At 41.4% G+C, this 71,896-nt stretch overlaps 3 protein-coding genes and 1 long non-coding RNA gene across 4 annotated transcripts; 2 read left to right on the top strand and 2 right to left on the bottom strand.

The window, feature by feature from the left end:
* Positions 1-25,659: 25,659 nt before the first annotated feature.
* Positions 25,660-27,548, bottom strand: LOC148115490 (ovomucoid-like). Its single transcript, XM_087885075.1, has 4 exons — positions 27,433-27,548; positions 26,873-26,901; positions 26,228-26,337; positions 25,660-25,872 (listed from the first exon to the last, which is right to left on the bottom strand). Exons 1-4 carry the CDS (start codon positions 27,485-27,487, stop codon positions 25,827-25,829), a joined length of 240 nt encoding a protein of 79 aa, XP_087741201.1. The 5' UTR covers positions 27,488-27,548; the 3' UTR covers positions 25,660-25,826.
* A 10,269-nt stretch (positions 27,549-37,817) lies between these two features.
* Positions 37,818-39,704, top strand: LOC148115489 (ovomucoid-like). The gene is made up of 4 exons (XM_087885074.1): positions 37,818-37,933; positions 38,465-38,493; positions 39,028-39,137; positions 39,492-39,704. Exons 1-4 carry the CDS (start codon positions 37,879-37,881, stop codon positions 39,535-39,537), a joined length of 240 nt encoding a protein of 79 aa, XP_087741200.1. The 5' UTR covers positions 37,818-37,878; the 3' UTR covers positions 39,538-39,704.
* A 275-nt stretch (positions 39,705-39,979) lies between these two features.
* LOC148115488 (ovomucoid-like) lies at positions 39,980-42,355 on the top strand. Its single transcript, XM_087885167.1, has 4 exons — positions 39,980-39,994; positions 40,249-40,311; positions 41,714-41,823; positions 42,099-42,355. Exons 1-4 carry the CDS (start codon positions 39,980-39,982, stop codon positions 42,142-42,144), a joined length of 234 nt encoding a protein of 77 aa, XP_087741293.1. The 3' UTR covers positions 42,145-42,355.
* A 14,550-nt stretch (positions 42,356-56,905) lies between these two features.
* LOC148115487 (uncharacterized) lies at positions 56,906-59,215 on the bottom strand. The gene is made up of 3 exons (XR_015731955.1): positions 59,050-59,215; positions 58,699-58,758; positions 56,906-57,017 (listed from the first exon to the last, which is right to left on the bottom strand). It is a non-coding gene; the product is annotated as an uncharacterized LOC148115487 (long non-coding RNA).
* Positions 59,216-71,896: the final 12,681 nt, after the last annotated feature.

Below are 71,896 nucleotides of genomic sequence, written 5' to 3'. Positions count from 1 at the left end.
CACAGCCAGCCCCACCATTTCCTCTGGTTAGGGTTAGGGAGACAGAGCTGGAAATCGAGTAAGACAGAAAGAGGAGCCCCATCTTTCTCCATGCGCCCCAAAGTAATAAGACATCCCTTAAAATAAGGCCAAGCACTTATTTCGGGGTTCAAAAAAATATAAGACAGAGTCTTATTTTCAGGTAAACATGCTATGTGTTACTAATAATATATGTTAGTAAATAACAGGAGGCAAGAATTAAATATTGGTAACTGATATCACATAAATGAGGAGAACCTTTCTCATAATAGCATAAACACTTCTGCATATATTGTAATCCCTGAACCACTAACATATTGGCATGAGAACCTTCCTCAACATCTGCCTTGCATATCTATATCTATAACCAAAAACTCATTCCCATTCAGATGTATTCAAGTATGAAATTCTATCATGTGCTGTCTGACTTGGGAGGAAAATCGCACATTTTGTTTCTAAAGGAATATCTTACTTATGAGGACAAGGATTCAGCACTTCTTCTTTTTTGGAAGGCAGGCAGTGTCGGGGTTGGGGAGGGGAACAGTTCTGGCTCCACCACCAAAAAAAGTTTCCAAGCTTTGCCTCCTCAAATCTCCTCTAAATGAGGAACAACTGGTTGCTTCTCTTGTCATGAACAATATAGTTGATTGGCTCTTTGTTTGTAATGGCAACTGAGACCAGAATTGCCTGTTATAATTGATGTGGTCGTAAAGTGAGACATCTAGACATGCAGGACCTAGAAATAATGGTTCTTGCAGTCACTGCTGCCCTCATTAAGCGAGCACCAAGAGGTTGTGGTTTAACTGAACACTTAGTTTGTCAAGAGTTTATCTTGTAGTGTAAGAAGAAACAATTGCACCATATCTTAAACCACACAGCCTCATCACTGCAATAAGACTTTTCTTAACTTCCAAGAGCATTGTGGACTCACTTTTATCACAAACTCCATTGAAAGAAACCAGAATTAAAAACATAATGATTGAGTCACAGAGAACAGACTGAATGATGAAGAGCGTCTCACTTCCATGCTCCAGCTGGTAAAGGAGTAGAGTGTGAGGAATAGGCTATGAGTGTGAGCATCAAGAAGGGTGAATGAGAATGCCTGAAGAAACAACCCAGCATAGACCATATTTTAGCATCCTCCCACTGCCCCTTATTTTGTAGGCATAGATTGAATTTTTTGTAGGAAACTAAACCTGGAAAGCCCACACATCTATAGACATCTATAGAAATGTAATTTATTGCTTATTGTTAAAACATGCCATTCTTTCCTATGAGAAACTAGTTCCTATTGTAATTAGCATGTAAAACTCTCCATCTCTTCATATGAAAATTAAAATTTTCACGTTTGAGAAATCTAATGACTGGAATGATAATTGGCAATCAAAGTAGTTAGGAGAAACAAGGAGACCCACTCATACAGAATATAGACGGATAGTTGTCGTATAGAGGAGGGACTAGACTAGTCTCAGAGGCAGGACCAGAACCATTGAGTTGAGGGGAGGCATGGCCAGCGCCCCATGGCACAATGCTTTTCTCGGATGCTCCCGAGAAAATGTTGATATCGAAGTCATTTGGGGTCTTTATTGACCGAAAACACTGTCTTGGAGGGACAGTGAGCAAGAAGGGCACAGACTGGCTAACGTAGGGAAATCACAATTCCCTGGTTAATCAGAAGCAGCCCTTCAACCAGATGATCTAGAAAGCGGACATTGAATGAGCTGCAACAAAGCCGGCTGGTCACAGTGGAACCGGAGAGGCAACGGATGTGGATTCATCTGGGTGAGAAAGCCGACTTCTCTTTTTGTTTTCTGATTTGAAGTTTTCTTTGCATAAACCCCGGGAAACAACTTGAAGGAAAGTGAAAGGGGCAAAAAGAAGAGGGGAGAGCAGGGCGTGTGTCAGCTCTCTACCCTCAGCTGTTTAGCAGTGAAGAAAGTGGATTGACCCAAGTGGAAGAAATGAATTGAATGAAGTAACAAAATTACTTTGGGGAGCAAGAAAATAAGAACAGGATTGAATATGATTGAATATTTATAAATTTTGGATTTGTAGATTTATGCAAAATTAATGAGACTGAGTGGAAATTATTGAAAGAACTAGTTATAAAACTTTTCCTATTTTTTCTTTTTTTCCACTTTTCTTCTGAGTGAAAGTGGTTTGCAGCACCATCTAGAGACACAAATAAAAAGACTTTATTTTAAATAATCTGATTGAGAGGACTGGCCTTGAGATTGTAGGCTTGGACTGATAAGAAACAGTTGTGTCTGGCAAGAACTGCATATTGAGATAGATAGCCTTAATAGAAGTTGAAATAGTGTGCCTTGTGAAAATTTTGGAACAGAAACTAAAACAAGACAACTGAGGCAATATAAACAGCCCTGGAAATCTCAATCTTTTTCTTTTTTCGTTTTCTTGTGACTGTGCTCTTTTGCTTCTTTTTATTTTATTTTATTATTTTATTTTATTTTATTTTATTTTATTTTATTTTATTTTATTTTATTATTTTATTTTATTTTATTTTATTTTATTTTATTTTATTTTATTTTATTTTATTTTATTATTTTATTTTATTTTATTTTATTTTATTTTATTTTATTTTATTTATTTTATTTTATTATTTTATTTTATTTTATTTTATTTTATTTTATTTTATTTTATTTTATTTTATTTTATTTTATTTTATTTTATTTTATTATTTTATTTTATTTTATTTTATTTTATTTTATTTTATTTTATTTTATTTTATTTTATTTTATTTTATTAGTTCAATTTATATGCCGCCCTTCTCCAGAGACTCAGGGTGGCTTACAATGTGTTAAGCAATAGCCTTCATACTTTTGTATATACCTGCTTAGTAGGGCTTTCGCCCCCTCCCAAGTGGTGTTCTTTTTTATACAAAGTCAGCTTATTGCCCCCACAATCCGGGTCCTCATTTTACCTACCTCGAAAGGATGGAAGGCTGAGTCAACCTTGAGTCTGGTGAGATTCAAACTTGCAGTAATTTATTTATTTATTTATTTATTTATTTATTTATTTATTTATTTATTATATTTCTATACTGCCAAGGTGGTGTACAGTCAAGAAAAATATAGACACACAAACATCATAAAATTGCTAATTAAAATTATTACTTAGTTTGGTCAATTAAATAAAACCCAGAATTAGATAACATTTTAAAAAACCATTCACATGTTCATATGTTTAGCCCCGCCTGTTGGAACATCAGGGTCTTGAGGGCACGGCGGAAAGCACGGAGATCAGGGATATTCCGTATCTCCGGGGGCAGTTCATTCCAAAGGGTTGGAGCCCTCACAGAGAAGGCCCTCCCCCTGGGAGTCGCCAGTCGGCATAATTTGACTGACGGTACCCTGAGTAGTCCCTCCCTGTGAGAACGAACTGGTCGGTGGGAGGCTATTGGTGGCAAAAGACGGTCTCGTAGGTACCCAGGTCCTAAGCCATGGAGCGCTTTAAAGGTGATAACTAACACCTTGAATCGCACCCGGAAGACCACCGGCAGCCAGTGCAGCTCGCGTAGGAGAGGTGTTACATGGGCGTAACGAGCTGCGCCCATAATCACCCACGCAGCTACATTCTGGACCAGTTGGAGCCTCCAGGTGCTACTTAACAGCACTTTAGTCTGCTGCACCACCAAGGCTCTTTTCCCTTTTATATTCCTCTTTTTTGGCTTAGGATTTGACCATTTACAGTGATTTCTCTTTTTTCTTTTTTTTTTCTTGAACTATTTTCATTGACTGGATTGAGTTTTGCATCTTTTTTCCTTTCTGTGTCTTTTTTTTCCTCTTTTTTGGGGGGGCTGGTTGGTTTTTTTGAGTGTTTGAATTTTGATGATAAATAAAAAATTGGATTAAGGTAAGAAGAACCTGAAGAATCAGAAATTTTTGGTTTTTTGCTTCCTCCTCCTCCTCCTCCTCCTCCTCCTCCTCCTCCTCCTCCTCCTCCTCCTCCTCTTCTTCTTCTTCTTCTTCTTCTTCTTCTTCTTCTTCTTCTTCTTCTTCTTCTTCTTCTTCTTCTTCTTTATCTTTTGCTATGTGTTTCTGAGTGTGATGGAGCTTTTTGATTTCTATTTTTAACCAATCCATTCAATGGGGTGGATTAGGTATTTGGATTATAAATTTAAATTTTATTTGGATTATAAATTCAGTGGATTATAATAGAAAATACAAGACAAGATGAAGAAGACAACAACACAATTACCTTCCACAACACCAGCTTGAAGCCCTGAAGTGCAGAGGACACTGGATACCATGGCCATGCAATTGGAACTAAAAAATATGATACAGGTTTTTCATGAAGACTTCAAAGGAAGAATGGAGAAGGTAGAAGGAGAACTTAAAGAAGTGAAGGCGATGATGGGAAAGAATGAAGAAAGAATACAGAAAGTGGAGGAAAAGGCAGATTTAACAAAAAAAAGTGGAGGAAATGGATGACAGACTCACAATGGCTGACAAAAACCAGGAAAAAAAATTATTTCTCTCATAATGGACAGAGCAGAGTACTATTTAAGATTTGAAAACATAGAAGAAGAGAAGGGAGAGAACTTGGCAGAAGTGATGGCGGAGATACTGGCAGAAGTGGTGGAGAAACCAAGGAAAAGATATTAAATGGGATTGACGAGATATACAGAGTGCATACTCAATATGCAATGAGAAATAAACTGCCAAGAGAGGTGCATGTAAGATTTACCAGAAAAGCAATAAAAACAGAAATATTACAGGTAGCAAGAAATACTCCAATAAAATATAAAGACAAAGAGATTGTGGTGCTGAAACAGCTACCCAGAAGAGTGCGAGATCTGAGGAGAGAATATCAATTTCTGACAACACTTTTAATCCAAAAAGGAGTAAATTTCAGATGTTTAATACCAGAAGGAATATTGGTTTATTGGCAAACGCAAAGACATAAACTGGACTCAATAGAGAAAGTGGAATTATTTTATGACCAATATTTGGGGCCCCAAGAAGAACAAAGATTGAGAGAGGAAAAAGAAACTAAAGTCCAAGATGAAGCAGTGAAAGAAAAAGAAGATCAAAAAAGAGAGATAACAAAAGAACAAAAAGAAAAGGCAATAAGAGAGGGGGCAAGGTCAAAAGAGGTTTAGGTTTAGGTTTTAGGTTTTATTTGATTTGTATACCGCCCTACTCCCGAAGGACTCAGGGCGGTGAACAGCCAACAATAAAATACATAAATACACAAAATTTAAAAACCCGATAAAATCAAATTAAACTTTTTGGCCCAGACAAATTAAAATACCCCAATAATTTAAAAACAGATTAAAATTTACATATTTTAAAAAGGGAAGAGATCAGACCAAGCCCGCTTGATGGAATAAAAAGGTCTTCACAGCACGGCGGAAGGAACGCAGATCCGGGATCCTCCGTATCTCCGGGGGGAGCTCATTCCAGATGGTAGGTGCCCCCACAGAGAAGGCTCTCCCCCTAGGGGCTGCCAGTCGACACTGTTTGGCTGACGGCACCCGGAGGAGTCCCTCTCTATGAGAGCGTACTGGCCGGCGGGAGGCTATTGGTGGTAGTAGGCGGTCCCATAAATAACCAGGCCCAAAGCCATGGAGCGCTTTAAAAGTGGTAACCAAAACCTTGAAGCGCACCCAGAAGACCACCGGGAGCCAGTGCAGCTCGCACAGGAGAGGTGTTACATGGGAGCGCCATGTTGCTCCCATTACCACCCGCGCGGCTGCACTCTGCGCCAGTTGGAGCCTCCGGGTGCTCCTCAAGGGGAGCCCCATGTAGAGAGCATTACAATAGTCCAGGCGGGAGGTGACGAGGGCATGAGTGACCGTGCGTAACGAGTCCCGATCCAGAAAGGGACGCAACTGGCGAATCAGGCGGACCTGATAAAAAATCCTCCCGGTCACGGCCGTCAAGTGCTCTTCTAAAGACAGCCGTGAATCCAGGAGGACGCCCAAGTTGCGAGCCCTCTCTGTGGGGGCCAATGATTCGCCCCCAATAGTCAGTGATGGCGTCAACTGGCTATATCGGGACGTCGGAAACCACAGCCACTCGGTCTTGGATGGGTTGAGCCTGAGCCTGTTCCTCCCCATCCAGATCCGTACGGCCTCCAGGCACCGGGACATCACTTCAAGGGCATCGTTGGGGTGATCCGGGGTGGAGATGTACAGCTGGGTGTCATCAGCGTACTGATGGTACTCCACCCCGAAACCACGGATGATCTTGCCCAGCGGCTTCACATAAATGTTGAACAGGAGAGGTGAGAGGACCGACCCTTGCGGCACCCCACATATGAGGGGCCTCGGGGTCGACCTCTGTCCCCCTGTCAACACGGACTGCGACCGGTCAGAGAGAAACCACCGCAACACGGTGCCTCCCACCCCTAACTCTTCCAACCGGTGCAGCATGATACCATGGTCGATGGTATCAAAAGCCGCTGAGAGATCTAACAGGACCAGGACAGAGGAGCACCCCCTGTCCCGAGCCCTCCAGAGATCATCAACCAACGCGACCAATGCCGTTTCCGTGCTGTACCCGGGCCTGAAGCCCGACTGGAACGGATTCAGATACGTCGTTTCATCCAGGTGCTGGGGAAGCTGTTGCGCAACCACACTCTCAACAACCTTTGCCACAAAACGAAGGTTGGAGACCGGACGATAATTTACCAACATTGCCGGGTCCAGGGAAGGCTTCTTGAGGAGAGGCCTCACCACCGCCTCTTTCAAGGCGGCAGGAAAGACACCCTCACCCAGCGAAGCATTTATAATCCCCTGGAACCAGCCTCGTGTCACCTCCCGAGAAGCCAGCACTAACCAGGAGGGACACGGGTCCAATAAACAAATGGTCGCGTTCAGTCTACCCAGAATCCTGTCCACGTCCTCAGGGGTCACAGGATCAAACTCATCCCAGATAACATTCTCAAGACCTGCCCCAGTCCCTCCCCCTGAGACTATCCAGTCGGAGTCCAGATCTTCCCGAATCTGAGCGATTTTGTCATACAGATATTGGACAAAATCCTCGGCTCTACCCTCCAAGGGGTCCTCCCGCGCTTCCTGGTGGAGCAGGGAGCGGGTCACCCTAAACAGGGCGGCCGGGCGATTATCTGATGACGCAATAAGAGCAGCAAAATAGCTACATTTCGCTGCTTTTATCGCCACTAGGTAATTCCTAATATGAGCTCTTACCAGTGTCCGGTCAGATTCAGAAAGACTGGCCCTCCAACTACTCTCTAGGCGTCTTTTCCGGCGCTTCAACTCCCTCAGCTCCTCAGTGAACCAAGGAGCTAAATGAGATTGGCGCCGGGTCAGAGGCCGCAAAGGCACGACCCGATCCAGAGCTCCAGCGGCCGCCCTATCCCAGGCAGCCACTAGGTCTCCAGTCGAGGCGTGTGCCAGAGCCTCAGGGAATGGCCCAAGCTCCATCTGGAACCTATCCGGTTCCATCAGGCGCCTGGGGCGGAACCATCTTACCGGCTCCGGCTCCCTGCGGCGGGGTGTAGCGGTTCGAAGGTCGAGACGAAGGAGAGAGTGATCAGACCATGACAAGGGCTCAGTGACTATATCCCCTATCTCGAGATCACTCAACCACTGTCCAGAGACAAAAACCAGATCCAGCGTGTTTCCCCCCGTGTGGGTAGGGCCATGAATTAACTGGGTCAGGTCCATGGCTGTCATGGAAGCCATGAACTCCCGAGCCACCTCAGATGCCTCACCAACGGACGGCAAGTTGAAATCCCCCATGACCATAAGCCTAGGGGTCTCAACCACCACCGTGGCGACGACACTGAGTAGCTCGGGCAGGGCTGCTGCCGCATGGCAGGGAGCCAGGTATGTGATCAGCAAACCCATCTGAACCCCGTGGCCCCATTTCACAAGGAGGGATTCACAGCCGGCCATCTGAGGAACAGTGGCCTCCCTCGGTCTCAGACGTTCGTTAATAATAACCGCTACCCCCCCGCCCCTACACTGCAACCTCGGCTGATGGAATGCGCGGAAACCTGGTGGGCACATTTCAACAAGAGGGACCCCCCCCTCTTGGCCCAACCAGGTTTCCGTAATACCTGCCAGGTCCGCTCCCCCCTCCTGAACAAGATCACAAATGAGGGGGGCTTTATTTACTACAGACCTGGCATTGCATAACATCAGACGGAGGCCAGGGCCCTGAGGATCTGCGCCACCTGGAAAACGAGTGGAGCTTTGGGGGCCGGAGCGCGCCACCGCTCGAAGACAGCGGGCGCGCGCTCCCCTAACATGATATGGCCCCCTGCTCCCGCCATATCTACCCCTCCCACCCACGGTACTGATGGTAAAAACCTTATCTGGATGAACTTTATCCCCCCTCTTGACCCCGGGCCCCCCACCCCCCATGCCATGCTCCACAGCCTTACCTGGCCCTCCCCTTAGTGGGTTATCCCCCATACCCACGGCCTTACTTCTGATCCAACCCTCCCCCCCCCGGAACCCCTTAAGACATTTGCTAAAACTTTATCTAAAAAACCCCTCAACCCCCTCTTCGTGACATGCCACCTCTCTGGGTTCCAAAGCCCTTCATCGAGGTAGGCCTTCGATAACATGGAAGGCCAGGCTTGCGAGAGGGGGGAGTCTCGCAAGGCAAAGAGCTTAGCCGGTGAATACATTCCTGCAAGTTCGCTTGGGGAAATAGAGTCAGGCTAAGGATTCAATGATGGTACATTTAAAAGTCCAGGAGAGACAGTTCACCATTTTGGCGCGGATCAGAACCGGGGCTCCACTGTCCTCTCACGGCAGTGGAGAGGAGTCTCAAGCCGATGCCCTGAAAAGCAATGACCAAGCCACCCTCTCACGGCGGCTGGTATCGACAGGTCTAATTCAGTGGCAATAACAGCAAGGTGACTCCCTCGGTGACCACACCCAGGCTTAAGCGTCTCCTCACAGCAAGGCATTGTAAATGTGACTGGGACTGATGATATAGCCGGAAACCGGGGGTCAATTATAGTTAGGTCAGGTCAGGGGTCCAATAAGTCCAATGCAGTCCAGTGCCAGTGCAGATAAGGTCCAGATCAAATGGCCACGGCCCCGCCCACGCCCATAACCAGACCGCGGCGGGGAGGGGAAAATGGATACAGGCCAGGGGGAGGCAGGCCAGTCGCCCAACTTTGCCAAACCCCCAGTCTCCATAGGGTCTTCTAATCCCCTTTAAGCCCCGGTCTTCAGGGGTCTTCAGAAGTCAGCAACCAGTTGGACTGCATTCTTCCCTCCCTCCCTCCGCAGTAAATAACCGACCCTGGTAAAAAAGTCTAAAGTCGGTCTGAAGTCAGTCTGAAAACAGCCAGGATAGCGCCATTCCACCCAGCACCGCCCCAGCGGCCGTCGTTTCATCCCCAGCCGCCGCAGCCACCGCTCCAACATTTGCAGCCGCTGCTGACAGCTGGGAACCATATCGGGGTGCTTTTCCGGGGGGGGGACGCTCCAACGAGCTGCTGTCTCCCCACACACCCCCCCGCTCCGGCCAACACTGGGAGGGCGCCGCTGGGGGGGGTGCCGGTGGGGGGGGATGCCAAGGCAACCCGGCGCCGCCCCGACCTTGCTCCAGCCTCCCGTTCACCGCCGCCATAGCCTCGCGGCGTTTTTCGGCTCCAGCTGCCCACACCGATCATCCAGGGGAGCTCAAAAGCTCGCGACAGGCCGCCCACACATTCCTCTTGCTGGGCGGGGGCCAACAGCTGATATTCGGCCCCCCGAAAGTCCTCAGTAAGCCCTACTTCTCCTCCGAGGCATCGGAGCTTCACCTACGAGCCGCCATCTTCGCACATGCTCAGAACAAAAGTCCAAGGATCAAAGAGAAAGTCCAAAAGAGTCCAAGGATCAAAGAGAAATAAGAATGACAAGATCAGCAAAAACTAGTAACAAGTAAAATATGGAAGAAGAAACCAAAGCAATATCAATAAATATTAATGGTTTGAATTTGGTGATAAAAAGGAAAAGAACCTTTAATAAATTGGGAAAATTAAAAATGGACATTATATGCCTACAAGAAGTTCATATTAGGAAGCAATACAAAAAATTATTGGAGGTGTAGTATCATACATTAAAAAGAGACTAGAACCTAAACAAATATATGCTGATGAAGAAGGGAGGATTTTAATGGTGGAAGTAACAATGAACTATAAACAAATATTGTTGGTGGTGATATATGCACCAAATGATAAACAAGAAGAATTCTAAAAACACCAGATCCAGATGGATTACCAGCAGAATTGTATAAAACTTTCCAGGATGTGCTTAGTAATATGATGCTGGAAGTGTTTAATGACCTTTTAGTAAATGCAAAAATACCTGACTTGTGGATGGAGGCATATATTACTCTTATACCGAAGGAGGATGCAGATTTATAACAAACTAAAAACTATAGACTGATCTCTTTGCTAAATGCAGAATATAAAATATTTGCATCAATAATGGCAAATAGACTGAAGAGTTGTTAAATGATTTTGTACATGTAGATCAAAATGGCTTTCTACCAAAAGACAAATTAGAGATAACATGAGAATGATTCTGAATATTTTAGAATACTATGAAGCACACCCAGAAAAACAAATGGCATTGATGTTTTTAGATGCGCAAAAAGCTTTTGATAATGTGAATTGGAAATTTATGACAAAACAATTACAGATTATGGAATTTGGGAGGAGATTTATAAAGATGTTTGAGACAATTTATAACAAACAATTTGTAAAAATAATAATCTTTCTCCTTCTGTCTTGGCCACTTTTTACAGAGGCACAGTTGAGAACATTTTAGCAAACTGCACCACTGTTTGGTTTGGGGGCAGCAGTGCCTCATGTAGAAAGTCCATACAGAGAATGGTAAGGACAGCCAAGAAGATTATAGGATGCTCCCTTCCTGTTATTCAGGGTACTGCTTATAAATGCTAGGTGCTTAGAGCTCAAAGCATAGTTAGAGATCCCATACACCCACTTTACTGTCTGCTTCTGTTGCTCCTGTCTGGCAGGAGGTTTCGAGGTATTTCTAGCAGGACTTCCAGATTCTGTAACAGCATTGTTACCTACCATTCATCTGGTAAACTCGCAAGATTCATTTTTCTCTCCATGTACATGCATACATCCGAACTAGATTGTGTTGTTTCTCTGTGTCATACAATATATGTGGGTATACTATATGCATAGTGTTGTATTTATTTATTAACTATTTATTTATTTATTTAGTCATGTTTATGTAGTGTATATTGGAGGTGATGACCCTAAAATTTCATTTTAATCTATGCCAATTAGTTTACTTTCAAAGTCACAATAAAGTTATTCTTTCTATCTGTCTGTCTGTCCATCCATCCGTCTTGTCCATCCATCCATCATCCATCCATATCTATCTATCTATCTATCTATCTATCTATCTATCTATCTATCTATCATCTATCTATGAGCCACGGTGGCGCAGTGGTTAGAGTGCAGTACTGTAGGCTACTTCTGCTGACTGCCGGCTGACTGCAATTTGGCAGTTCAAATCTCACCCGGCTCAAGGTTGACTCAGCCTTCCATTCTTCCAAGGTCGGTAAAATGAGGACCCAAATTGTTGGGGGTAATATGCTGACTCTGTAAACTGCTTAGAGAGGGCTGTAAAGCATTGTAAAGTGGTATATAAGTCTAAGTGCTATTGCTATTGCTATCTATCTAAATATTCTAATCAGGAGAGAAATGTTTCTTGAATACTGGGTAAATTGTATAAAAGGAAGTTTACCAACTGGCAAGCTTGCCACCCACTTCAGCAACAGCCAATTCCACATCCAATTGCATCCAGAAGGAAGAAATTTCATCACCAAAGTAGTCATGGAATGCATATATAGCCTGGAAGGGCAGGAGAAAGATTAGAGGCCTCTCCTTCAGCATCTGCTACTCCAAAGAGTCCTACTTCAACCAAGTTCTGTGAGGAATCATGAAGCCAGGAAGTTTTCTGCTGCTCACTCTGCTCCTCTTCTCATTGTACTCTGATAATTTCTGTTTACTACTCCAACTTTTCCTTTTCTGATAGATTTGAGGACACCCTTGTCTCCAGGAAAAAGCAGACAATAGTCCACAGATGTCCTCAAGGCTGCTCAGTGGGAAATAATTCTTGCTCAGGGGATCTGCCCAAAAAGGCAATAAAAACTGGAGGCTATTGATGCAGAATTGGTTATTTCACTGGAAGAGTCTCTACACCCGGGGTTTACTAGTTGTGATGCATAGTTTCTAAGAGGTCTGAAGCGGTTCAGAGAGCAATCAAAACTTCATAAAGTTCATTAGACATTCTGAGGAAGAGAGTCCATTAGATTGACTATTTATTGGTTTTGATTTAGTTTTAAACAAGTAAGGGATCACATGATCACCTTTCATTTTTGGAGTTGGTGAAGCCTTACTCTATAAACCAGTGGTCAGCATTCCCAGTAGTTGGAATAAAGTGCTCCTTTCAGGTGTAATATAAGCAGAATTTCTGCTGAAATCAACAGTATTGAACTGCCTAATTACATCCCCATCAGCTTTATTAGTACTACATGGTTGGTTTTTACTGGATTTTGTGTTAATGTTTTGTGTTTATTTCAGCTGGTCAAGTATTTTAATGAGAGAGAGAGAGGGACAGTGTACACAGAAACACACAACCAAAACTTTAAAATAATAGATTATACAGAGTTGTTTCAAACATTCATGTATGATATGGTTTTTTTTCAGATATTGCTGCTCAATGGGTGAGTACCAGATTTTAGTTATTAAATGAAGTCCTTGTGTAGGACCCAGAAATGGGGATGCATAATAACCCCAATCCTGTCTCTCCCCGTCACCACCACCTTCGTTGCCAGCATGTTGTATCTTCAGATACAATAAGACTCAGAATATTTTTCAGGTAGTTTCCTCTAATCCTCCCCCATCAGGCCAGTTCTTCAGTTTTTGTCCATTCCCTCTCCTAAGGGAACAGCACACAATTAAAACATTTGCACTGCAAAATCTAAAACATAACAAGCTAACCACTGTTTTATGTTACTGTTATGGATCTGTTTCTTTCAGAGGATTTTACATGCATATGTACCAGTGGTGGGATTCAATTTTTTCCACTACCAGTTCTGTGGGCATGGCTTGGTGGGGCGGCACCTTGCTGTGAATGACATTGAGTTGGCCACACCCACTAAGTCATATGACCCCCACCAAGCCACGCCCACCAAGCCATGCCCACAGAACTGGTATTTTCTGCCCAGGGTCTGAAATGGCTAAACTCAGAATCTGTCAAAGGGCTCCTCTGGCATGGTGCCTGCTCTCCCTTCACCACGCATTGCCCCATTTCCCATCCTCAGAGGCCCCAGCCCTTACTCAATCTCCCTGCTTCCTCTCCGATGACTGCCTCTGTCACTGCGTTATTTTATTTGCCAGCTGAACTCATCATTTCTGGACTGTCAGACTCTCCGTAGCTTGCCAACTTCTTATCAGTAAGCTACGTGTTTCCGTATCCACCCACATTCCATTACTTGCTTCACATACTTCTTCCCTTTGTTCTCTTTCCAGCAAGGTCCGGCTGATATAGCCGGCAAGAATTACTTTCAAAAATGTAGCAATTAACTTTTCTTAGTTAGTGAGGTGTTTTATTTTCTTTATAACAAATAAATGAGTTTTATTAGAAATTTTTCCTCGCGTTTCTTTTCAGAATATTGCAATTTGGAATAAGCCACAATCCATCTCCTCTAAACCAGGGTAATTAGTCCCAGAGCCAAACATGGGATTAATAAATGCCCTGACATCTGGTAGCAGATCGGACGGTTTGATTTATGGTTTTTTCCTTGTTTTGTTATTTCTGATAAGAGCACATAGGCAATTAGTTTTTAGCTACTGAGGTACGCTAATTATTTTGCTAAGATGCCGAAACAGAAGAAGAAAAAAGGCAAAGTGAAACCAAGACCACTCTTCGTAAATGATTTGATTGATCTTTCCAATGAAGAGGTGGCAGACAGGAGATTTTCAGATTTCCAGCCCCTTACTTCAGCCACACGCCTGGAAGCCGTGGGAACAGAAATGGAGAGAGATAAGACAGAAGCTGTTTTTGAAGGAGAAACACTACGACTGAGGTCAGTAACTCCCCCTTCTAATTATGCCAGCTCTCAACCTGTCTTCCCAGAACCTTCTGAATTTGTAACGCTCGGTGCAAGGCTAAAGCAAACTGCTGAGCAAAATTCCTCCCACGCAGAGAGAGAAACAATTCATTATTCTCCTCGAAGCTCTAAGCTCACCCTGGATGAGCTGGCTATGAAAGCCTATCGTGACCGTATAAAACTCTATGAACAGCAGCTATCCCAGGCAAAAATGGCTATATCTATGCTTGAGCAAGATAAGGGAGACAACTTAAGATTTTCAAAAAGCGCCATATTGCCTTCTTCTCCGGAGCCAAAGACACTCCCCCTGGTGGATTTTGTGTCAGGCCAATTAAGGCAAAGAACACTGCATACGTCACATGAAAGTCTCCCTGATCAAGTTACACATGTCTTACATAACCACTCCTACTCTAAAGCATACAATGCCACGTATGCAAAGCTGCCCAAAGCTAAAGGTGCAGCACCATCTCCTAGTGAAAGAAATTTACTACAGGAAGCTGAAATGCCACAAGTGTTTCCACAGGCCCGAACTCAAACACCCCCTGGTGGTGTTGGTGTCTTTTTAGATGGAATACAGCAAAGGCAAATGACTGCATCTCCAGCAGGTCATGCCAATATTGCAGATCAAGCACAAATGGCAACTGGAATACAGCAGATTCCAGTGCATCAGCCACAGCAGCTACAAATGCCTGCATATGTGCCACAGCCACAAGTGCAAATAGGGCCACCTCCTGGCCCACCTCCAATGGCACAACCAAGACCATTTTTAGGTCCACAACAGGCACAGCAAATACCACAGGCATTTCTGCCAGCACAGCCAGCATACCAAGTGCAGGCTCCTTACCAGGCATTTTCTGTCTCTCCACTAACTGGTGAGTCAAAACTAAAAATATCTGAACTCCACGGTTCGAGATTGAAACCTGGTGAACAAATTGGAGGACATTTGACCAAACTGAAAGGTCTGAGAACAGAATTGAGAGAAAGAGGCCATAACATTGAAGATATTCAAATGATCAGCATCATTATTAACTCTTTGAATTATGAATGGAAAGATGCTGTTACAAAAATTAACCAAGTCCCAATTGCTCAACGCACAGTGGACAATGTTTGTAGACTTTTAATTGAAGAAGAGACATTCATGTTGGCCACGCCACACTTGAGAGGACCACCCGCATCAAGAGCTCCAGCTAGGCGCCCCTTCCGAGGAAGGACCTACGCTCCAAGGACGCCAAGATGCAACACCTGCAATCGTGTGGGACATGCCACCCAGGATTGTCCCCAACGAGTTCCAGCTCCCGTCACGTACCAGCCCAGAGGAACAGATTCCAGAGGCAGAGGCAGAGGCGGAAGACAAGGTCGTTGTGGTCCCCGGCGTGATCCACAAACTCCACTCGCCACATTGGCTTTAACCAATGATCCACAACCTCAACCAGAGTATGACAGACGACTCCTGTGGACTTTGGACAGTGGTGCAGCATTGCATGTTACCTACAGAAAGGAACTTTTCACAGAAATGCACGAGCCTGAACCAGAGCTACGTGAACTTTATTTTTTTTCAAATCATCCTTGTCAGGTCAAAGGAAAAGGAACTGTTTATGTTGAAGAGCTCGATGCATTCATTCCTGATGTTTATTACATACCAACAGCAACCAGTAATTTGCTTAGTCAGTGTCACTTGTCTAGAATGTTAAAGTTCCAAGTTCACCACCTTGAAAAAGCAAGTTACATAGTTAAAGATGGAGATATTGTTGCTGAAACCATATTAATTGGTGGTGTTTATTACTTAAAGCCAAAGCCTAAAACACAAACACAGGCAAGTATGCAAACTCCAAAAAGGGAAGGCACAGGCCCAGAGAGAGATGCTCCAGAGAGAGATCCTGTTGCTATTCCAAAGGCTCCTAAAGCCAACAAAAAGAGAATTGGTAAACAGGTTGCTCAGAGCAAGCCTGAGGTTCCGCATAAAAATGTTAATGTTGAGAATTCACTAACAGGTAAACCTTTGCATTCCAGGTGTATCCACAAATGGCATAGAAGATTGGGGCATGCCAGTTTCCGTGTTCTTAGGAAAATGCCGGAGTTCGCAAAAGGTTTGGATCTAAAGGGGTGTAAGGTGTTTTTGGATTGTGCTGTATGCAAAAAGGCCAAATCCAAAGCAGCAGCCATTCCCAAACACGCTACACGCCTGTCAACATGCATTTTTGATTTGGTTCACATTGACATAGTTGGTCCTTTCCCGCCATCATTTGGTGGTAGAAAATATTTTTTAACAATTGTTGATAATTACTCTAGATATGGATATGTATATCCTATGAAAGAAAAATCAGAGACCTTTCAGATCTTTAAAGACTTTGCAACCCTTGTTTCTACCCAACACCAAGTTCGCATCGCCAGAATCCAGAGTGATCGTGGTGCCGAGTTCATGTCTCAGCGTTTCCAGGACTGGATGCGTAAGAATGGAATTATTCATCAGACTTCGGCCCCTGACACACCGGCTCACAACGGAGAGGTACTGCAAACCATGATGCGTTGTCTCCTAGAAGACGCCAACCTTGATATGATATACTGGGGTGAAGCTATCAAGTATGCAAATTACATTGTCAATCGTACTTGGAGCAGTGTAACAAATCAGACTCCTTTCTTCATGTTGTATGGCTACAAGCCCGATCTTAAAAACATCCATATTTTTGGTTCATACGCTATGGTGAACATTCCCTTAGCTCAAAGAAAAAGAAGAAGTCCAGCAGCAAAGAGACTGAGATTTATGGGTATTGATGATAATTCAAAGTGGAGCAAATTTATTGACTCTAAACATGTAATTGTGATTTCCCAATCTGCTAATTTTGAAGAAGATATTGACTGGTCCAGGATTCATTCCAATGATCCTGGAGTTTATTTTCCCAGAGATGATACTGCTGATGCCAAGCAGATTGATGATCAAGATTCCACTGATTCTTCTCAACCCGATGTTCCGTCTTCGCAAGCCGCGGATGCTGACGCTAGCGACGAAAGTGAGGACGAGGACAAAGCAGAAGAAGACTGGACAGTTGTCCCGAGACGTTCCAAGAGGGCCACAAAAGGGATCCCTCCACAACGATATTCTTGGCAACTGACAAATGCACCCTTGCCTTTGATTTGCAATGTTACACTTCCACCTGATAATTTCACACAAATCAAGCAGCTCCCTGATTCAGAGCAAGACAAATGGTATGAGGCAATGCAGGCTGAAATGGACAGTCTAAAGAAACTCAAAGTATTTACACCTGCAAAACCTTCAGCAAACAAAAAGATCATTGGCACTCGATGGGTCTACAGAATCAAAAAGAAACCAAATGGTGAGTCATTGTACAAGGCCAGACTTGTAGCTCAGGGTTTCGCTCAACGTTATCCTGAGGACTACACAAATACCTACTCACCGACAGTCAGAACTGAGAGTGTAAAAATTGCTTTAGGAACTGCAACTATCCTTGGTTTAGAAGTTTTCCAGTTTGATGTTGACACGGCTTATCTACATGCAGACCTAGACGAAGAGATCTATGTGAAAAGTCCTCCAGGATTCCGACAGCAAGAAGGGGATACCTGGTTTCTAAACAAAAGTCTCTATGGTCTGAAACAATCTGGTTTAATGTGGTATTTATGTCTTACTGACAAACTAAATTCAATGGGCTTTATTAAGTCCGAAACTGATAAGTGTGTGTTCACAAAAAGATCTAACAATGCATATGAGATAGTTCTTGTTTATGTTGATGATATTGTTTATATGGGTCCAAATAAGCAAATGAGTGAAATTTTTGCCAAAGCTTTGCAGAGATACTTCACATTGAAATCATTGGGTCACATTAGCACTTATTTAGGTGTTCAGATTGAAAAAACACAGAAGGGGTTTAGTCTTTCACAAGAAGATAAAATTGAACAAGTTTTGCATCATTGCAACATGAAAGATGCTAACACAACAAAGACACCTATGCAAACAGATTTTCACAACTTGACACAAGAAGAAAGTCCTGAGTTCGAGGATCAAACACTTTACCGTTCAGTCATTGGGTCACTATTGTACATTAGTAGTTGGACCAGACCCAACATTGCACTTAGTGTTAATCTCTTATCACGACACGTAGGTAAGGCAAAACAATTTCATTGGACATGTATTAAGAAATTATTGAGATACCTAAAATACACAAAACACTTGAAGTTATTGTTAGAACCAACACATACTGATTATGCAGAATTATGTTGTTATGCAGATTCTGATTGGGCAAGTGATAAGAAATCATGCAAAAGTACTTCAGGTTATATGATGTTCTTAAATGGATGTCCTGTTTATTGGCAAGTACGTAAACACAATTTTGTTTCTTGTTCATCTACTGAAGCTGAATATGCTTGTGTTTCAGATGCATGTAATTCCCTAACTTGGTTTGATGCTTTAGTCACAGATATCTGGACACACCCGATCCGACCGATCACCGTGATGGAAGACAATGAATCGGTGGTTTATATTTCTGAATCTCATTTTACAGGTTCTAGGTCCAGACACATTGACATCCGTTATCAAAACATAAAACATTTAGTGAAAAAAGGTTTTGTCAAAATGCAGTATGTATCTACACATGATCAAATTGCTGATATGCTCAACAAACCACTTCCAGCAGCTCAACACGAGTATCTGCATGAGAAGATGTGCCTTATTTGATGATGTACTGATATTCGCTCAACTGGCAAAGAAGGGGAATGTCACTGCGTTATTTTATTTGCCAGCTGAACTCATCATTTCTGGACTGTCAGACTCTCCGTAGCTTGCCAACTTCTTATCAGTAAGTTACGTGTTTCCGTATCCACCCACATTCCTTCACACACTTTTTCCTTTGTTCTCTTGCCAGAGGTCCGGCTGGACCGGCAGGAGATCTTGCTTGCCAAAATGTAGCAATTAACTTTTCTTAGTTAGTGAGGTGTTTTATTTTCTTTATAACAAATAAATGAGTTTTATTAGAAACCTTTCTTCGTGTTTCTTTTCGGAATATTGCAAACAAGGAGGAGCCTCGATTCATCTCCTCTAATTAAACCAGGGTAATTAATCCCAGAGCCAAACATGGGATTAATAAATGCCCTGACATCCTCTTTCTTCATCCCACAACTTTGCCTTCCTCCCGCAGCTGGCTGCCAGGGAAGGCAAGCCAGGACTGAGCCGTCACTGCTGGTCTCCCCGCCAACCCGCATTTGTTCACCACCTTATTGCAAGATGCCTGCAGCCCCTGCCTCTTTTTTTCAGTGCGAGAAGCCTCCCAGCCGCCACTTTGCCAGGTGGAACTGACCTGGCAGCAGCGACTGGCTGCAAGCTTCTTGCGCTGAAAACTACCTGCCTCCGCTTCTCGAACATGCCGAAAAAGATCTTCAGTCCCATGACCATCGCCACCCTGTTCTTCACGCCAGCAGTGCAGGTGCACCCTGTTGCCTGTTGCACCAGAGGGGTGCACATGTACGGCCAGTATGAAGAACAGGATAGCAACGGCAACTATGGTAATGGGACTGAAGCATAATCAGTTTGGCCCAAGTTATTCATTTGCTTTTTCCCATAGCGGTATTGTCACTGCACCCCTGGATTATAAACCCCATTGTGGCTCTGATGGCAGGACTTATTCCAACAAGTGTCATTTCTGCAATGCTTATATACAAGTACATGTTTCACTTTGCTTATCCTCCTTTCAAGTATTCACTCAAAACCATTTTCTGCCACAGATAAGTTGCATGGTGGTTCCAAGAAGAATGTTACTAATTTTAGGGGGAGAGGGAAGCATTGGCAAGTTGTCACTTTCAGAAAATGCCAAGTAATATTGCTGACTACTACAGACTTTTGGTTGTTTTTTAATTTAATTTTTGTTCCTGTTTCCCATTAGTCGCAGTGGAAGAAGACTTCGGATAAGACACTTTGGAAGATGTTGAAACCTTAGAATGCAGAAGACTAAGGAACATTTATCAAGAATATTTCACCATCTTCATGCCTTGCCTTCATCACTTTCATGCCTTCATCCCCACACAAAATTCTGTTCTTCCCCCCGATTCTGCTCTGTTGCTCTATTAAATGCCTTTGGGGAATTTATCAATAAACAAAGCAAAGCATTATTTCTCCATGAATATTCTTTTGATACCTGTTTCTGCCATACTAGATTTTTTTAGATAAGGTTTTTTTGTTCATACTTGAAGAAAGCCAAGTATTTGGGATAATACATTCAAGAAAAAAAAATAATCTCTATAGAAGCAGAATTAAGAAATATAATTTAAAATACCTTCATAGATCTCTTGTGCTTTTTTTCTTTGGCTCATATTGCAGATCAGTGTCCACTTGAGGTATCATCACCCATCCCTCTTAATAGTTTCCCTATTAGAAGGAGTAAATGGTCACCTTTGAGGAATGGCTAAGTGGGGAAGGGAGGACCACCCCAGTGGTGAAATCCATTTTTTTTATTACCGGTTCTGTGGGCGTGGCTTGGTGGGTGTGGTGTGACTTGGTGGGCATGGCTTGGTGAGTGTGGCAGGGGAAGGATATTGCAAAATCTCCATTCCCACCCCACTCTGGGGCCAACCAGAGGTGGTATTTGCTGGTTCTCTGAACTACTCAAATTTTCCACTACCGGTTCTCCAGAACCTGTCAGAACCTGCTGGATTTCAGCCCTGGACCACCCAGAAGAGGAGAGGACCACTTGATCCTGTGCTCTCCAGTCTTACATAGGATGGAGTTGCAATTTGGCAACTTAGTAACAATCATTCTGTCACAGTTTATACTAATTATAGCAATAGGTCCTTATTTCTGTGTCATTAAAAAGAAGGATGGATTAAAGCTATAAAGTGAATAATTTGTCTCCAGTGCTCAAAACAGGCATTTTCCTTCTCAAGATCCCATCAGACTGTGCCACCAAAATTACTGCAATGGTCTTTTTCTACAAAAAGTATTTCTAAATATAAGATGTAGTCTGTTTAGCTAGAGAAGAAAACATTACTACATTTAGCAATGTCCTTCTCCTTGTACAAATAAATTTATAAATTAATGTTTAAATTTATTCTTGTGAATATTTATTTTAAAAGATATCATATTATACCATAGATGGATTTTGTAGGACTTCTCCATATTGTATAATGGAATTATATAGTATAGTTCCATCTAATTGTATTATAATTATATAACATTAATATGTTAGTGGACTAACATTATCGCTTAGTATATGTAAATAACAGGAGCCAAGAATTAAATGCTGATTACTGAATATCAGCTAAATCAGGAGAAATTTCCTCATAATGGCATAAGCACTTCTCCATATAATATAATGGAATTATGTAGTATAATTTCATATAATTATGATATAATTATATAACATAATTTGTTAGCGAACCACAAACATATTGGCACTAGAATCTTCCTCAACATCTGCCTTGGATATCTGTATATGCAGGAACTCATTCTCAGTTCATTCCCAATTCAGTCTTCTCAATTAAACAAGGTCATCTAGAGAGATCCTGAAAGCATACCTCCTCTGTTGCGGTACCTAAAATAGATAAAAAATTCTCCTTGAAAGTCCTACAAAATCCATTTATGGGAGAAAATCATACTTTCTAAGTAAATATTCACAACAAGAATCAATTTAAATATTAATTTATTTGTTCAAGGAGAAGGACAGGGCTATCTCTAGTAATGCTACCTCTACCTAGAGGGCTACCTCTAGTAATGCTTTCTTCTCTAGCTAAACAGTAAATCTTATACTTAGAAATACTTCTTGTGGAAAAAGAACATTGCTGTAATTTTGGTCATTGGGGCACAGTCTGATAGGAACTTGACAGGGCAAATGCCTGTTTTGGCACCAATCCATCAGTGTCAGTATAATCAGGAAACAGGGCTCTTCATACATTCAGGACCTCAGGGTTAAGGTTAGAGTTAGGGTTAATATGGTTAATAACTTTAATATGCACATTATAATTATGATATATTCTTTTATATGTCTGTGTATATAATACTATTTTCCCAATTTGTACTCATTTTTCCCCCATTTGTTGGGGTTCTTCTACATTTACAACTTTGTCTTTAAACAATACCATTCTCTCTTTATGATTCTTTATCACTTTCTCCATAAATGCAGGGCGTGCTGAGGATTTTGCGCATTATCTGCACGATAAAATCGCTCAAATTCGGGACAGCCTGGACTCTGACTGGGTGGGTTCAGGCGAGTTGTCCGAGGCGGGTCTTGAGAATGTTATCTGGGAGGAGTTTGATCCTGTGACTCCCGAGGACGTGAACAGGATGCTGGGGAGGTTGAACGCAACCACATGTTTATTGGACCCGTGTCCCTCCTGGCTGGTGCTGGCTACCCGGGAGGTTACACAAGGCTGGCTCCAGAGGATTATAAATGCTTCTTTGAGTGATGGTTTCTTACCTCCCGCCTTGAAAGAGGCGGTGGTGAGGCCCCTCCTCAAGAAGCCTTCTCTGGATCTGGCTGTTTTGGCAAACTGCCATCCTGTCTCCAACCTTCGCTTTGTGGCGAAGGTTGTTGAGAGTGTGGTTGCGCGACAGCTCCCCAGTACCTGGATGAAACTATCTATCTGGATCTATTCCAGTCCGGCTTCAGGCCTGGGTACAGCATGGAAATGGCATTGGTCGCGTTGGTTGATGTTTTCTGGAGGGCTCAGGACAGGGGATGTTCCTCTGTTCTGGTCTTATTAGATCTTTCAGCGTCTTTTGATACCATCAACCATGGTATCATGCTGTGCCGGCTGGAGGGGTTGGGAGTGGGAGGCACTCTCCTACGGTGGTTCTCCTCCTATCTCTCTGACTGGTCACAGTCCATGTTGGCTGGGGGGGCAGAGGTCGACCTCGAGGCACCTTGTTTGTTGGGTGCTGCAAGGGTTGGTCCTCTCACCTCTCCTTTTATTATTATTGTGAATAATAATATTCACATTATTTATGTGAAGCTGCTGGGTGAGATCATCCATGGATTTGGGGTGTGCTGCCATCTGTACACTGATGACACTCAGCTGTACATCTCCACCTCAGACCACCCCAACGATGCCCTTGAAGTGATGTCCCGGTGCCTGGAGGCTGTGCGGGTCTGGATGGGGAGGAACAGGCTCCGACTCAACCCCTCCAAGACCAAGAGTGGCTGTGGCTGTGGCTGCCGGCTGCCGATATAGCCAGCTGGTGCCATCGTTGGCTATTGCGGGTGAGTCATTGGCCCCCACGGAGAGGGCTCATAACTTGGATGTCCTCCTGGATGCACAGCTGTCTTTAGAAGAGCATATGACAGCCGTGGCCAGGTTCGCCTGATACGCCAGTTGCGTCCCTTTCTGGATCGCTCCTTATGCACGGTCACTCACGCCCTCGTCACCTCTTGCCTGGACTACTGCAATGCTCTCTACATGGGGCTCCCCTTGAGGAGCACCCGGAGGCTTCAGCTGGTCCAGAATGCAGCTGCACGGGTAATTATGGGGGCGACATGGTGCTCCCATGTAACACCTCTCCTGTGCGAGCTGCACTGGCTCCCGGTGGTCTTCCATGTGTGCTTCAAGGTATTGGTTCCAATCTTTAAAGTGCTCCATGGCTTAGGGCCCGGGTATTTATGAGACCACCTTCTGCCACCGATAACCTCCCACCGGCCAATCCGCTCCCACAGAGAGGGTCTCCTCAGGGTGCTGTTGGTCAAGCAATGTCGACTGACGACCCCCAGGGGGAGACCCTTTTCTGTGGGGGCACCCACCCTCTGGAAAGAGCTACCCCCAGAAATATGACTGATCCCGGACTTCCGTACTTTCCGCCGAGCGTTGAAGACCTTTTTATTTCAGGAAGCTGGGCTGGCTTAAAATTTTAATGGGCTATTTTATGGGTAAAGGGTTTTAAAATTTGGGGAAGCCAAACTGATCTAATTCTGTTTTAATTTATTTTAATTTTTATACTGTATGTATTTTAATTTTGCCTGTCCTGAGTCCTTCGGGAGATTTAATTTAATAAATCTCTATTTAATAAATTTAATAAACCTAAACCTAAACCTAAACCTAAATATATTTAAACATCTATAACATTTCTTCATACAATGTGTTCATTGTCCCCTGCTGAATCACTAATATTTTAATATTTTAAATATTACTCAATGTTTCACCATAATTCCAATATCTCAATTTTATAGAAACACCAATAAAAACAATTATAAATAAGGTTTAATCAGTCCTGGGATTATATCTCTAAATCCCCTGAATTTATAGTCATTAAAAGCTATAAGTTTCAACATATTTTTTACACACTGTTAATAATAATAATAATAATAATAATAATAATAATAATAATAATAATAATAATAGTAATAGTAATAGTAATAGTAATAGTAATAATAATAATACATTTAAATATACCTAATCATAGTCTTCCACCTCCTAACCTTAATATATTTTTGATTCTAATAAATTATATTATATGTCAATATGTGTACTACTATTTTCCCAATTTATACTTTCTACTATTTTCTACTATTTTCTATTAGTTTTTAATACAATCACCGTATTGCAAGATATTTTATCTCTATCCATCATCTCTTAGCCTTTTTAGAATTTCATCACTTATTGACTTTTTGATAACTCTTTTATATTTCTCTTTTGGAATCTTATGTTTCTTTCTAACATTTTTGCACAGTCTGAATGTTCCCTCTGCCTTACCCCTTGTCTCCTTCTGCTGCATCATTTACATCCATTACCCTTTCATTATTTTTCAGAAATCTTCCATTTTTTTCTCTGTTCTATTGTAAACTCTAAATTATCTATTTGATTCTGAGTACTTATTGTTATTGTCTCTTCAGTGTCTTTGTCTTCTTGTAACGTATTTTGATTTGTCTCCTCTCCCACTCCTACTAATTTCTCATTTGTCTTCTGAATATTCTGTTCATCTTTTCCCATCATTTGTTGAAGATCTTCTATACTCTCATCTTTATCTTTGAACAATCCAGTCTGATGGGATCTTGAGAGGGCAAATGCCAGTTTTGGGCACTGGAGAACAGAGTAAAGTTATAAAGTGAATGACAAATTATTCACTTTATAACTGTAATCCATCCTTCTTTTTAATGACACAGAAAACAGGACCTATTGTCATAATTAGTATAAACTGTGACAGAATGATTGTTATTAAGTTGCCAAGTAGTAACTCCTTCCTATATAAGACTGGAGAGTCTTATATAGAGAGCACAGGACCATGTGGTCCTCTCCTCTTCTGGGTGGTCCTCCCTTCCCCAATTTAGCCATACCTCAAATGTGACCATTTACTCCTTCTTATAGGAAAGCTATTAAGAGGAATAGGCAATGATACCCCAAGTGGACCCCAATCTGCAATAAAACCCAAAGAAATAATTGTTACCATTCCCACTACATCTATGAAGGTTTTTTTTATTAAGTTTCCTAATCGTGTCTCCTTAGAGATTGATTTTTTCTTGAATTTATTATCCCAAATACTTGGTTTTCTTCAATTATGCAACAACTTTATCTAAAAAATCTGGTAGGGTGGAAATAAGTTCTGAAAGAAGATTCATGGAGATATAATGCTTTGCTTTGTTTATTGATAAATCTGCAAAAGACATTTAATACAGCAACAGAGCAGAATCAGAGGGAAGAACAGAATTTTGGGGGGATGTTAATGAGCAGGGCATAAAGATGGTGAGATATCCTTAATCAATGTTTCTTAGTCTTCTACATTTTAAGATGTCAACATCTTCTGAAGCGCCTCAGCCGAAGTCTTCTTCCACTGCGACTGAAGAGACACAGGAAAGGGAAACAGGGATAAAAACTAAATTAAAAATCTAGAGAGATACATCCACTATAGTGGCTCACCCAGCCAAAAGTCTGTTAACAGTCAGCAATATTACTTGGCATTTTCTGAAAGTGACAACTTGCCTATCCTTCCCTCTCCCCCTAAAATTAGTAACATATTCTCCTTGGAACCACCATGCAACTTATCTGTGGCACAAAATGGTTTTTGAGTAAAATAATTGAAAGGAGGATAAGTTTGCACACTTTTTTTTTTTTTTTTTTTGAAGCCTAGAAATCCAGGGCTTCCGATCCAAATGCTTTCTTCTGTAGTTGCACAGAGTGAAACATGTACTTACACGTAAGCATTGCAGAAATGACACTTGTTGGTATAAGTCCTGCCATCAGTGCCACAATGGGGTCTATAATCCCGGGGGCAGAGGCGTCTTGGGTACCCCCGACAATAAACCTATGGGAAAAAGCAAATGATTCATTTCATAGGACAGCCCTGCTCTTCTTTTTAAGGGGGCAAGTCTGTTGACAATTTGAATACCCTGGGCTAAATTGATTATCTCTTTTTATCCCATCAACTTTTAATTCTTTCTTCTGCAAAGTCCCTTCCTGTTCCAGGTGGTCCAGCTTCTTGTATTATAGACCATTATACAACAGCAATGCTGGAAAATGGATCTGGGATTTTTTAGGAATTAGAATTTATAGTCTATATTTTTGTTTTGATCTGAATAGTTTGCAACACCTGCCTTACTATTAAGGCTCCATATGCACATAATGGATAGAAACAGAACTGGCCTGATGGAGGAAGATGAGAGGAAACTGCCTGAAAAATCATTCTGAATCTTATTGTATCACAGGTTACAACATGTTAGCCGCAAAGGTGATGGTGATGGGGAGGGGTAGGCATGGGCTTATTATTATGCACCCACACTTCTGGGTCCTATCCAAGGACTTCGTTTAATAAGTAAAATTTAATAACTAAAAGTACTCACGTTTAAATTGAGTCTTTGTGCAGCAATATCTGGAAAAAAAAAAACCATGCCAAATATGAACATTTGAAACAATTCCATATTACGTCCTATTTTTTATAATTTACTAGTGCATTTCAATTTCCCCTGTCCCTTGCTCCACCCCTCCCATTAAAACCCTTGGCCAATTGAAATAAAAACAAAACATTAACACAAAATCCAGTGAAAACAAACCATTACGGGTGATGGGGATGTCAATAGGAAATTCAATACTGTTGATTTCTACAGGAATTCTGCTTCTGTACCTGAAAGAACCACTTTATTCCAACTATTGGGAATGCTGCATCAGACCTCTTAGGAAATATGAGTCACAACTGGAAAACCTCTGGTTAGTGGAATAGCCAATTCTGCACCAAGAGCCTCCAATTTTTATTTGCTTCTTGGGCAGATCCCCTGAGCAAGAATTATTTCCCACTGAGCCAGCCTTGAAGATATATGTGGACTATTGTCTGCTTTTTCCTGGAGACAAGGGTGTCCTCCAATCTCTCAACAAAGGAAAAGCTGGAGTAGTAAACAGAATTTACCAGAGTACAATGAGAAGAGGAGCAGAGCAAGCAGCAGAAAGCTTCCTGGCTTCATGATTCCTCACAGAACTTGGTTGAGGAAGGACTCTTTGGAGTAGCAGATGCTGAAGATGAGGCTTCACAGCTTTCCTTTGCCCTTCCAGGCTATATATGCATATCCTGACTACTTTGGTGATGAAATCTCTCCCTTCCGGATGCAATTGAATGTGGAATTGGCTGTTGGTGAAATCTATGGCAAGCTGGTCAGTTTGTAAACTTCCTTTTACACAATTAACCAGAATTCAAGAAGCACCTCTCTCCTGATTTAAATATTTGTAAACTTCTGCATGAAAATGATGAAATTACAGTGCTCTGGTCCTTTAGAGTCACAGAGACTATCATCAGCCACATAATACAGCAGAATTAACAAGCGATAAGAAAGACAAAGGAGTCTGGATAGAGGATTTGTCAGCAGAATAAAAGAGAAAGAACTGGAAAAGATAACAAAATACAAGTCTTGCAGATAGAATGTCTGTGGCAAAAGAAAGCAAATGTGGCACCAATAATAGACGCCTTGGGTGCAATCCCAAAACAACTAGAGCAACACTTGAACACCATCAGCATTGACAAAATCACCATTAGTCAATTGCAAAAGGCAGTTTTAGAACAGCTTACATCCTGTGATGATAACTTTAACACCATCGGACATCAATATATGCTTTTCACAGATCCTTGGGGAGGACTTCATATGTGGACAAAAATGCCAAATCCAGTCTGAAGATCTGGCTGACTCTTTGACGAACCATAGTAATAATAATAGCTTCCCAATAAATGGGGTCACAGCACTAGGAAATTAAACAGAACAAGCTTCAAGGCACAGCCCTGAATAATCTACTTATGGTAAACCTGTCTGCAGCAACGAGAGCCATTCCTACATATAACATCTTATATACAGATTTGTGTGTCATCCAATGATCAGCTCTAAATTAATTAGTGGTCTCTTCCTATGTTATTAGAGATTAACAGGGTCATATTAAATAAATCAGCCAATCAATCATCAATCCTTCATTTCCCTCCAGCCATATTGGTTACAACATTCTTCATAATAATTGGATGTAAATCAATACAGTTGATTTTAGTAAACCATGAATAGCATGAACCTGCATATTCCATCCAATTACCTTCCCCTTCCCCCCACCAACCTGTAGAAAAGTTGGGGAAATCATGTTTTGTTATCTCAAACCAGAGTCAGAAAGGATCTCTGAGGTCACCAAGTCCAAACTCCTGCTCAAAGCAGGAACAACTGAAGCTTATCTTTACTTTAATGCCAGGTCTGTGGTTAACAAAGCTCCCCTCATCCATGAGTTGATTGAGGAGGAGAACACAGACCTGGCTTGCATTACGGAAACCTGGTTGGGCTCGGAGGGAGGGGTCCCCCTGACTGAACTCTGCCCACTAGGTTTTCGGGTGCTACACCAGCTGAGGGCCCAGGGTAGGGGTAGGGGGGTGGCGGTTGTTATCAGGGAGTCCTTTGTCCGCGGGAGGTCACTTTTCCTCAGATAGACAGGTCTGAGTCCCTCCTCATGAGATGGGGTCCACAAGGGCAGTTGGACCTGTTGATTACGTACCTATCTCCTAGCTGCGTATCAACGGCCCTGCTCGGCCTCCTCGATGCTCTCTTGGGGTTGGTGGTTGAGTTCTCTAAACTTATTGTTTTGGGGGACTTCAATCTGCCGTCCCTGGGTGAAGCGTCGGGGGCGGCCCGGGCGTTCATGACTTCCATGGAAGCCATGGACCTGACTCAGATTATTTAGGGCCCGACTCATGAGGGGGGCGCACCCCAATCTTGTTTTTATCTTGGAACAGTGGCGTGATGAGCTCGGTGGGGGAGCACCAGTTATTCATCCCCTGTCATGGACCGATCATCATCTCCTGCAGCTGGGCTTCCATGAGGTCAACCCCCCCCCCGCTGGGATGCGTGACCTACCATCTGGTTCCACCCCAGGCACTTGATGGAGCCAGAATGGTTCCAGACAGAGCTTGGGACAATACCTCTCTCTCTTTCCCACGCACCAGTCGAGGCTCTGGTGGATGCCTGAGAAAAGGGGCCTCCAGGGCACTTGACCGTGTCATTCCTTTGCGGCCTCTGACTCAACGCAGATCCTGGTTGGTTCCTTGGTTCACGGAGGAGCTCCAGGAGATGAAGCATCATAGAAGAGGCCTAGAGAGCAGTTGGAGATCCAGTTGTTCCAAATCTGACTGTTCCCAGTTGAGATCGTTTACATGATCTTATCTGGTGGCGATGGAGGTGGTGAAGTGGGCCTCATTGCGTCTGCAGATAATCACCTGGCCACCCTGTTCAGGGTGTCTCGCTCCCTCCTGAATTGGAGGGGAGGATCCTTTGCAGCGATGGGCCGAGGAGTTTAGTCAGCATCTGCTGGATAAGATCGCTCAGATTTGGGATGGTCTTTACTCTGACTGGGCAGGGTCAGACAGTGAGGAGACAGCTGGCCTTGTGATTTGGGAGGAGTCCGATCCTATCACCCCTGAGGAAGTGGACATGATTATGGGGAGGCTGAGTGCCACCATGTGTGTACTGGACCCGTGTCCCTCCTGGCTTGCCTATGTGGAACGAGAGGTGACACATGATTGGATCCAACCATTTTGAATAATTTTTGTCCAGTCTACAACCTTCGCTTTGTTGCGAAGGTTGTTGAGAGTGTGGTGGCTCGGCAGCTCCCGTCGGTCTTGGAGGAAACAGACTACCTGGATCCATACCAATCGGGTTTCAGGCATAGCACAGAGACAGCATTGGTTGCAGTAATGGATGATCTCTGGAGGGCTTGGGACAGGCGACACTCCTCTGTTTTGGTCCTCTTGGATCTTTTGGCGGCTTTTGATAAAATCGACCATGGTATCCTGCTGCAATGACTCAAGGGATTGGGAGTGGGAGGCACTGTTTTATGGTGGTTCTCCTCCTATCTCTCGGGCCATATGCAAGCAGTGTTGGCAGGGGGGCAGAGATTGGCTATGAGGCCCCTCACTTATGGAGTGCCCCAGGGGTCGGTTCTCTCACCTCTCTTGTTCAACATCTATATGAAGCCGCTTGGGGAGATCATCCATGGTTTTGGGGTGCAGTATCATCAGTACGCTGATGATACCCAGCTTTTTATATCCACCCCGAATCAGCCTAGTGATGCCCTCGATGTGATGTCCCGTTGCCTGGAAGCGGCACGAACCTGGATGGGGAGGAACAGGCTCCGACTCAACCCCACCAAGACTGAGTGGCTGTGGGTACCAGCATCTGGGTCCAATCGAGATATTCCATCATTGACCATCAGGGGTGAGGTGTTAACCCCTGTGGATAGGGCCCGCAACTTGGGTGTCCTTCTGGATTCACGGTTGTCTCTGGAAGATCATGTAGCGACTGTAACCAGGGGGGCATTTGCCCAGGTCCACCTTGTGCGTCAGCTGCGCCCTTACTTGGACCAAGATGCCCTATGGACCGTTACTCATGCACTGGTCACCTCCCGTCTTGACTACTGCAACGCTCTCTACCTAGGGCTGCCCTTGAAAACCACTTGAAGGCTTCAACTGGTGCAGAATGCGGCCGCGTGGGTTGTGATGGGAGTGTCCCGACACTCCCATGTTACACCCCTCCTGTGCGACATGCATTGGTTACCGGTTGCCCTTCGGGTGAGGTTCAAGGTGCTGGTTATCACCTATAAAGCCCTTCATGGCCTAGGTCCAGGATACTTGTTGGACCTCACTCCAAGACTCCTTGCCAAGTTTGAAGATATCAGCCTGGCAGTTCTCCAAGCCAGATAAGGTCTGTGACTGTAAATTCTCCCTTGAAAGACTTTGTTTAAGGTGAATGAAAATGTATGCTTTAAAAGTAAATAATACATTGGATTTCTATAGATGTGTAAGCCTGCCAGTCTAGTTTCCTACAAAATATTCAATCTATCCCCAAACCATAAGGAGTGGGATGCTAGAATGTGGTCTCTCCTAGTCTCTTCAGTACCCTAGATGCCAATACTCATAGCCTATTTTTCACACTCTACTCCTTCACTGGCTGGAGCATAAAAGTGAGACACCCTTAATCATTCAGTGTCTTCTCTGTGGCTCACTGGTTATGTTTCTAACTCTGGTTTCTTTCAATGGACTTTTTGATAAAAGAGAGTCCACAACGCTCTTAGAAGTTAAGAAAAGTCTTATTGCAGTGATGAGGCTGTGTGGTTTAAGAAACGGTGCAATGGTTTCTTCTTACACCACAGGACACACTGTTGACAAGCTAAGTGTTCAGTTAAACCACAACCTCTCCTAAGTAATCAAGACAGAATTTCTGAAATATTCCAAATTTCTAAGAATGAAAATATGGAACCTAGCAAGATCTGAATTTTAAAAGGGCATGGAAAACATGATTTGCTATATTTAAAATAAAACAAAACAACCTAGAAGACATGAAATGGCCCCTGTTGCCAACTTAGAATTTTAGAATTCTGCAGTCCAAAATTTAAGGATCAGAAAGATTCAGTCAATCAATGCTGTTATACAGAAGATGAATGGCTTACATAAGTTCATGACCAGAAATTCATATATCAAGGATGCCTTTGCCAATCCTCTTGATTCAGGTCAACAGTAGCATGCCACTAGATCTAACTTATATTTGTGACCAGATATTACTATCCCTAGTGATTCTTTGAAGCATAGGTTGTTCCACTTTTTATGTAGGAGAAATTTTCTGACAGTAAGAACAATCAAACAATGGAATAGTTTGCCTTCAGAGGTTGTGGGCACTTCATCACTGGAAGATTTCCGGAAGAGACTGGACAGCCACTTGTCAGAAATGGTTTAGGGTCCCCTGTTTGAGCAGGGCATTGGACTGGATAAGGGGTCTGCAACCTTAAACACTCAAAGAGGTATTTTCTCCAGGTATTTTCTTTTAAACAGTCTCTCTCTCCCCTCTCTCTCATCTTTCTCCCTCTCTCTCTTTCTCCCTCTCCTTCTTTCTCATCTCTCTTTCTCCCTCTCTCTTTCTTTCTCCCTCCCTCTCTCCTTTCTCCCTCTCTCTCTCCTTTCTCCCTCTCTCATCTTTCTCCCTTTCTCTCTTTCTTTCTCCTGCTCTCTCTCTCTTTCATTCTCCCTCCCTCTCTCTCTCTCTTTTCTCCCTCTCTCATCTTTCTCCCTTTCTTTCTTTCTCCCGCTCTCTCTTTCTCATCTTTCTCCCTTTATCTCTCTTTCTTTCTCCTGCTCTCTCTCTCTCATCTTTCTCCCTCTCTTTCTCCCTCTCTCCCGCCCTCCCTCATCTCTTTCTCTCTCTCTCTTTCTCCCTCCCCCTCTCTCTCATCTCTCTCCCTCTCTCTCTCCTTTCTCGCTCTCTCATCTTTCTCCCTCTCTCTCTCTTTTTCTTTCTATCTCTCTCTCATCTTTCTCCCTTTCTTTCTCCCTCCCTCTCTCATCTCTTTCTCTCTCTCTCTCTTTCTCCCTTCCTCTTTCTGATCTTACTCCCTCCCTCTCTTTCTCTTTCTCATCTTTCTCCCTCATCTCTCTTTCTCCCTCTCTTTCTCATCTCCCTCCCTCCCTCGCTCTCATCTCTCATTTTCTTTTTCCCCTCTCTCTTTCTCATCTCTCTGTCTCTCATCTCTCTACCTTTCTCTTTCTCCCTCTCTCTCTCTCTCTCTCTCGTGTGTGTGTGTGTGTGTGTGCGTGTGTGCGTGTGCGTGCGCATGCTCATCTGGGTTTCATCTTGAACCATTTCCAAAAACAGGCGAGGGTTGGGTTGTTTTTTTTTTCTGATGTTGTTCTTTCTTCTTCTTTGGGTGCTTTTTACCATTAGATTTAATTTTAAATCAAGAGCCATTTCAGGTTCCTTTTTGTCCCCCTGCTGTGACTCCCTGTTGGCTGGCTGCCCCCCCACCCTCCCATCCTCCTCACTCCTCACCAGAAGGGTGGTGGAGGTGGATGGAGACTCATTCTGTATTTCAGAGCAGAAGTGAAGTGCCCCTCTACTTGTTTCTTTTTCTGGCCCTTGTTGGTGTTGTATGCACCTCTGCTGCTGGAGGAGATGCTTGACTTTGCTCTGCACTGAGACACTGGCTGGGCCACCCAGCTGCAGCCAATGCTGCATGTTGTAATGGGCTCCAGGAGGAGGAGGAGGGGAAGCTATCTCCCCCATTGTGCACTGTGCTAAGTTTAAGTGCAAGAGCAGCCAGCAACCATGGAGGTTGAGAGAGGAATATGGAGAGACGTGTCCCAGCCAGTGTCTCGGGGCGGAGAAAGTTGTGCGTCTCTGCATATTCCTCTCTTGGCCTCCATGGCTGCTTGCTGCTCTTGCATTTAAACTTAGCGCGCTGCACAATGGAGGGTGGGGGGGACAGCCAGCCAATAGTGAGCTACAGCAGGGGGACAAAAGAGCTTCATTTATCAGGAAACCTGAAATGACTCCTGATTTAAAATTAAATCATATGGTAAAAAGCACCCAAAGAAGAAAGAACAACATCAGAAAAAAACCCCCAACCCTCGCCTGTTTTGGGAAATGGTTCAAGAGGGAACCCAAATGTGCACGCCCACAGACACACACACACGAGAGAGAGAGAGAGTGGTGGGGGGAGGGAGAAAGAGAAAGATAGAGAGATGAGAAAGAGAGAGGGGAAAAAGAGAGATGAGAGAGAGGGAGGGAGGGAGATGAGAAAGAGAGAGAGAAAGAGAGATGAGGGGGGAAGATGAAAAAGAGAGAAAGAGAGAGAGGGAGTAAGATCAGAGAGAGGGAGAACGAAAGAGAGGGATGGAGAAAGAGAGAGAGAGAAAGAGATGAGGGAGGGAGGGAGGGAGAAAGAGAGGGAAAAAGAGATGAGAAAGAGGGAGATGAGAAAGAGAGAGAGAAAGAGAGATGAGGGGGAAAGATGAGAAAGAGAGAAAGAGAGAGAGGGAGTAAGATCAGAGAGGGAGAAAAAAGAGAAGGAGGGAGAAAGAGAGAGAGAAAGAGATGAGAGAGGGAGGGGGAGAAAGAGAGAGGGCGAAAGATGAGAGAGAGCGGGAGAAAGAAAGAGAGAAAGGGAGAAAGATGAGAGAGGGAGAAAGGAGAGAGAGAGGGAGAAAGGAGAGAGGGAGGGAGAAAGAAAGAGAGAGGGAGAAAGAGAGATGAGAAAGAGGGAGAGGGAGAAAGAGAGAGAGGGAGAAAGATGAGAGAGAGGGGAGAGAGAGACTGTTTAAAAGAAAATACCTGGAGAAAATACCTCTTTGAGTGTTTAAGGTTGCAGACCCCTTATCCAGTCCAATGCCCTGCTCAAACAGGGGACCCTAAACCATTTCTGACAAGTGGCTGTCCAGTCTCTTCCGGAAATCTTCCAGTGATGAAGTGCCCACAACCTCTGAAGGCAAACTATTCCATTGTTTGATTGTTCTTACTGTCAGAAAATTTCTCCTACATAAAAAGTGGAACAACCTATGCTTCAAAGAATCACTAGGGATAGTAATATCTGGTCACAAATATAAGTTAGATCTAGTGGCATGCTACTGTTGACCTGAATCAAGAGGATTGGCAAAGGCATCCTTGATATATGAATTCCTGGTCATGAACTTATGTAAGCCATTCATCTTCTGTATAACAGCATTGATTGACTGAATCTTTCTGATCCTTAAATTTTGGACTGCAGAATTCTAAAATTCTAAGTTGGCAACAGGGGCCATTTCATGTCTTCTAGGTTGTTTTGTTTTATTTTAAATATAGCAAATCATGTTTTCCATGCCCTTTTAAAATTCAGATCTTGCTAGGTTCCATATTTTCATTCTTAGAAATTTGGAATATTTCAGAAATTCTGTCTTGATTACTTAGGAGAGGTTGTGGTTTAACTGTAAGAAACCAGACTGGCAGGCTTACACATCTATAGAAATCCAATGTATTATTTACTTGTAAAGCATACTATTGTTTCCTATGAGAAGCTAGTGCTTATTCAAAATGGTGTTTAAAACTGTTCCTCTTTCTATATAAAAATTAATGCTGAAATTTACACGGCCCACAAATAGGATGTTGTTCTGACCTAGGCTTCCCCAAAAAGCATGAAGCCGAATCCTGATCCCGACAAAACTCCTTTTATTAAAGAACCAGTGACTTCCTTTCATTCACCTTAAGCAAAGTCTTTCAAGGGAGAATTTACAGTCACAGACCTTATCTGGCTTGGAGAACTGCCAGGCTGATATCTTCAAAACTTGGCAAGGAGTATCGGAGAGTCACAAACCAATTAGGTTAACTACTTGTCTGCTGCAAACTCCACTCCCATTTTGCTCCTCTTTAATTCCTTCTGAGAGGGACCATTCATCATCCACCTGTGGCCTTACTCCCAAGTCGACCCTTGTTCTTTAGCTGTTCCCTTCGTCTGGCAACTCTGCACATGTACACACTGGGAACAGCTCCAGCTGTTCGTCTGCCTCACTGATGTCTGACTCTGAAGGCAGCTGATAACTTGCATCCTGCCCTGGCCCACTCTCTGCCTCCGATGCAAAGCCCTCTTCCAAGCCTTCCCCAGACTCCAGGACTGGCCCATGTTCCTCCCAAATATCCTCAGTGTCCAAATCTGGCAGGCCACAACAGATGTGACCTCTAATGAGAGGGATGGTAGTTGGCAATCAAAATAGTGAGGAGAAACACAGAGACACCCTTGTGCAGAATATAGATGGATGGTTGTCATCAAGAAGAGGAACTAGATTTGTTTTCTCTTACTCTCAGTGGCAGGACCAGAACCTTTGAGTTGAAAATGCAAGGAATCTGATTCAGATGAGATATAAGTAGGGATTTCCTATTGGCAAAAGCATGTATCAGTGGAAATAGGAGTTACCCCAGATATGATCCCCTTCACAGGTTCTCTTTAGACCCGGTATATGTCTCTCTGACAAGTTTCAGGTGTTCCTGCTTTGAGCAGGAGCTTGGACTAAGTGACCTCAGAGATCCTTTCCGACTCTGTTTGAGATGACAAAATATGATTTCTCCAACTTTTCTACAGCTTGGTGGGGGGATATCCCTGATAACAACCGCCACCCCCCTACCCCTACCCTGGGCCGTCAGCTGGTGTAGCACCCGAAAACCTAGTGGGCAGAGTTCAGTCAGGGGGACCCCTCCCTCCGAGCCCAACCAGGTTTCCGTAATGCAAGCCAGGTCTGTGTTCTCCTCCTCAATCAACTCATGGATGAGGGGAGCTTTGTTAACCACAGACCTGGCATTAAAGTAAAGATAAGCTTCAGTTGTTCCTGCTTTGAGCAGGAGTTTGGACTTGGTGACCTCAGAGATCCTTTCTGACTCTGGTTTGAGATAACAAAACATGATTTCCCCAACTTTTCTACAGGTTGGTGGGGGGAAGGGGAAGGTAATTGGATGGAATATGCAGGTTCATGCTATTCATGGTTTACTAAAATCAACTGTATTGATTTACATCCAATTATTATGAAGAATGTTGTAACCAATATGGCTGGAGGGAAATGAAGGATTGATGATTGATTGGCTGATTTATTTAATATGACCCTGTTAATCTCTAATAACATAGGAAGAGACCACTAATTAATTTAGAGCTGATCATTGGATGACACACAAATCTGTATATAAGATGTTATATGTAGGAATGGCTCTCGTTGCTGCAGACAGGTTTACCATAAGTAGATTATTCAGGGCTGTGCCTTGAAGCTTGTTCTGTTTAATTTCCTAGTGCTGTGACCCCATTTATTGGGAAGCTATTATTATTACTATGGTTCGTCAAAGAGTCAGCCAGATCTTCAGACTGGATTTGGCATTTTTGTCCACATATGAAGTCCTCCCCAAGGATCTGTGAAAAGCATATATTGATGTCCGATGGTGTTAAAGTTATCATCACAGGATGTAAGCTGTTCTAAAACTGCCTTTTGCAATTGACTAATGGTGATTTTGTCAATGCTGATGGTGTTCAAGTGTTGCTCTAGTTGTTTTGGGATTGCACCCAAGGCGTCTATTATTGGTGCCACATTTGCTTTCTTTTGCCACAGACATTCTATCTGCAAGACTTGTATTTTGTTATCTTTTCCAGTTCTTTCTCTTTTATTCTGCTGACAAATCCTCTATCCAGACTCCTTTGTCTTTCTTATCGCTTGTTAATTCTGCTGTATTATGTGGCTGATGATAGTCTCTGTGACTCTAAAGGACCAGAGCACTGTAATTTCATCATTTTCATGCAGAAGTTTACAAATATTTAAATCAGGAGAGAGGTGCTTCTTGAATTCTGGTTAATTGTGTAAAAGGAAGTTTACAAACTGACCAGCTTGCCATAGATTTCACCAACAGCCAATTCCACATTCAATTGCATCCGGAAGGGAGAGATTTCATCACCAAAGTAGTCAGGATATGCATATATAGCCTGGAAGGGCAAAGGAAAGCTGTGAAGCCTCATCTTCAGCATCTGCTACTCCAAAGAGTCCTTCCTCAACCAAGTTCTGTGAGGAATCATGAAGCCAGGAAGCTTTCTGCTGCTTGCTCTGCTCCTCTTCTCATTGTACTCTGGTAAATTCTGTTTACTACTCCAGCTTTTCCTTTGTTGAGAGATTGGAGGACACCCTTGTCTCCAGGAAAAAGCAGACAATAGTCCACATATATCTTCAAGGCTGGCTCAGTGGGAAATAATTCTTGCTCAGGGGATCTGCCCAAGAAGCAAATAAAAATTGGAGGCTCTTGGTGCAGAATTGGCTATTCCACTAACCAGAGGTTTTCCAGTTGTGACTCATATTTCCTAAGAGGTCTGATGCAGCATTCCCAATAGTTGGAATAAAGTGGTTCTTTCAGGTACAGAAGCAGAATTCCTGTAGAAATCAACAGTATTGAATTTCCTATTGACATCCCCATCACCCGTAATGGTTTGTTTTCACTGGATTTTGTGTTAATGTTTTGTTTTTATTTCAATTGGCCAAGGGTTTTAATGGGAGGGGTGGAGCAAGGGACAGGGGAAATTGAAATGCACTAGTAAATTATAAAAAATAGGACGTAATATGGAATTGTTTCAAATGTTCATATTTGGCATGGTTTTTTTTTTTCCAGATATTGCTGCACAAAGACTCAATTTAAACGTGAGTACTTTTAGTTATTAAATTTTACTTATTAAACGAAGTCCTTGGATAGGACCCAGAAGTGTGGGTGCATAATAATAAGCCCATGCCTACCCCTCCCCATCACCATCACCTTTGCGGCTAACATGTTGTAACCTGTGATACAATAAGATTCAGAATGATTTTTCAGGCAGTTTCCTCTCATCTTCCTCCATCAGGCCAGTTCTGTTTCTATCCATTATGTGCATATGGAGCCTTAATAGTAAGGCAGGTGTTGCAAACTATTCAGATCAAAACAAAAATATAGACTATAAATTCTAATTCCTAAAAATCCCAGATCCATTTTCCAGCATTGCTGTTGTATAATGGTCTATAATACAAGAAGCTGGACCACCTGGAACAGGAAGGGACTTTGCAGAAGAAAGAATTAAAAGTTGATGGGATAAAAAGAGATAATCAATTTAGCCCAGGGTATTCAAATTGTCAACAGACTTGCCCCCTTAAAAAGAAGAGCAGGGCTGTCCTATGAAATGAATCATTTGCTTTTTCCCATAGGTTTATTGTCGGGGGTACCCAAGACGCCTCTGCCCCCGGGATTATAGACCCCATTGTGGCACTGATGGCAGGACTTATACCAACAAGTGTCATTTCTGCAATGCTTACGTGTAAGTACATGTTTCACTCTGTGCAACTACAGAAGAAAGCATTTGGATCGGAAGCCCTGGATTTCTAGGCTTCAAAAAAAAAAAAAAAAAAGTGTGCAAACTTATCCTCCTTTCAATTATTTTACTCAAAAACCATTTTGTGCCACAGATAAGTTGCATGGTGGTTCCAAGGAGAATATGTTACTAATTTTAGGGGGAGAGGGAAGGATAGGCAAGTTGTCACTTTCAGAAAATGCCAAGTAATATTGCTGACTGTTAACAGACTTTTGGCTGGGTGAGCCACTATAGTGGATGTATCTCTCTAGATTTTTAATTTAGTTTTTATCCCTTTTTCCCTTTCCTGTGTCTCTTCAGTCGCAGTGGAAGAAGACTTCGGCTGAGGCGCTTCAGAAGATGTTGACATCTTAAAATGTAGAAGACTAAGAAACATTGATTAAGGATATCTCACCATCTTTATGCCCTGCTCATTAACATCCCCCCAAAATTCTGTTCTTCCCTCTGATTCTGCTCTGTTGCTGTATTAAATGTCTTTTGCAGATTTATCAATAAACAAAGCAAAGCATTATATCTCCATGAATCTTCTTTCGGAACTTGTTTCCACTGTACCAGATTTTTTAGGTAAAGTTGTTGTTGCATAATTGAAGAAAACCAAACATCTGGGATAATAAATTCAAGAAAAAATCAATCTCTATAGAGACATGATTAGAAAACTTAATAAAAAAAACCTTCATAGATGTAGTGGGAATGGTAACAATTATTTCTTTGGGTTTTATTGCAGATTGGGGTCCACTTGGGGTATCATTGCCTATTCCTCTTAATAGCTTTCCTATAAGAAGGAGTAAATGGTCACCTTTGAGGTATGGCTAAGTTGGGGAAGGGAGGACCACCCAGAAGAGGAGAGGACCACATGGTCCTGTGCTCTCTATATAAGACTCTCCAGTCTTATATAGGAAGGAGTTACTACTTGGCAACTTAATAACAATCATTCTGTCACAGTTTATACTAATTATGACAATAGGTCCAGTTTTCTGTGTCATTAAAAAGAAGGATGGATTACAGTTATAAAGTGAATAATTGGTCATTCACTTTATAACTTTACTCTGTTCTCCAGTGCCCAAAACTGGCATTTGCCCTCTCAAGATCCCATCAGACTGGATTGTTCAAAGATAAAGATGTGAGTATAGAAGATCTTCAACAAATGATGGGAAAAGATGAACAGAATATTCAGAAGACAAATGAGAAATTAGTAGGAGTGGGAGAGGAGACAAATCAAAATACGTTACAAGAAGACAAAGACACTGAAGAGACAATAACAATAAGTACTCAGAATCAAATAGATAATTTAGAGTTTACAATAGAACAGAGAAAAAAATGGAAGATTTCCGAAAAATAATGAAAGGGTAATGGATGTAAATGATGCAGCAGAAGGAGACAAGGGGTAAGGCAGAGGGAATATTCAGTCTGTGCAAAAATGTTAGAAAGAAACATAAGATTCCAAAAGAGAAATATAAAAGAGTTATCAAAAAGTCAATAAGTGATGAAATTCTAAAAAGGCTAAGATATGATGGATAGAGATAAAATATCTTGCAATATGGTGATTGTATTAAAAATAATAGAAAATAGTAGAAAATAGTAGAAAGTATAAATTGGGAAAATAGTAGTACACATATTGACATATAATAGAATTTATTAGAACCAAAAATATATTAAGGTTAGGAGGTGGAAGATTATGATTAGGTATATTTAAATGTATTATTATTAGCAGTCTGTAAAAAATATGTTGAAACTTATAGCTTTTAAAAACTATAAATTCAGGGGACTTAGAGATATAATTCCAGGACTGATTAAACCTTATTAATAATTGGTTTTATTGGTGTTTCTAGAAAATTGAGATATTGGAATTATGGTGGAACATTGAGTAATATTTAAAATATTAAAATGTTAGTGATTCAGCAGGGGATAATGAGCACATTGTATGAAGAAAAGTTATAGATGTTTAAATATATTTATGGAGAAAGTGATAAAGAATCATAAAGAGAGAATGGTATTGTTTAAAGGGAAAGATGTAAATGTAGAAGAACCCCAACAAATGGGGGGAAAATAAGTACAAATTGGGAAAATAGTATTATATACACTGACATATAAAAGAATATATCATAATTATAATGTGCACACCACACAATTAAAAACATATGTACTGCAAAATGTAAATAATTTTTTTTAGTTAGTGTTACTGAGCTGTTTCTCTTAATGTATCTTATGTGCATATGGAGCCTTAATAATGAGGCAGGTGTTGCAAACTATGCAAATCAAAACAGAAATATAATGACTATAAGTTCTAATTCCCAAAAATCCCAGATCCATTTTCCAGCATTGCTGTTGTATAATGGTCTATATTACAACAAGGTTGACCACCTGGAACAGGAAGGGACTTTGCAGAAGAAAGCATTAAAAGTTGATGGGATAAAAAGAGATAATCAATTTAGCCTAGGGTATTCAAATTGTCATCAGATTTGCCCCCTTAAAAAGAAGGGCAGGGTAGTCCTATGAAATAAATCATTTGCTTTGTCCCATAGAATTATTGTCAGGGTTTCGCAAAACGCAACTGCCCCTGGGATCGTAAACGCCATTGTGGCTCTGATGGTAGGACTTATACCAACAAGTGTTATTTCTGCAATGTTTACGTGTAAGTACATGTTTCATTCTGTGCTTATCCTCCTTTCAAGTATTCACTCAAAAGCTATTTTCTGCCACAGATAAGTTGCATGGTGGTTCCAAGGAGAATATGTTACTAATTTTAGGGAGAGAGGGAAGCATTGGCAAGTTGTCACTTTCAGAAAATGCCAAGTAATATTGCTGACTATTACAGACTTTTGGCTGGTTGAGCCACTACAGTGGATGTATCTCTCTGGATTTTTAATTTAGTTTTTATCCCTGTTTCCCTTTCCTATTTCTCTTCAGTCACAGTGGAAGAAGACTTCGGCTGAGACGCTTCGGAAGATGTTGACATCTTAAAATGTAGAAGACTAAGAAACATTGATTAAGGATATCTCACCATCTTCATGCCCTGCTCATTAACACCCCCCCCCCCCAAATTCTGTTCTTCCCTCTGATCCTGCTCTGTTGCTGTATTAAATGATTTTCACAGATTTATCAATAAACAAAGCAAAGCATTGACATATTGACATATAATAGAATTGATTAGAACCAAAAATATATCAAGGTTAGGAGGTGGAAGACTATGATTAGGTATATTTAAATGTGTTATTGTTATTGTTTTTTTTTTCCACAATATTTTTTATTTTTTCCAACATAACACATAAAATACATCTCTTTCGAGAGCGAAGTCTTGATCCGGTCATGAATAGGTACAATCACTTACATTTTAAAAAATGGGAAATTCACAATTTCCCATTATATATTTTAAAATTCAAAGTCAAAACATAGAAAAATTTTTAGTGATAAACTCTAATATCTTGATCAGAACAATTCTATTCTATCACCACCAATTTAATTTCCAAGTACACATTTAATTCATTGTTATGTTCATTTATAAGTTCAATTATCTCTGGTTCTTTTCCAAGCTCTCTTCATTACACCTTTTAACATCAATATTAAAACATTAAAAAAAGAAAAAAATATTCTAATCTCTTGGTCTAATTATTTACCTTACAATTTCTAACCACACATCGTAGTTTCAACTTAGAAACAGATCTATTTTTTATTTCAAATAATAAATCAAAATTCAGTCCATATGTCTTAATCTCTTGACCCCTTCATCAGATCTTTAACCCTTAAAGCTTTGTCAATTTGCCTTTAGTTTTGCATATTTCATATTCTCAAATTTATCTCAAAATCCCTATCCTCCTCCCTATCTCCTCCTAATTGGCTGATTTCCAGCATTTTATTGTTTGGCTGATTAACAGCATATCCTCCTCCATACCTCCAACTTTTGTTTGGCTGATTTCCAGCATGCTTTATTTTGGCTGATTTCCAGCATAGTCACCTCCATATCTCCTCCCATTGTTGGCTAGTGTCCAACGTATTATATTTTGGCTGATTTCCAGCATCGTCTCCTCCAAACCTCCCATTATTATTTGGCTGATTTCCAGCATACTTTATTTTGGCTGATTCCCAGCATAGTCACCTCCATACCTCCCCCCCGTTGTTGGCTAAAGTCCAACGTATTATGTTTGGCTGATTTCCAGCATCGTCTCCTCTATACCTCCCATTATTGTTGGGCTGATTTCCAGCATATTTTATTTTGGCTAGTTTCCATTTTAATTAGTTCACATATAATAGTGTTATTGTTATTGCTATTGTTATTGCTATTGTTATTGCTATTATTATTGTTATTGTTAACAGTGTGTAAAAAATATGTTGAAATTTGTAGTTTTTAAAGACTATAAATTCAGGGAATTTAGAGATATAATCCTGGGACTGATTAAACCTTATTAATAATTGGTTTTATTGGTGTTTCTAGAAAATTGAGATATTGGAATTATGGTGGAACATTGAGTAATATTTTAAATATTAAAATATTAGTGATTCAGCAGAGGACAATGAACATATTGTATGAAGAAATGTTATTGATATTTAAATATATTTATGGAGAAAGTGATAAAAAAATCATAAAGAGAGAATGGTATTGTTTAAAGACAAAGATGTAAATGTAGAAGAACCCTAACAAATAGGGATAAAATGAGTATAAATTGGGAAAATAGTATTATATACACTGATATATCATAATTATAATGTGCATATTAAAGTTATTAACCATATTAACCCTAACTCTAACCTTAACCCTGAGGTCTGAATGTGTGAAGAGCTCTGTTTCCTGATTATACTGACACTGATGGATTGGTGCCAAAACAGGCATTTGTCCTGTCAAGATCCCATCAGACTGTGCCCCAATGACCAAAATTATAGCAATGTTATAGCAAAATTATAGCAAGAAGTATTTCTAAGTATAAGATTTACTGTTTAGCTAGAGAAGAAAGCATTACTAGAGGTAGCCCTGTCCTTCTCCTTGAACAAATAGATTAATATTTAAATTGATTCTCGTTGTGAATATTTACTTAGAAAGGTATGATTTTCTCTCCTAAATGGATTTTGTACGACTTTCAAGCAGAATATTTTATCTATTTTAGGCACTGCAACAGAGGAGGTATGCTTTCAGGATCTCTCTAGATGACCTTGTTTAATTGAGAAGACTCAGTATGCCTGATCTGAGTAGATTGGGGAGGGGGGGGGAATTGGAGCTAGGCAATTCTTCAAATTAACTTCCCAGTTATCTTTCTATGTTACTATTCTGAAACAACAACTTCAATCATATCTTACATATTTCATTATTATATTTTAAAATGCATGATAAATTCATTAATAATCAAATTGGTATATACATGTTGGTTACTGATATCAACTAAGTCAGGAGAACTTTTCTCATAATGGCAATATCACTTCTCCATATAGTATAATTCCTGAAGGTGGGCCACTAACATATTGGCACTAGAATCTTCCTCAACATCTGCCTTGGATATCTGTATATACAGGAACTCATTCCCATTCAGAAGCATTCAAATATGAAATTCTACCATCTGCTCTCTGACCTGCGAGACAAAGAACATGTTCTCCTTTGAGAGGCATAGCTTGATTATCAGCACAAGGGTTCAGCATGTCTTCTTTTCAGAAAGCAGGCAGCGTCCAAGGCAAAGGAATCATCTTTAAATGGTCGTTCCAGATGTAGGGTTGCCAGGTGTCCACTATTTGAGCGGACAGTCCACTTTTTTCACATTATGTTCACTATTTTTTTTCACAAAATAGTGGACATTTTTTTTTATTCAAAAGCTTTATGATGAAATGGTACGTAATCTAAAGCTGTACAGTCTAAGAGAATAAGGATAGGAGAATCGCGTTTTGTCTTTTTTTTCATAATTTAGAATGAGACAAAGATTGAATGCTCATTGCAATAATCACATTTTACACAACAGCGCAAAAAATGCATTAAAGCAGTTATCTTTTGATATTGAAAATGTAGTGCTGAAGGTTTTTGCTGAATTTTCGAATTCTGCGAAGAAACGAGAAGAGTTGAAATCATTTTTTGAGTTTTGCGAGTCAGAATTCCATGAAGTTTTGTGCCATGTTCCAACACGTTGGTTAAGTTTGTTTAAAGCGGTCGAAAGACTTCTTTTAAACTGGATACCTCTAAAATCGTATTTATTTCTCTTGGATCTGATGAGTGCCATAAGGTTATCTGGAATCTTATTTCGGATCAGGAAAATGAACTCGCAAAGGACGATGAACCAACAATTTCAGAATTGTATTTATATTTCATGTACTTCTTCATGTCAATAATGCAAGACACCCTACTGAAGCTGGAAAGCAAGAAAATTCTTGCATGTGATCTTCACATTATCATGTGTAAGCTGCATAATTCTTTGCAAAAAAAATACGATGAGCAGTTTTTTGGAATGAAAGTTTTATTTGCCTTACATAAAAAACATTTGCCTGAGAATGCCGTGCAAAAGTTCAAGAAAGAAGCCATCAACGTGTATCAAAGAGTCATTGCGTACCTAGAAAAGTGGTATAATTTCACCAATTCAGTATATGAGACGCTAAATTGTTTCAATCTAATTGATCGCAATAATCCTCCAACTTTAAAAGAAATGACGAACATCTGGTTATTATCACTGTGGCGAGAAGAACTTCCACCCAACACTCTCTTCAATTAAATTTCTGCCTTAGAAGAAGTTTATGTTCATCTGCAGGGCGATTCATCCCTTGATAAGTGGACGTACTTTTTCAAGAAAGAGCCAGCTCCGAGTTTACTGAAACTGTTCTAGTATTCTGCATCAATTCCGGTATCAAATGCAAACGTTGAACGAATTTTCAGCATCATGGGAAATTTGTGGACTGACGAATGTAACCGACTGCTTGTATCAGTTCAAAGTGAACTTTGTATATTTTTTAATATTTCTCAACGTTGTACTGAAATTAAAGAATTATTCCTTAAATGCAAAGAATTGATCAAAGCTACGCATTCAAATAAAAAATACACACGACAGCAAAGTAAAATGTAATTTAATATTTTACGTATTATTATAATATATTTGATGTTTTGAATTTTAAGTAAAGTTTTGAAGTGATTATTTTAATACGTGTTAAAATGTTTGTAAGAAAATATATAATTTAATTGTAATTTTTCTTTATTTTTTTACTACTTAATCCCTCCCGCTTGTCCGCTATTTTTTGGAAGCAGACCTGGCAACCCTATTCCAGAGTTCCATCCCCATCACCAAAAAACAGAGTTTCCATGCTTTGCCTTCCTTAATCTCCTCCAAATGAAGAACAGCCAGTTGCTTCTCCAGGAATGAACAATGTAGTTGATTGACTCCCTGGGTAGTTCTTGGTTTGTGATGGCAACTGAGACCAGGATTGCCTGTGCTACTTGATGTGGCCACAAAATGAGATGGGTGACTGCAGCACCTAGTGATGGCAGTTTGACAGTCAGAGTTGCCATCATTAAGCAAGGACCAAGCAGGAACTCCAGAAAAGAAATAATACAATCCCAACAACCTACTCCTATGAGCACTCCTAAGGTCCATTTCACTACCTAGTACCTAAGAAGATATGTTTCTTTCTTTCAAAGGCTGTCTGCTAAATTCCACACACAACCATTTCCCCTCACTCCTTTTTTTAAAAAATAAATTTTATTAATTTTTCCAAGTTAAAATCCACATAAGATAAAAACATTGATTATACATAAAAACAAAAACCATATATTCCCCTCCCTCCCTCCCTCGCCCATTCATAACACTAAACATACAAACACGTCTATCCCGGCAGATAATATTCCTGCCCTCATTAATAAATAATTATGCCCACAACACAGAATAAAGTAAATAATCCCCAAATATGGTTTTCATATAATTATCTTTCAATCTAGATAAATATATCTCTCTTCATATTGACTTAGGCCCTCACTTCATCTTAATCCGTTTATTCAACCACCGATACCAACTGTCCATTATACAAGTCCACCATTGATGGAAATACATGCCTCTGGTTTTCTGACATTTCCAACAGAACTCTGATGCACCCAGAAACATTTTAGCAATTCTTGCTGGTGGGAGGTGCCACCTATACAACATTTTATATGCATTTTCCTTGAAAGACGTTGCCGTAGTCATTTTAATATTTTCCCCCCACATTTGTTGTCATTTTTCTAAAGGAATCGAGTACCCAAAATTCCTCCCCCAGGCAATCATAGTATCTTTTACAACCTCCTCTCCTATCATTCGCTCAAGCAATTTGAGCGAATATTGTGCATACATTTTGGTTATGTATTTATGGTCCTCTCCCAATAATATTTTATCAAAACTCTGTTCCATCACATATATACCATAATTATCTCTATCTCTCCTGTAACAAGATTGAACTGTAGCGTAGGTCCACCAATCTAGCCTAATTCCTTTGTCAGCCAAATCTCCCCTAGATCTTAATATCCTTTGAGCATCCACAAGATCTTTATATCTAAAAAATTTATCCTGTTTAAGAGCTGTTGGGTATGTCGTCACTTCTATTGCTGAGAACCAGGTTGGAATCTTAGTATAGAATTTTCCTCTAAATATATCCCAGGTTTCCAGCAGTGTTCCTCAGATTGCCGGTTGTGAGTCCCTCCTGGTGAAGTGGGGTCATGGGGTATAGGTGGGCTTGCTGATCACGTACCTGGCTCCCTGCCACATGGCAGCGGCCCTGCCCGAATGCCTTAGATAATGTCTCTTAAAATACTTATACTGTTGCGCTTTCTCTCTCCATAGCAGTGCATGCCAGCCGTGTTCTAGGTCGTGCCCTTCTAAATCTAATAAAGACCTCCTCTTCAATAACACCCAATCCTTCATCCAGGCCAGCAGTGAAGCTCGATAATATAGTTCCCAGCAGGGGAGGCTGAAGCCCCCACTCTCTCTATGTTCTTGTAGCATTTTGAGCTTCACCCTAGGCCTTTTCCCCTGCCAAATAAATTTCAGCATGACTCGATCCAGACCTTTAAAAAACCTTTTATCTAGCCTTGCCGGAGCTGATTGAAATAAAAATAGCCATTTAGGCAAAACGTGTGTCTGGGAGGGGCAGATATGGCGGGAGCAGAAGGCGATATCATGTTATGGGAGTGCACACTTGCTGTCTTCGAGCGGTGGCACGCTCCGGCCTCCAATGCTCCTCTCGTTCCCCAGGTTGCACAGACCCTCAGGCCCTGGGCCTTCGGCTGATGCTATGCAACACCAGGTCCATGGTAAATAAAGCCCCCCTCATTTGTGATCTAGTTCAGGAGGGGGGAGCGGATCTGGCAGGAATTATGGAGACCTGGTTGGGCCAAGAGGGGGGGTCCCCCTCATTGAAATGTGCCCTCCTGGTTTCTGCGCATTTCATCAGCCGAAGTCACAGGATAGGGGCGGGGGGGGTGGCAGTTGTTATAAAAGAAGGTCTTGGTCCGAGGGAGGCCAGTGTTCCTCAGATTGCTGGTTGTGAGTCCCTCCTGGTGAAGTGGGGTCATGGGGTATAGGTGGGCTTGCTGATCACGTACCTGGCTCCCTGCCACATGGCAGCGGCCCTGCCCGAACTGCTCAACATTATAGCCGGGGTGGCGGTTGATACCCCGAGGCTTATGGTCATGGGGGATTTTAACCTGCCATCCATCGGTGAAGCATCTGAGGCAGCGCGGGAGTTCATGGCTTCAATGATGGCTATGGACCTGACCCAGTTAGTGCATGGCCCTACTCCCACAGGGAGAAACACTCTGGACTTGGTTTTTGTCTCTGGTCAGTGGTTGAATGATCTCGATATTGGGGATATAGTGACTGAACCCTTGTCATGGTTGGATCATTCCCTCCTTCGCCTTGACCTTCGAACTGCTACACCCCACTGCAGGGAGGCGGAACCGATGAGGTGGTTCTGTCCCAGGCACCTGATGGACCCGGATCGGTTCCAGATGGAGCTTGGGCCATTTCCTGAGGCTCTGGCTCATGGCTCGATTGAAGACCTGGTGGCCGCCTGGGATAGGGCGGCCGCAGGAGCTTTGGATCGGGTCGTGCCTTTGTGGCCTCTGACTCAGCACCAATCTTGCTTGGCTCCTTGGTTCACTGAGGAGCTGAGGGAGATGAAGCACCGGAAAAGATGCCTGGAGAGCGGTTGGAGGGCCAGCCAGTCTGAATCTGACCGAACACTGGTAAGGTCTCATATTAAGACTTACATTGTGGTGATAAAAGTGGCAAAATGTAACTATTTTTCTGCTCCTATTGCATCATCAGATAACCACCTGGCCACCCTGTTTAGGGTGACCCACTCCCTGCTCCTTCAGGGAGGGTAGAGCCGAGGACTTTGTACAGTATCTGTATGATAAAATTGCTCAGATTCGGGAACATCTGGACTCTGACGGGGTAGATTCAGGGGGGAGGATGGAGGCAGGTCTTGAGAATATTATCTGGGAAGAGTTTGATTCTGTGACTCCCGAAGACATGGACAGGATACTGAGTAGACTGAATGCTGCCATATGTTTATTGGACCTGTGTCCCTCCTGGTTGGTGCTGGCCTCTCGGGAGGTTACACAAGGCTGGCAGGGGATTATAAATGCTTCTTTGAGTGAGGGTGTCTTTCCTGCCGCCTTAAAAGAGGTGGTGGTGAGACCTCTCCTCAAGAAGCCTTTCCTGGACCTGGCAGTATTGGCTAATTACCGTCCAGTCTCCAACCTTTGCTTTGTTGTGAAGGTTGTTGAGAGTGTGGTAGCACGGCAGCTCCCTCAGTACCTGGATGAATTGGCTTATCTGGATCCATTCCAGTCGGGCTTCAGGCCTGGGTACAGCATGGAAACGGCATTGGTCGCATTGGTTGATGATCTCTGGAGGGCTCGGGACAGGGGTTGTTCCTCTGTCCTGGTCCTATTAGACCTCTCAGAGGCTTTTGATATCATCGACCATGGTATCATGCTGCACCAGCTGGAAGAGTTAGGGGTGGGAGGCACTGTGTTGTGGTGGTTCTCCTCTTTCCTCTCTGATAGGTCACAGTCAGTGTTGGCAGGGAGGCAGAGGTCGACCTCGAGGCCCCTTGTATGTGGGGTGCCACAAGGGTCGGTCCTCTTGCCCCTTCTGTTCAACATTTATGTGAACCCGCTGGGTGAGATCATCCGTGGTTTTGGGGTGAAGTACCACCAGTACGCTGATGACACCCAGCTGTATATCTCCACCCCGGACCACCCCAATGATGCCCTTGAAGTGATGTCCTAGTGCCTGGAGGCTGTACGGATCTGGATGGGGAGGAACAGACTCAGGCTCAACCCATCCAAGACTGAGGGGCTGTGGTTTCCGACATCCCGATATAGTCAGTTGGTGCCATCACTGACTACTGGGGGCGAGTTGTTGACCCCCACGGAGAGGGCTCGCAACTTGGGGGTCCTCCTGGACTTACAGCTGTCTTTAGAAGAGCACTTGATGGCTGTGGCCGGGAGGGCATTTTATCAGGTTCGCCTGATTCGCCAGTTGCGTCCCTTTCTGGATCGGGACTCATTAAATATGGTCACTCATGCCCTCGTCACTTCCTGCCTGGACTACTGCAATGCTCTCTATATGGGGCTCCCCTTGAGGAGCACCCAGAGGCTCCAGCTGGTCCAGAATGCAGCCGCACGGGTGGTTATGGGAGTGACATGGCGCTCCCATGTGATCCCCCTCCTGCGTGAGCTGCACTGGTTCCCGGTGGTCTTCCGGGTGCGCTTCAAGGTTTTGGTTACCACCTTTAGAGTGCTCCATGGCTTAGGACCGGGGTATCTACAAGACCACCTTCTGCCACCAGTAGCCTCTCACCGACCAGTACGCTCCCATAGAGAGGGGCTCCTTAGGGTGCCGTCGGCCAAACAGTGTCAACTGGCGGCCCCCAGAGGGAGAGCCTTCTCTGTGGGGGCACCTGCCATCTGGAACGAGCTCCCCCCAGAGACACGGAGGATCCCGGATCTGCGCGCTTTCCGTCGTGCCATTAAAACATTTCTATTTCAGCAGGCCGGCCTGGCCTAACCTCTCTTTTAAATTGTTTTTAAAATTTTTTTAAATTTTTAAATTTTAAATTTGTCTTATGAATTTGGCGTGTTTTAAATTCATTTTCTGGGCCAATTATTTAATTGTATTTTAATGGTTTTTTAACATTTGCATTATATGTATTTTATTTGGCTGTTCACTGCCCTGAGTCCTTCGGGAGTAGGGCGGTATACAAATTCAATTAATAATAATAATAATAATAATAATAATAATAATAATAATAATAATAATAGTAATAGTAATAGTAATAGTAATAGTAATAGTAATAATAATAAAATCATAAGCAGGCAAAATCATAGAAGAGGATGGAATAGAACTAGAGAATGAAGAAATGATAAAGGCAGTAAAATCAGAAGAAGGCTACAAGTAATTGGGGATTTTAGAAGCCTCTGACTTAATGCATAATAAAGTCAAGGAATTAACTTCAGCCAAGTACATTCGGCGAATTCGTAAGATATTAATGTCCAAACTGAGTGGAGGAAACATCATAAAAGCCATAAATACCTGGGCTATACCTGTGATTAGATACTCTGCAGGAATAATTGACTGGATGCAGATGGAGTTAGACAATTTGGACAGAAAAACAAGGAAGCTTATGACAATGAATCATGCCTTGCACCCTAAAAGTGATGTTGACCGATTATATTTACCAAGAGCAGAGGGTGGTCGAGGACTCCTACAAGTAAAGCAGACTGTGGAAGAAGAAAAATGCAGCTTGAATGATTACATCCAGAAAAGTGAAGAACCAATGATTAAGGAAGTAAATAAAGGAGGCCTTTTAAAGACAACTAAAACAAAAGCAGAATATAAGAAAGAAGTAACTGAGCAGCGAACTGAAAATTGGAAACACAAAGCTCTGCATGGCCAATACTTGAAAAGTATTGAAGGCAAAGCTGACCAGAAACTAACTTGGAAGTGGATAAGATCAGGAGTACTGAAAAAAGAAACAGAAAGCTTTATTTTGGCAGCTCAAGAACAAGCCCTAGCCACAAACTGCATGAAGGCAAAAATTCAACATGTTACCACCAACAGCAAATGCCGCCTCTGCAATGAGAAAGATGAGACAGTCGACCACCTGATCAGTGGATGCAGCAAAATTTCACAAACTGACTACCTACAACGCCATGACCGTGTTGCTAAGATCATTCACTGGAAATTGTGCCAGAAGTTTGGATTTGAGTACAGCAAAAACCACTGGGAACATCAGGTTGAGAAAGTTTTAGAGAATGAGACACTCAAGATCTTGTGGGACTTTAGGATTCAGACTGACAGGCACTTGGTCCACAACACACCTGACATAACAATAGTTGAAAAGAAAAAGGTATGGTTCATTGACATTGCAATACCTGGTGATGCACGGATTGAAGATAAGCAGCAAGAAAAAAATCACAAAGTACCGAGATTTGCAAATTGAAGTTGAGCGACTGTGGAAAAAGAAATCGTGTGTTGTCCTGATTGTAATTGGAGCCCTTGGAGCAATACCCAAAGGGCTACCCCGCTATTTAGAAATTCTAAATTTGCCGGACTTGAACATTTTGACTCTACAAAAAACCACCTTACTCGGAACAGCTTACATCCTCCGACAATACCTTAACAGTTCCTAGGTCCTTGGTTAGGACTCGAGCTGCTGAGCTATTAACCAGCCTCAAAGGCTGTGAATCTCACTAAAGATTAACTAATAATAATAATAATAATAATAATAATAATAATAATAGCTGCTATCCATCCCATCAAAGACAATTGTAAATTTTTCCACTTCTCCAGGTCTCTTGCAGTCTGATCATATAATTTAACAAAATTATTTTCCTTAATTGTAGAGCACCGGGCTGTTAACCAAATTCCTAGATATTTAATTTTATTTACAATTTGAACATCCAATCTAGTTTCTAATATATCCTTCTGCATCTTTGGAATATTTTTGACCAATATCTTGGTTTTATCCTTATTCATTTTTAACCCAGCTCTCTACCATATTCTTCTATCATCTCTATCAATTCTGGGCCCGACTCTAGAGGGTCTTCTAGAATGAAGACAAGGACATCTGCGAATGCCTATATTTTAAATTCCTGCCTTCGTACTTTAAGTCCTTTAATTGCTGGGTTATTCCTAATTTGCCTGAGGAGAGGTTCCAGTGTCAGAATAAATAAAAGCAGGGAAAGCGGGCAACCTTGTCTCGTATCCCTACTGATTATAACCTCCTTTGTTTTTTCCCCATTAACTAAAACCCATGCCACCTGGGAAGAGTAAATTGTTTGTATTGCCTGTGTAAACTTTTTGCCAAATTCCATTTTACGAAGCTGGGATAATATAAATTCCCAACTCACACTGTCAAATGCTTTATAAGCATCAAAAAAGATGCTGTTTTTCTGAATGGTGTTCATAATACTCAAGAGAATTTAATATTACTCTCAGATTATCTCTCAACAATCTATGCAGTAAGAAACCATTCTGGTCTCTATGTACGAACTGATTTAAAAAAAACCTGTAGTCTTTTTGCTAGGATGGATGCAAACAATTTATAATCAGCATTGAGCAAGGCTATTGGTCTATAATTCTTAATATAGGTGGTATCGGCCCCTTCCTTAGGAAGGAGAGAGATATACGTCTCTTCCCAAGACTTTGGTATTCGTCCATCATTCAGCACTTCGTTAAAGACATCGCGCAAGTGGGTCTTGATCACTTTCCAAATTACATTATACACCTATACAGGCAGTCCATCTGTTCCAGGGGTTTTACCACTCTTCTGTTTTTTCAGACTTTCCTCTATTTCCCCCTCTGAGATATTTTTGTTTAGCATATCTCTTATCTGATCTGGTACCCCTGGCAAATTCTCTAGGAAACTGAATTGCTTTCGACTAGTGTCTTCTCTTTGATATAACTTCTGAAAAAAATCATACGCTACTTTTCCACCCCCCCAGTACTCGCCACTAAATGACCCAATTTATCCCTTAACCATTTAATCTTTCTGCTTTCTAGTTCCTTTTTCAATCTGCTTGACAACCATTTTCCCACTTTATTGGCATATTCAAAATAATTTTGCTTTGCTCTCCGGATTTTTTGCACTAACTCAGCTTGGTCCAATAAATTCATATGGTGCCTTGCCAATCCTCTTGCTTCTTTCACTATCTTATCTGTCGGTTCCTTTTTTAATCTCATTTCCCATTTCTCCAACCTGTCTGCCCACGCTAGTCTCTCCTGCTTATTTTCCTTCCATTTTTAGGCCATATATTTAATCACGACCCCTCTCACCACTGCCTTAGCCGTGTCCCATATTATTTGTAAAGATGTATCCTCTCATCTATTTTCTTGGAAGAAAAGAGCCAGCTCCCGTTTTAACAACTGCACAAAATCCTTATCCTTGCACAATTCTGCCCTCATCATCCATCGTCCTCTGCTGCACTCTCCTTTCCAGGCAAGTATTAAAGGGTTGTGATCTGACCAATCATTCCCTAAAATTTCAACCTCCCGTACCATTTCTCCTAATTCCAACAACATCCATATCATATCAATGCGGGACCATGATTTATGCCTGGGAGAGAAAAAGGTACACTGGTCCCTTGTTGGATAAAAGTTCTGCCACATATCCTGTAGTCCAAATTCTTCCCTTAATTGGTTCCAAATTGCCGGCAACGTCTTCCTACCTTTCTTTTTCACTTTCGCCCTTTTCCAGATTTATAATCCTTCTCTCTATCCATTATAGCATTAAAATCCCCCATAATACAAATATGTTCATACTCTAATTCTACCTATTTTTTATATACCCTTTTATAGAACTTCCTTTGATTACTATTAGGGGCGTAAATACTCACCAGCAAGATACGTCTACCATACATTGTTACTTTGACCATTAACAATCTTCCCACTTCATCTGAGTATATCTTTTTAGATTCTATATAAGTTTGAACATAAATTGCCACACCCCGCTTCTTTTGGTCTGCCAGAGAAATGTATAACTCACCCAATCGTGAACATCTTAATATATCCATGTGTTTCTTCCTAATGTGGACCTCCTGGAGACATATTATACCAGTTTTTAATTTTTGTAATTTTGAAAAGATCCTATTTTGTTTTATTGGAGCATTTAGTCCATTAATATTAATTGAAATCAAATTTCCAAACTTCTCCATATCCTCACTTCGCTGTGGCTTTCGCCTTTGTTGTTTGTCTTGTTTCTTGTCGGGTTCCTGGGATTTCATCTTCACTTATATCACTCTTTCCTTCTTTCTTTGTCTCTTTCAGTTTCCCATCCTTTTCCATTCTGTCACTCTTCTGGTTCTTGCAATTCTTTTGTTCCAGTTCTTCTTCACTACCGGGTTTGCTTGCATTAAACTGGTTTTCATAGAAATTGTGTGCATCTCAAAGGTTCTCAGTCTTCACTCTCTTTTCCTGCCACGTCATCATCAATCCCTCTGGGAGCAACCACAGATAAGGAACCCTATATTTCCTTAATTGTTCTGTCAAGAATTGGTATTTCTGTCTTTGCTCATGAACACGTCACGGGACCTGCTTTAATATCACAATTTCTCGGTCCTTATAAGTAATCTTTTGATCCCTAGTGCTCTGATATAATTCTTCTCTTAACGATTTTTTACTAAATCGGACGTGTATTTCATGAGGTAATTTATTCTGCCTGGTATAATTTGTATAGACTCGGTAGACCTCTCTCTCCCAAGCACACCAACTACTATTTCCCCGATTATATCTTCAAGCTGCTCGTCTTTTGCTTCCGTCACATTCTGAAATCTAAGATAGAAGGCAGCACGATCCATCTCCAAATGAATTATCTCCCCTTCCAACTCTCAATTTACTTGCATTAATCGTGCTTCACATCTGTCCATTTTATTCTCTGATTTCTCCACTTTTATTTCTACTCAGTCAAATCTTTGTTCATGAGCCACTAATATTTCTTGAACTTTCTCATATTTTGAGTGGATATGCATGATTTTCTGTTTGATACTTGCCATTTCCTCCTGCACATCTTCAAATTTTTTCATTGTCTGTTCCTGATTCTTTGTAATAGTGTTTTGTATCATCTGTAGCATATTTTGAAGTTCCTGTCCTCTGACCCCTTTTTCTGGGGGTCTTACATCATCCGCCGATCCTCTTAGTGCTGGAGATGTCGCCGTGTGAGTGGGCACCATTGAAAAGGTTAAGACCTTCTTCTTTGTCACTGTCGACATAATTGCAAGCTTCCACCACCTAACCCACTCTTGCACGCACTGGCTCTTCATCCAAAACGATTACAAAGTAGTTTTAGAGTCAAGAGCCAGAAATCCAATTTTCTACTCAATTCAATCCCCAAGAACCAGAAATTGAGTGCAATGTCTGAAAGTGAATCAGCCAAAAAAACAAAAACAAAAAACCATTTCTCCTCTTTTCTTGCACAGTAAATTTCCAAGCCACCATAAGGTGGTGCTATTGCCTCAGTCTCAGTTAGATCAGCTCTTCCTACCTCTTGTCCCAGCGAAGCTCTTACTATTCAGCACTTCCAGAGAAACTCAAAAATGCAAGTCACAATGGCTCCTTACTCACTATCAAGCCCAGGTAAGTCCAGCTAAGTCTGATTCAAGAATATAGAAAGTCCCAGGATTTTCCACAAAACACTTCAGTCACAGCACTCTTGAAAAACCCACACCGATCTTCTCAAAAGGCATCTATATATCTATATCCACAAACACATTCCCATTTGAATGCATTCAAATATGAAATTTTATCACCTGCTCTCTGACCAGGGAGGCAAAGCACATATTTTCCTTTTAGAGGCATAGCTTGATTATGAGCACAAGGGTTCAGCACTTCTTTTCTGAAAGGCAGGAAGTGAGAGGCAAACAGTTATGGACCCACCACCAAAAAACAGAGTTCCGTACTTTGCTTCCCCCAAACTCCTCAAAATGCGAAACAGCCAGTTGCTACTCCTGGCATGAACCATGTAGTTGGTGGACTCTCTGGGTAGTTCTTGGTTTGTGATGGCAACTGTGATGAAAATTGCCTGTTCTAATTGATGTAGTCATACAACAAGTGATCATGTGAGTACAGCACCTAGTAGTGGCAGTTCTGACAGTCACAGTTGCCATCATTAAGTGAAGACTAAAAGAGAACTCTTGAAAAGAAGTAATACAACTCCCAACATAGCCATTTCATTTCCCTCCTTTCTTTTTAGAAGAAATCACATGTTTTGTTTCTAAAAGCATAGCTTGATTATGAGCACAAGGGCTCAGCACTTCTTTTCTGGAAGGAAGGCGGTGTCAGAGGCAAATAAATCATCTTTAGGAGGTTATTCCAGAGTTCCAGTCCCATCACCAAAAATTTCCCTGCTTTGCCTCCCACAATCTCCTCCAAATGAGGGACAACTAGTTGCTTCTCCTGGCATGAACAATGTAGTTGGTTGACTCTATGGGTGGTTGGTTTCTAATGGCAACTGAGACCAGAATTGCCTATGCTAATTGATGTGGTCATAAATGTGAGACATGTGACTATAGCACTAGTGATGGCAGTTCTGGCAGTTACAATTGCTATCATTAAATGAAGATGGTACTCCAGAAAAGGAGTAATCCAGGTCCAACAACCAACTCCTATAAACACTGCTAAACTCCATTTCACTATCTACTACCTACATAGCAGTGGTGGGTTGCCTCCGGTTTGCACCGGTTCTATAGAACTGGTAGTAAAACCGGCGGGAGGCTCCACCCACTGACCCCGACGTCATCAAAATGCTTCTGTGCATGCATCTCATCTTTGAAAGCATAGTGTGTTGATTCAGGAGCTATGAGTCACATGATAAATGACAGAAATTTCTTTACTCACCTCGACCAGAATGAAACAGAAAAAATCACACAGCTAGTGGGCAAATAATAGAATGAGAAGAAATAGGAGGTGGTTTTCTTTACTCTCCTTTTTCTCAGAGTGTCAGCAGAAAGGTACTTCTGAAAAATGTACTGTATGTCCCTGCTCTTGAAACTAATCTTTTGTCAGTGAAGAAACTCACAAAACAAGGCAATGTGGTAACCTTAAAAGGGAACAGTTCTGTCATCACAAAAAGAGATATCTTACATGCAAAGGCAAAAATTACAGATGAACTGTATCAGCTGAATTGCAATCAGGTAGTTAATATTGCCAAAGAGGAAAAACATTCTGTTAAGTATCAAGTGACAATTCAAATAGCCCTATCAGGAATCAATCCTGAGAGCGGGAACTTTAAAGAAGCGTCAGTGGCTGAAGCCAGGGACAGCTCCCGTATAAAAGGAGCTGCTGGGACTGATACTGCCTTTGCGATTAAATAAAGGTATTAACTATACTGCGAGTCCTGTCCTTCTTGAGCCCACAATCTAACACATTCCAACTGCAGCAGCAGTGGCAGCTGCTCTGTGGACAGCCAGGAAAGCAAAAATAATATTTGTCAATCAAAGCAATCTCAGCACTTTAACTATTTTTGTAAATCCATGTGACTCACAACAAACTATGATAGCGAAGTCAAAACATCTTACCTGACCTTGAAATAACGTATTGCCTCAAATTTCTGCTGAAGACGATCCAGCAGATGGCGCCTAAGGATAAAATAGAAACTGATACATTAGAATTCTACAAACTGTAAACCTTCAGTGCCAAAATGAATGAAACGTATTTAAGTGTGTGCATGTGTGTGTAAATATAGTCTATGTATAGTTTTGTATAACATTTGTACAAATGTGTTCAATTTTGGGTGGTTAGGGAAGAAGAGAGGAGAGAAAGGAAATGTGTACTGTAGTACGGTTTTGGAATGGATCTTTGCAACATGGTAATAGTAAATATATTGTAAAGAAGGGTAAGTAATTAGGAGAAGTACCACCCCATCTTACCAATCAGTGGTGGGTTTCAACCAGTGTTACAACCGGTTTGCTTCATGCATGGGCTTTTACGCACGCACGTCAAACTTGCGCTCCGCAAGTGAACATACAAAATAAAAGTGAACATACAAAATAGATCCAAAGAAAAGAAAAAGAATAAAGAAAGGACTCCTGCCTCTTCCTATTTAATGCCCTGCAAGGTCCTGGGGTTACATGGCAACCAGCATTGCTGGGATTGTTATCGCTAAGTGAGGTTGTGACATGATGTCATGCTTTATGACCACATTGTTTAGTGACAGGTATTCTGGGCCCATTTGCCATTGTAACTTGTATAGACTATAGAGAAAGCTGTTCGTCATTTTTTTTTTCATTTTATTAGATTTATATACCGCCCTACTCCCGAAGGACTCAGGGTGGTGAACAGCCAGAAAGATAAAACAGACAGACTACAAAATTTAAAAGACAATATAAAAACCCATTAAATAATTTGGCCCAAAACAATTTAAAACACCCCTAATGTTTTAAAACCAATTTTAAAAGTTACAATTAAAAGGGAAGTTGTCATGAGTAATGGAGTGGCTAAAATTTCCTAATCATAACATTATTATTATTATTATTATTATTATTATTATTATTATTATTATTATTATTATTATTATTATTATTACAACTATAGAAGGATTACCTTCAGTCAATGGACTTTACACTTATGGTATAAGGATACAAATGAAAACAAAATCTAGATGGTGCTGTGAGTGCATGTATTTTGCCTCTCTCCTGATTAAAGAGTTTTCAGACTTTGAATCATCGAACTGTATGGATAAAGACTTCCATCTGGGTAAATAAAACTTTACATGATATTATTTTATTTTTAATGAGCTTCAGGAATGGCAACTAGACCCAAACATTCAAAAGTTAGTTTAATTACAGCTGCATCACCATCTATCAAGCCAAGTAAGATGGCTTCCTCTAATTTGTTAAAAGAGATCCTGGCTCATGTATAGGTCTTGTATACAACAAGGTCTGACAACATTTAGATGTTATTTAAAAGATATGCAAGAATATGTTTTAGCTTGCTAAATAGCTTGCTATGAGGCTCAACTGGTTGCCCGTGAAAATATTACGTAAGCCTGTCGCAATATTTTGGATAAAGAAACTATTTACTCACAATTGTGCAGGAAAACTCTACATAGGACTGATAACCTCCAAAGTCAATCAAATTTTGCTGAATTTATGGAAGATTTTTTCAACAAGTTTATTTCTTTGGGAACAGATTTTCTAATTGAGATTTAATCATGGTATTAAAATTCCTTTAATGAGAAGGATGACTGAAACTAGTTCTAATATTATTATTGTGCGATTTCTCCATTTTACCACAAGAGGTGAGGTTTTATGCATATTTTGCCAGAAATCAGTAAATGCATATTTTGCCAGGAATCCTTTGAAGTGGGGTTCTATTCAAAACAAGATATGAATTTATCCTGATTTCACTAAGGAAGTTTAGAAGAAAAGAAAAATGCTTTACAAAAGCTCAAAGTCTTACCAGATCAATATAACTTCAATATTTTGTGTATTCTCCAGCCGTATTCTATGTTAATCAGCAAGATCAGATCCATAGATTCAACAATCCTTTGAAGGCAGAGGCCTTTGTCCTATCTTTAAAATCTGCTGGTGGTCAAGCCTGATTGGGTTTCATTCCATGGAATCAACTGCAGGAGAAATCTGAGTTCGCCTAAATCAGTTCCCCAGTAAAAGTCTTCTTTAAAAGTCCCTCTATTTGATTTTTTTCCCCTGAACTCTTTCTTTATATTTTATATTTATTTTGATTGCTCTCAAGCTACAGTCTGTGCAAACTGTCAACCATTTCTTTTTAACACATGATACATTTTATTTTGAAATAGTAATGTTTGAAACTGTCTTGTAATTTCCGGTATAAGAAGAGACTTGAGACCACTATACCACTGTGAAATTACCAGTTTCTCTGATTTTCTTTTCTTATTTTTACTTATATAAATCTCCTCCTCCTTCCAATCTTTTTTTAATAATCTCATTTTTTATATATATTTTTACACACATAATCACATTTTTCTTTTCTGCTTCTAAGTACAGATTCTATATAAATGATAGAATGGTATTTGAATTTTAAATCCGGAAGGCACTGAAGACCTGGTTCTGCCAGCAGGTCTGAGGAACCTAGAGTGGGATGGAGCCCATTAAATGAGCCCATTAATGAGGTGCTGTCACCAGAACGGGGGGGGGGTATTTTATTATATTAATTTATTATATGACTTCTTTTATTAATTTTATTGTTTTTATATGAGGTTTTATATTCTGTAAGCCATCTCCCTCCCTCTTCCTCCTCTCTCTCTCTCTCTCTCTCCCTCTCTCTCATCTATCTCTAATGGTAGAGGTGATGAAATGAATTGCTATTGGAAGAATATTAATAAGTGGGCCAAAATCAAGTTTATGAAGTTCTCACAAGCTTTTTTAATATAAAAAAGCTTGTGAGAACCCAAGAAACAAATGTAATCTTAGCATATTTAAAATTATTAAGTGCAGATATTGCTTATCTACAGGAGACTCATGCAATGGAACAAGATAGATCTCAATTAATGAAAGATTGGGTAGGACAGGTTTACCTCATCATTTCTTTGACAGAAGCTAAAGGTGTGGTTATTTCAGTTTAAAAAAAAAATCCCAATTGATGTACAACCGATTATTAGTGATGCAAATGAGTATTATTTAATTCTGTATGCTAAAACAGCAGAAACTGCGTAGCTATGATTAATGTTTATGGACCTAATGTACTGTAGTCTTTCTTATTGGGTTGCATGAATCTCTTCAACATTTGAATTAGTCTATTTATAATAACAGGGATTAGGAAATATTTGATCCTGAATTTGGTAGAAATACACCAGCACAGAAAAGAGAAATTATGTGGGAAACAATTAACACCTATACAAATGAATTTAATTTAATAGATCCTTGGTGTTTGATGTATCCAACTAAAAGCAGGGTTGAGCTGAGGATTTTGTCCAGTATCTGTATGATAAAATCGCTCAGATTCGGGAAGGTTTGGCATCTGACTGGTTAAGTCCGGACAAGATGATTGAGGCAGGTCTTGAGAGTGTTATCTGGGAGGAGTTTGATCCTGTGGCTCCCAAGGATGTGGTCAGGATTCTGGGATGGCTGAATGCGACCACATGTTTATTGGACCCGTGTCCCTCCTGGCTGGTGCTGGCTTCCCGGGAGGCTACACGAGGCTGTTTTATCAGATTTGCTTGATACGCCAGTTGCGTCCCTTTCTGGATCGGGACTCCCTAAGCATGGTCACTCAAGCACTCATCACCTCCCGCTGGACTACTGCAACACTCTCTACATGGGGCTCCCCTTGGGGTGCACCCGGAGGCTCCAACTGGTGCAGAATGGGGCTGCCCGCGGGATTATGGGAGCGACGGGGTGCTCCCATGTGACACCTCTCCTGCGCGAGCTGCACTGGCTCCCGGTGGTCTTCCGGGTGCGCTTCAAGGTGTTGGTGACCACCTTTAAAGCGCTCCATGGCTTAGGGCCTGGATATTTATGAGACCGCCTTCTGCCACCAATTGCCTCCCACCGGCCAGTATGCTCGCACAGAGAGCGCCTCCTCAGGGTGCCGTTGGCCAGACAATGTCGGCTGGTGACCCCCAGGGAGAGAGCCTTCTCTGTGGCAGCACCCGCCCTCTGGAATGACTACCCCCAGATATACACACGATACCGGACCTCTGGACTTTTCGTCGGGCCCTTAAAACTCACTTCTTTCATCTAGCCGGGCTGGCTTGATCCCATCCTTTGGTTTTAATTTGAAATTAATTTTAACTAGGTTGTTTTAAATTGTGGGCCAACATTATTTAATATCTTTTAAATTGTTTTAATTTTTGTATGCTGTGTTTTTACTTTGGCTGTCCACCGCCCTGAGTCCTGCTGGAGAAGGGCGGTATAAAAATCAAATAAATCAAATAAAAAATAAAAAATAAAAGGAAATCTACATTTTATTCTATCGTGCACCAGAATTGTTTAGGCTTGATTATTTTTTAATATAATTCATTTTATATCATCAAATTTAAGAGTGTAATGCTGATATTTGTTATATATATATGCTTAAAGTGCACTAACTGTGGAATGTGCATTTCAAAGCTCATTAAGGTATTGAGACATGTTTCTTTATTGAATGATAAAGAATTTGTACCACAAATGGGGATAAAGTCCTTCCGTCATTATCATCTGAATTCAGAAACTTCAAGTTCTCAAATTTTTGAATGGGAAGCATATAAAGCATATCTTTGAGGTATTCTTGCCTATGAATCATATAAAAACAAGATTAAAAATAAAAAGGGAAATAGTTTCAACAACAACATCAAACATTTATGGGCACAGGTAGTTTCATACAAAAAAATACAGTAAAAGAAATATAAATTAACTACTATAATATCACAACAGACAGAATTTATGGTAACATGTTTATGACAGAGATCCTGGCAGACAGACAGACCTGGTAAGATCTTGGCTAATTGCTTAAAACAAAAGGAAAATAAGAGTGATGTTTCCAATTATTAGAGGTGAAACAGATGAAATGTATAAAACTTCAGCAGATATAAAAAGTCAGTTTAAAGATTTTATTAAGATTCATATATTAAATATATTGAATGAAGGTATAGAAGATTTTTAAAATAAAATTAATCTCTCACATTGAGATAATGTAAAAAACATTTACCGTATTTTCCGGCGTATAAAACGACTTTTTAACACATGAAAATCTTCTCAAAAGTCGGGGGTCGTCTTATACGCCGGGTGTAGTTCTCCTGTAACCAGGCAGACCAGCCCGAAAGGCTCTGACGAGCCTTAAATGGCTCTGGCGATCCCAGCTCTGGCGATCCCAGCTCTGATGATCCCAGCTGAGTTCCCTGCAACTCAGCTGGGATCGCCAGAAATCACGTAAAAGGAAAAAAGTTTTTTCCCTTTTACTCTGGCAATCCCAGCTCTGACGATCCCAGCTGAGTTCCCTGCAACTCAGCTGGGATGGCCAGAGCCATGTAAAAGGGAAAAAGTTTTCCCCCTCCAGCTTGCTTACCTCAGCTGCTAGTCGCAACGCTTGCCTTGCTTTGCTTGCCTGAATCTATTCAGGCAAGCAAGCAACTCCCTGCCTGCAATCAAGCAAGGAGTTAGTTGTGGACTTCAACTCCCAGAATTCCTCAGCCAGCAAAGCAAAGCTGGCTGAGGAATTCTGGGAGTTGAAGTCTACAAGTCTTAAAGTTGCCAAGGTTGGAGACCCCTGTTCTATTGGGTAAGTTTTTTCCCCCTTTGGGAGCTTTAAAAAAAATAGTCAATTGGGGTTTTTTTAGTTGTTCTTTTTTAGACCTAGCCATTTAAAGTTTAGGAAGTTTTAAATTTAGCTTTCATATAAAAATAAAAATAAAATAAAATAAAACAATATTTGTGCAGCTTTCTGAGATTTAGTGTGTTTCTGTAGTGTTTCACTCCAACTACACAAACACACAAAATCTCACAAAGCTGTATGTGGAATTTTGTGTGTGTAAAGTGTGAAAGTTGGTTTTTTGGACTTTTTGTGGCTGTGTGAGGTTCCTGCTTGTTGCAGGGGCCATTTTGGGTCTAGCACAGCTGCTTTTACATTGTGGGTGAGCCAGTTGTGTTGTGTTGTGTGTGTTTAGAGTGTGAAAGTTTTTTGGGGGGGCTTTTTGTGGCTGTGTGAGGTTCCTGCTTGTTACAGGGGCCATTTTGGGTCTAGCACAGCTGCTTTTACATTGTAGGTGAGCCAGTTGATGTTTTTTAATTTTTATTTGGTGTGCATTGGAAGAGGGGCAGTCTTATATGGCGAGTATAGCCCAAACCCTATATTTTAACAGGAAAAGTTGGGGGTCGTCTTATACACCCAGTCGTCTTATACGCCGGAAAATACGGTATTTGTTCCATTATCTGAGGTAGAGAATAATCAATAATTTTAAAAATGGCGAATGGTAAACACCAGAAATAGATAGTTCTCCATTGAGTGGTATTTACACATCTTTTGGTGCCAAAATCTCATCAAGTATATGAAGTTATATTTGATAAAGGATTTTAATTGCTAGCATTTAAGTAGGCTTATATAACAGTTATATCAAAAGCAGATAAAGATCACACATGGTGGCCTAATTATCATTCAGTCTCATTGACTAATAGATTTAACAGCAGTATAATTAACAGATTACAGCAAGTAATACTATTTGTTATTAAGAATGATCAAGCAGGTTTATAAAAATTAGGCAAGCAGCAAACAAAATTACGTTACTTGTAGCTTTAATAGATTTGAATAAAAATAAAGATCAGTTTGTGATTTTATTAGTTGATGCTGAAAAAATATTTGATAAAAGATATAAAGAAGATATGTATATTGCACTAAACAGGTTTGGATTTCCTTTGGAATTCATAAATCAGATCAAGATACTATATAAGTTGCCCACATCTAATGTAAAGGTTAATGCATAATCTTCTCCTCCTAGGAGGAGAAACTAGACAGGAGGAACTAGACAAGTTTTCTTTCACCTTTGTTTTTTTAATATCTGTGTGGAACCCTTAACTTGTGTTACTAGACAACACAGGATGATCTATGGAGTAGCATATAAAACCAACACAAATTGGTTTTATTTGCAGCTGAAGTGAAGGTTCAAGATGCAAAGTTAGCTTCTATGTGAAGTTGATTTTCTGGGCTGAAAATCTAAATGGGCAACAGACATTCATCACAGTCAACTTCCTTATTCTCTTCAGACAGCCACCCAACCAGAGACAAAATAGATGTGTAGAGTTCAATGCTAGGGTTCAATGAAAGCCTTTAAGGACTTTAGAGAAGGGATCTGTTTGAAATATTTGGATTAACTTCTCCAAGGGAGGGGGAGAGGATAAAATTACAAATGGATGTGGAAGGCCACTGAGACGGTCACTTTCCTCTCTTGAATGATCCAAACTACCTACCAAAGGGCCAAACTGGTAAAGCTGATTTTTCTGTAGCAAAGTTACAGAAGAGCTGAAACTTCTGGGCTGGGAAATACATACATCAGTGGTGGGTTGCCCCGGTTCTGACTGATTTGCAAGAACCGGTAGTAAAACGGGTGGGTGGCCCCGCCCAACGCCACAGATGTTGTCATCGGCGATCTGCGCATGCGGAGAAGCAAGGCAAGAGAAGTGAACGTGTGCATGCAATCCCATTGCGAACTGGTAGTAAAGGTAAGTAGAACTCACCCCTGACATACATGGACTGAAATTGGCACATGCTGAGTAAATATAGATTGGGAGGTGTGTAAGTTAATCATGCTAGATGTCTTCATTGAACATTACAAAATAGTGCACTAATTCTCTGGGCAGGGCTTTCTTAATACATGGGCCTGATGGGCACTTGTCCACAAGCATAGGGGCCCAATACCAACACCAATTTTGTTGGAAGTGCCAATAAAATAAATATATGTTTAATTTTATCAACCATTTAAATTTTTATTCCTGTGAGTAGTTGTCATAGGGGCCCCAGTACACTGCTTTGTCTGGGGCCCATAATGCTGTTAAGATGGCTCTGCCTCTGGGAGCTGAGAAGAATAGTCCACCAGCATCTTTTTTTTTTTTTAATTTGATTTATATGCCACCCTTCTCCGGAGACTCAGGGTGGCTTACAATGCGCTAAGCAATAGCCTTCATTCTTTTGTATATTTATACAAAGTCAGCTTATTGCCCCCACAACTGGGTCCTCAATTTACCTACCTTAGAAAGGATGGAAGGCTGAGTCAACCTTGAGCTTTGGCGAGATTCGAACCTGCAGTAATTTCAGGCAGCTGGTCTTAATAACCAGCTTAATAACAGGGTGCCTTAGACCACTGTACTACCAAGGCTCTTATCTTAAAGATACTTTGCATACAGGCTTCCTGGAAGAATTCCAAGACTATGTTCTACCTGCTTGTTATGTCAGAACAGGGATAGCCTGGAGATAGAGGCAGTGGTGGGATTCAAGTAATTTAACAACCGGTTTTCTGCTCTAATGATTTCTTTCAACAACCAGTTTGCCAAACTGCTCAGAAAATTAACAACCGGTTTTCCCGAAGTGGTGCGAACTGGCTGAATCCCACCACTGGAGAGAGGCTTCTGCAAGTACTATCAGCAAGAAGGTTGCCATTCCCCTGACTTCTGTTGGATTGGCCCCATATGAGTATTATACAGACACCATACAGAAAGTCATTGTGAAGCTACTAAAAGATCTCACAGAGATTATTGCAATTTAAATTAATATTTATATTTCAAGACTGCTTGATTCTGGGTGTTTTACAGTGAAGTAAAATTAAAAAGAGCCCAAATCAAAGAAAAGAGGATGTTGAGAGACTAAACTATAACTTGAAAAAAAACTCTAAATAACCAAACCCAAACCAAAGATACTGTAAATTCTGAAGGATAGTTTTACTAATCTTTATCGGCTGCAATGTAAACATTATCACTGTGCCCTTTGAATCGTTGAATGCTGTCCTTCCTTATGACTTCCTTATGGCTGAGAAAAATGTTTACAGTTTCAAAATTTGATTACAATTTCTTAAGAAGCTGGTTTTCATGTTTCCTCGGTTCCATGCTCACAAAGAAATGTAATATTGCTAACCTATTTAAATCTACCCTTAAAAACAGGCCTTGGGCTGCAGTGAGGGAGAACACCTTATGGAGGTTAGAATATGACTTACTTTTTCTGGATGTTAACTTTTTGAATTGTTTGTATTGTAATGCATTGATTTGACTCGACTTCTTGTAAATGCAGTGGATTTAGTTAGCCTAGAAATTAAAGAGGTGAGTGCATAAACATAATAATTAATAAATGTACCGTACTAAATGTAATCAATCCATCAATAAACTACACCTTCAATTTCCCATAATGCCACAATTCCTCATTTAAACATACCTTGGGAAAGAGAAATATTATTAAGGAAGTTCATGGCTGTGGGCGCGTCTGTAAATAAATGACTTTGGGCGGGCCCGTGTTTATACACTTATTGAAAATGAAAGAGAGATCAGATTCGTCAGTACAATCATCTTTAAATAATAATTCAGTATACTTTGATAATACTGCAATCAGTTTACAAGTACAATGAATCTTTTAAAGTAAACAGGACTATAACTCAGGCTTTCCAGATTTATACTCTGATGCCTTAATCACTACCAGTTTTATTACATTTTTAAAGCCACAATGACTTTACAGATTCACAATTGGATGCACATTGCTCCGTATGCAAATGTTGTATATTTTTGGATAATTTTTTTAAAAAAAGAATAAAAATATTTTTAAAATGTCACTTGTTTATGGACTTTGGCAAAAGTCAATAATTGAAAGGTGGTTACTGATAACCCAGAATTCAGGAGAATCTTCCTCATGACTGAAAAATCACTTCCACACTTCCTCAACTTAGAATTCTTCTCAGCAGTCTCTTGGCTATCTATGTGCAGGGCCTGTTTTCCATTCAAAAGTATTCAAATGCCAGATTTCTCTATCTACACCTTACATGAGAGTCAAATTATGTATTGTCCTTCTGAAAATGGCTGCACCTTGGATGAGACTCATCTCTAAAGCAGCAGCATAACTATATACACAAGGCATGGAGTTTGCAAGCAGAAAATTGTGATTTTTTTAAGTTTATAAAGATCAAGCAACTTGGCCTCAGATAGGTGAGCATGTCTTGAGTCCCTTTCCATAAATATTGTCATCTGATGGGAGCTAAGAAGTGTGCCTTTTCTGTAGCAACCCCTGTCCTGTGGAACACTCTGGCCCTGGAAGTTTGGCAAGAGCTCCACCCTTTTAGCTTCCCGTAACGAAATGATTCAAAGGCCTGGCTTTCTCCCCAAGCATTGGGAGAAGACTAGATAATCACACATTAGAATGGATTGGCACCAGGTTTTGGTTGGTTTTAATGTTTTAATCAGTTGAGTTTTACAGTTTTAAAAATATCTTTTAATTTTTTATTGGAAGTTTCCCACAGTTGGTTGAAAGATGGATTGCCATATAAAGCTTTTAAATAAATAAATAAAATTGTAAATACAGGGATGGAGTTTGCAGACAGAAAGTGTGAATTCCTCCATTTCTTTTTATAAAGATCAATCAGCCCAGTCTGCATTTTATGCATCAACAATGCAAGCCAACATTGAAAGTGCCATTGTCACATGATCCTTTCCCTCAGAGGTGGTATTCAGTTGGTATGGACTGGTTCTACCGAACCGGTAGTAATGATTCTGTGCAGTTTGGAGAACTAGTAAATCGCACCACCAGCTGGCCCAGCCCACTCTGCCCCACCCCAGCCCAACCTATATATCTTGCCTTCGCCACGTGGCCCAGCTAATCTCCATGCCTCACCTCTGCACATCACTGCTTTGCTCATCAAAGGTAATCATGCTGCCCGCTCACCCATCACCTTGGGTAATGGCCCGGGGAAACGCCATTCCCCGACTCTGGCCTTGCCCCGGAGTCTCCGCCCATCCTCCATGTGGTGGAAGTCATGCACACATGTGCGGGCTCACATTTACGGCGAACTGGTGGTGAAATTATTTGAAATCCACCATGCTTTCCCTGCAGTGTTTCCTGGATTGCCATATTATTGCCTTGCTAAATGCAACACTGCAGACTAGGCAGTGACTGACATACCTTGACAAATTCTGCTTCAGTGTTTAAGACGTACTAGAGCAAGGGATAGGATGGTTTTTTTTATGGGAGAATCCAGAGTTTTCAGGAGAGGAGAAATTAGGTTCCATCACTTTAGGCTTAGCGCTTGGTTTAAGTTCCCTTCCACTCTAATCCTGGTTGCCTGCTTTAGTTTTGGGCACATGAGAATAGGGAAGGGGAATGTGAGAATGAAACCTGGTTGCTTCTTTCTGCTTTCTCTCAGTTCATACAGTATGCTACTGGACAGTAATTGGACAGTAATCATATGGGTAATTACATTGATTATGCAAAACATAATTATAAATTATGCTCAAGGAACTTCTCTGAACTGCTCTCTGCAAGGAAACACTGGATGCTTTGCCAACATCTTGTCTCCCTTTCCCTGCCTATTAAAAGGAAGCAAATGGAAATGCTCTTTTCCAACATTGAACGAAGGAAAGGGAAAGCAGCTTTTCTTGATCTATTTTTTGTTAGTTGGGAGGCATCATCAAAAGTTGGGAGATCACAAGTGATCTGTTCTGCTTCTAGAGACCCATTAAAGCAGGGGTCTCAAATATTGGCAACTTTAAGTCTGGAGGACTTCAACTCCCAGAATTGCTGGCTGGGGTATTCTGGGAGTTGAAGTCCACCAAGCTTAAAGTTGCCAAGGTTGGAGACCCCTGCATTAAAGAGCTCTGGCTTTAAATGGTGACTTTAAAGAAGGGATATATCTGAAATTCTTGGACTAGATTGTCCACGGGTGGGTGGACGTAGTGTAGACTTACAACTGGAGATGGAACTTGGAGGTTACTGAGAGGGTCCATTTCCATTCTTGAACCACCCAACCTTCCTCCCAAAGGGCCAAACTGGTGGGACTGAACCTTCTGTAACAGTTACAGAATAGCTGAAACTGCTGCATATATTACATATTAACAAAGTTGGAAGGGACCTTGTAGGTCATCTAGACCAACACTCCGCCCAAGCAGGAGATCCTACACCATTTCTGACAAATGGCAGTCCAATCTCTTCTTGAAAGTGTCAAGTGATGAAGCTCCCACAACTTCCAAAGATAACTTCTGTTCCATTGGTTGATTGTTCTCACTGTCAGAAAGTGTCTCCTTATTTCCAGGTTGAATCTCTACTTGTTCAGTTTCCATCCATTATTCCTTCTCTGGCCTTCAGGTGCCTTGGAAAATAGCTTGACCCCTCCCTCTCTTTGGCAGCCCCTCAGATATTGGAACACTGCTATCATGTCTCCCCTGGTCCTTCTCTTCACCAGACTAGCCATGGCCAGTTCCTATAACTGTTCTTCATATGTTTTAGTCTCCAGTCCCCTAATCATCTTGGTTGCTCTTCTCTACACTCTTTCTAGAGTCTCAACATTTTTTTTATATTGTGGTGGCCAAAACTGGAGTATTCTAGATGTGGTCTTATTAAGGCTTTATAGAGTGTTATTAGTACCTCACTTGATCTTGATTGCATCCCTCTGTTAATGCAATTTAGGATTGCATTGACTTTTTTGGCTGGCGCTGCACACTGCTGGCTCATATTTAGCTGGTTGTCCACTAAGACTCCAAGATCCCTCTCAGTTATTGCTATTAAGCCTGGTTTCACCTAGTCTATATGTGTACTTTTGGTTTTGTTGCCTAAGTGTAAGACTTTACTTTTCTCTACATCAGGGGTGTAGAGAATTTCATTTGGGGCCACATCAGGGTTGTGGTTGACTTGGGGGGCCAGGGTGGGTGTGGCCAGAATGGGTGTGGCCAGAATGGGTGTGGCCAGTTCCCACTGCTGCTGGGCTCGCTCTCCTTGGCCAGATTGCTCATGATGTGTGTGGCAGGGCAAAGTGTGTGGGTCAGAGGGAGGCCCACTACCCCTCTTTGTGAGGAGACCTGGCTTTGTAACCAAAGCATCCTCGGTGATAGGATGGGAGACCACCAGGAGAGGTCAGGAGGAAAGAAGAAGGGGATGGAAAAGGCAGCAGGGCTGCTGGTAGCCAAGTGCTAAGGCAGGATTTACCTCAGACCCTCACTCTCTCTCGTTATAATCTATCTTCCTTCCTTCCTTCCTTCCTTCCTGTTGCAATATTTTCAGGATCAGACTCAATAATATTAGTAAGAGTTAAAGGTTCAAATATATTTCCTTTTATTTACAATAGGCATTCTATATTCACTGAAT

Source organism: Pantherophis guttatus, chromosome 2 (assembly GCF_059756535.1).
Source record: "Pantherophis guttatus breed Tessera chromosome 2, ASM5975653v1, whole genome shotgun sequence".
NCBI lineage: Eukaryota > Metazoa > Chordata > Lepidosauria > Squamata > Colubridae > Pantherophis > Pantherophis guttatus.
This window is presented reverse-complemented; position numbering and strand designations above follow the sequence as displayed.

Coding starts and splice junctions, on each gene's coding strand:
- LOC148115489 (XM_087885074.1), top strand. CDS start 37,879: ATGAAGCCAGGAAGCTTTCTGCTGCTTGCTCTGCTCCTCTTCTCATTG. Junction 38,494..39,027: donor CACAAAGACTCAATTTAAAC/GTGAGTACTTTT, acceptor TTTTTCCCATAG/GTTTATTGTCGGGGGTACCC. Junction 39,138..39,491: donor CATTTCTGCAATGCTTACGT/GTAAGTACATGT, acceptor GTGTCTCTTCAG/TCGCAGTGGAAGAAGACTTC.
- LOC148115490 (XM_087885075.1), bottom strand. CDS start 27,487: ATGAAGCCAGGAAGCTTTCTGCTGCTTGCTCTGCTCCTCTTCTCATTG. Junction 26,902..27,432: donor CCTCTTCTCATTGTACTCTG/GTAAATTCTGTT, acceptor TTTTTTTTCCAG/ATATTGCTGCACAAAGACTC. Junction 25,873..26,227: donor CATTTCTGCAATGCTTACGT/GTAAGTACATGT, acceptor GTGTCTCTTCAG/TCGCAGTGGAAGAAGACTTC.
- LOC148115488 (XM_087885167.1), top strand. Junction 40,312..41,713: donor GATTGTTCAAAGATAAAGAT/GTGAGTATAGAA, acceptor TTTGTCCCATAG/AATTATTGTCAGGGTTTCGC. Junction 41,824..42,098: donor TATTTCTGCAATGTTTACGT/GTAAGTACATGT, acceptor ATTTCTCTTCAG/TCACAGTGGAAGAAGACTTC.